Below are 72,089 nucleotides of genomic sequence, written 5' to 3' on the forward strand. Positions count from 1 at the left end.
GAGACAGCAACCACACCAGCTCTTGACATGCCTCGCTTAACGACACGTATTCGGATTCCATGGATGAGAGCGTCACACAAGTTTGTCTACGGCTCACCCACGAAACCGCTCCACCCGCATAGTGGAATACGAATCCTGTCGTTGATTTTCGGGTTCCAACATCTCCAGCCCAATCGGCATCGCAGTAGCCAACTAGACCGTCATTGCTACCGAATTTCAATCTCCAGTCCTTCGTAGTCTTAAGGTAGCGAACTACCCTCTTCGCCGCCACCCAGTCCGCTTCTGTTGGAGCACTTACCTTCCGGCCAAGTATCGCAACACATGCCGCTACATCTGGTCAAGCACACACAGCTATGTATAGCAGCGCGCCAACCAAACTCCTGTAGGCTGTTGTGTCCGATAGCAACGGACTTGTATCCTCCATCCGAATATAACCGGTTTCCATTGGCGATTTGACACTTTTCGCTTCACGAAGGCCAAATTTCTCCGCCATTTTTTGAATGTAATTTTCCAACGATACACTGTATTGTCCATTTTCATGTCCAATCTCAAGTCCGAGAAAATAGTTCACTTCACCAAGATCGGTCATTTCAAATTGTTTCTTCAACGCTTTATACACTGAACCGATCTGGGATTCGTCTTCACTTCCAACCATAATGTCATCAACATACACAAGCAGATAAACCCACTTCCCATTCACAACTTTGGTATACAAGCAGGGTCTGCTGCACTCGGTCGAAATCCCATTTCACGCAAAACACTATCCAGCTGACGATTCCAGCACCTGGCCGACTGCTTCAGGCCATAAATGCTACGCTTCAATCGACACACCATGTGCTCTTTCCCAACAACTTCGTAACCAGGGGGTTGCCTCATAAACAACTCCTCATCTAGTTTGCCGTACAAGTAGGCGGTTTTCACGTCGAAGTGCTTCAATGTCATTTTTCTGCTACTCGCCAAAGCTAGAAGAGCTCGAAGAGTTGTGTACCTGGTCACCGGAGCGAAAACTTCATCAAAATCTTCCCCGTACTTCTGGGAGTACCCTTGGGCTACCAGCCGGGCCTTGTACTTGGTCACTTCACCAGCCGCATTCTTCTTCGCTTTGAAGACCCAACGACAACCAACTGCTTTCCGGCCGGGCGGCAAATTCACCAACTCCCACGTATCATTGTCGGAATGTGATTTCAATTCGTCCTTCATCGCTGCTGCCCATTCCTTTTTCTTTCCACAGGTCAAGGCTTCTCGCAAGTTCCTGGGCTCGAACTCCTCGGAAACACTTTCAGCCACGAAAATCTCTTCGATCAACCTGGATGGTGGCTTCCCTTTCGTCGACCGCTTCGAACGACGCAAATTTTCATCCAACGGAAAATCGTGAACAGAAGAATCGCCTTCAGAAGCACTACCATACCGGGAATCGTTAACGTCATCAACTTCAGATTCTGTGTCGGTCTCCAAATCCGGCGCTTCAGCAGTTTCTTCCACTTTCTCCGGCGGTAAAGCCAAAGGGACTTCAAGAACTCCTCCTGTCGCAAAAGGCTCACGACGAACAGCTTCCTTGACGGTACACAGCTCAAGAAACTTTGCGTCTCTGCTGATCGTCACACGATCCGTCTCCAGATTCAAGAACCGATAGGCTTTACTTCCTTCCTCGTACCCGATGAACACCAGTTTCTCAGCCTTCAGGTCAAGCTTACGGCGCTTTTCCTTCGGAACGTGGACATACGCTTCCGAACCAAATATCCTGAGATGCGCATACGACGGCTTCTTTTCGCTCCACAACTCGTACGGGGTCCTGTCAATCGCAGACGATGGCAAACGATTCTGCAGGTAATTTGCTGTGCAGATCGCTTCGGCCCAGAACCGCTTATCGAGTCCCGCTTCGGACAGCATGCATCGCATCATCTCCACAAGGTACCTGTTTTTGCGTTCCACCACACCGTTTTGCTGTGGCGAATACGGTGCCGTTCGCTGGACCACGATGCCATTCGTCGAGAAAAACTTCATCAACGAAGCACCCACGAACTCACCACCGTTATCAGAGCGAAAACATTTAGGGTATCGACCAAATTGGGTTTTCAACAAAGCGCAATACTCACGAATTTTCTCCTCAGCATCAGACTTCCTCTGGAGCGGGTAGACGACGGAGTAACGGCTGTAGTCATCCACCAGAGCAATGTAAAAGCGATTACCCCTTGGTGTAGCTACCTCCATCGGACCTCCTAGGTCGACGTGAATCAGCTCTCCTACTGTTCGACCTTGTCACAGATGCCTTCGGAAAAGAATCTCTGCTCATCTTCCCCTCACAGCAACAGCCACACATCGATTGCACTTCACAAGAGCCCATCTTCAACCCGTGCCCCAGGTCTTCACGCACTATTTTCATCACAGCTTGTGGATCTCTGTGGCCAAATCTACGGTGCCACAAATGCGGACACAGTTCACCGTGCTTTGGATCCACTAAGAACGCTTGTTCTGGAAGTTGTTTCAGATGGTATAGACCACCCTTCCTTTGACCCACTAACACTGCTTCTTCTCCTTTAGCACTTTACACTCGGATTTGTCAAACATGACTCGAAACCCCAAGTCGGCAATTCTGCTGACTGACAGCAAGTTTCCTGCCAACGATGGCACATGGAACACGTTCTCCAGTTTCACATCCATCCGGGCTCCTCTTCCATTCACTGAAATTAGCCGCCCAGAGCCTGATCCGGCCGATTTGATCGACTTTCCATCAGCCAGACAGATTGTCGTCGCTTTCGCCACATCTACCTCTTCAAGAATGCTGGAGTTGTTCGTCATATGTGCTGTGGCACCCGAATCCAGATACCACACGGCAGCGTCTCCAGTTACGCCAGCAGCAAGACAAAGCTCTCCTCCTGACTCCGATTTCACGACGAGGTTTGCTTGCTGTGACTTTTCTTTCTCCTGTCGATCCTGCATCAGCTTCCGACAGTCGCGCCGGAAGTGCCCCTCCTTCTTACAATAATGGCACACTTTGTCTTTCTTCACTGTTGGCTTCTCTGTCGGCTTCTTCTTCCAAGATCCGGTCGCCAACGCCTTCTCACTCAACGACGCGTTTTCAACACGACGCCTTCCCTCGTCTAGCAGCTTGCCCTTCACGAAATCGACAGTCAGATCCGCATCTGGTCGACTTTCGAGAGCCATGATGAGGCCACCGTAGGACTCCGGTAGACTGGACAGCATCAGAGCCACGAACCAGTTGTCCTTCACGTCCTCTCCTAAAGCAGACAAGCGAATTCGCAACGCCGTCATCTGCTTCAGGTGTTCCGCCATATCACCATTATCCGACATCCGCAACGTTATCAATTGACGCACGACGTGAATGATGCTCGAAAGAGAAGAACGCTCGTGGTAATCTTTCAGAGCATCCCACATCTCCTTCGCCGTGGACTTCTGCATCACATGGATCAGTTGGGCATCTTCCAGTGCCAACCCGATGACCGCCTGCGCCTTCTCGTCGTTACTGACCCAGGTCGCATCAGCAGCTGGAGGCTTCGGTTGAATCACCACATCCAACAATTTCTCCCGTGTCAACAAAAGCCGCATCTTAAACTTCCAGATCGCGTAGTTCTGGTCGTTTAACTTTTCCACCGATACTTTCGCGTCCGCCATCTTGTCTTTCCGACACGATCAAACACGATTTTTCGGTTCAGGAAAATGTCCACACAATTCACACTCGCGACGACACAAACTCACGCACTTTCCACGATTACTGGGCCCATAACCTATTGGGATTAGGCAGCAATGGAATAAAAGTCTGAGTTATACTGAATAACGAATTAAATAACGATTTATTAAATCAACGATGCGCACACAACGAGTTCACTTTTTAGATAGAAAAATGGCGCGCATAGCATAGCCAGCAGAGGAAACATTAGACTGGTACAAATTACATGAATGATTAGGCTGGCACAAAATGTTTATATTACGAGGTCGTTGCTCCTCTAACACATAACTGGTACACTTACCCTATAGGAAAAAAAATCAATTTTTTCCATCAGATTTGCTTAATTTTCACGTTTTGCAGAATTTTTCGGGATCCCGGGAATTCCCGAGAAATAACAATTTTATTCCCGTTTCCCGGGAAGTCAAATCCCGGGAAAATTGGAAACTCTACTAGCTTCGTTATCAAACGACGGTTAATAATGCGCTCAAATAACTTCTCCATGCAGCTGGTGAGTGAGATTGGCCAGTAGAAGCAGTAATCTTAGAATGCTAATGTCGCTACTGTTCGTGTAACAAACATCTAGTTTGCCACGCGATGACAGCGTGATTACCGGTCCTCAAAGTGTCAAATAAGTTTTTTTTTAAACATAATAGGTCATCCTCTATAAAATTGCATTGGGCAAACCATGAAGAAGTACAGTTAAAGGTAATTATAAATTAATTCAGTTTTGTGACAACAGCGTCAATAGCGTTCTACTACTAATATTTCTATTGATTGGCCGGAAGGCAACCGTTCCAGAATCCTGACAATTCGGTTTCTGGATGGGAACGACGATAGCATTCCACCAGCGGACGGAGAACTCGCCAGATTTTGTTGAGGAGCTCAAGAAAGTCATCTCCACAGACAGAAGTAAACGTTGAAGAAGAGGATACCCTATAGCAAGGACGAAAATACTCAATCTACTTTCACCTATATTGACACTTGCTGAGTAGAATCTTCATTGATTTTTTTTTTTTTAATCCTCACTTTGACAACACAACAAGGATTGACAAAGCGCTTGCCGCAAGATTTTCAGCTTCCCTTTAGCCTGCTGATACAGTAGAAGCATTAACCTAGGAATGCTAATGTCGCTGCTGTTCGTGTTACCAACATCTAGTTTGCCACGAACTGACAGCTTGAGTACCGGGTCTCAAAGTGCCAGATTAATTTTAATAACCTAAACAACAACATGGTATTGAACAAACAATGAAAAACCATAATTTAAGGTAATAATAATTGAAATTAGTTTTGTGACAACAACGGCACTAGCGTTCTACTACTAATATTTCTATTGCTGATACTCAACCGCTTTGTGATTATCGGAAACAAAAAATGATATTCATTCTAACCAGCTTGGCTTGTTTACATTCCGCTTCGAGAAGTTGTAATTTTTGCATGAAGGACACTAAAAACGCGTCAATATAATCGATTCCGTGCATCGGATCGTTCATTACCCGTATAGCAGAATATTGTTCAATTAATATGAACCTCATAGTTAATCAATTTTCTATAATTGACACTCTTCTGCTTCTGATAATCAAAAACACCAACCACATACAGCTGCCTGTCTTGGTAGTGTCATTCTCAAAACACCCCAAGCCGTTCCCATAGAGGACGTTAGCCACAAGGAAGGACGTTTCAAGTAATAGGGGAAGGGGTGGTAAAATGAACACCTTAAGGAAATCATCTTGTTTCTGATAGAAAAACGAGGAATTTGTGTAGTTCTATCGCATAACATTGAAAATAGGGATGTAGTCAATAGCAGCAAATGTTCATTTTACCTGCACTATGTGGGTAAAATGAACAGCAGTTGGTGGTAAAATGAACACCACGCAAAAAACGTGAGCAAAACAAATATTTCTGAAAATTTTCATTGCCCCACCGAAAATACATCCATACTCATTCAAAAAGAATTATAAAGGTATCAGATATGACATCATATCATAACGATATTCACCTCACTGAAAAACCTGAAGCCTTCCGAGCTTAAAGATACGTCAGTTCTAATTTTCAAACGTGGTTTTCTAAAATCTTAGTTTTTGTTGATATTTTCACTTCAATTGACCTCCGTATCAACTCGAACACTCAGATTTATGCTCTAAATCGTCCGTGCGTGATAAAAATTCATCGAAATTTGTTTTTTCTCGGTAAAAGGAACGGTGTTCATTTTACCACCCCTGTTCATTTTACCACCACTTCCCCTACTGTTCCATATGGTATACTCTCTTCAACATCTAATCCAATTTCTCTCGCCGTTCCCTTACGGTCAGGCATTACAATCTCATCTGATCAAAGAGATCATCTCTGTATGATTCAAAGATATTATCCCTAATCCAAGAGCGCATTGAAATGATTTCATCTTTCCATCTTGATTATCTTGACAGCTTTTTGGAGATATGATTACATTTCCATTACAAGATAATTCAGTAACGTTATTTGAAGTTAGTTATTCTGAAGTGATAATCTTTTTTAGTAATTGGTGCTCAGTAACGTTTTTGAGGTTAATAATGCTAAACTGATATTTTGTTTTTTGAAATACATAATAACATTCTGCGACTCCAGGAAAGGCTATTGCTTAGAACTGATTGATAAGAATAGTAGAATAATCCTTGAGTGTTCCGACAAATTTGAAGACTGTATAATGTTTAAAAGAACCGTAATGGTTGATTGCAGTGGGCTGTTGAACTTTTAAGAGATAATAATAATTGAAAGTTTTGTCTGACAAGCCTATCGCAGACACTAAACCGTCGTTCATCAGAAGACACTTGAAACACCCAGTAGACCAGCGGAGAATATTGCATAACAAAAACGAACGTTTAGCACTCACATGCACCTAAATTATTACAAACGGTAAATTCGATTTTTCCCCAAATCCATGCGTAAGACATAGTAAAGTTGTGCACTGCCCATAACTGCATAACAGTCACATTCGACATTTTTGACAATTTGTAGTTAATACCGGGGAGAGTCATCAAATGGCAAATACTTTCGATCAACTTACTGAAATCTCTGAGATTGTTCTAGAAAATTCGAAAAAAATACCAAGTTGTTTTGTCACATTGGTAATTATAACCGCATAACAGTCACATTGAGATTATACATGCGCTTAGTAATGTAGTAGCAATGAAATTTCCATCAGAAATATTGTTAGGCTATTCACCTAATATGCAATATTAGCTGTACACAATTTCAGCCTCAAATAAACATTTTTGAGTTCTTAGGATTTTTTATAAATTTTAGTTTCTATCCATACTGCCACAAAACGCACACTTGGTGCTCCATTTACTCAATGCCTACTTTTGCCGAATGTTACAAATATGCAGTTATGGGCAGTGCAGAAGATCCGGTATGCTACATAGTGCACAACGCGTGAAAAAATTTGAGAAAAATAGATTTATAAAAATTGCGTTTACTTTTGCAAATCTAATAGTGTGTTATTTTATGATAGTTTATTTTATTTTTACATGAGAATAATTATTAATCAGTAGTGCTTCACGTAACCTTCATTATTTGATTAATAGCGGGTTTCAGCTAATATGAACTTGGGATCAACGATGAAAATTTTATTTCTTTTGAAACATTCCAACCTAGGACAGGGCGTGACAGCTCAACAAGGACTGCCCCGTTGTTTTTCAATCGATAACCTTGACGATACAAAAGCCAGTGCTACCAGTATCCTTTTTAAGCAAATCAGTTGAACAAATTCATGTATCAAGGCTCACAATTTGATTGTTTCTTGCATGCTTCATTCATTTAGCGCAATAGCGAATGCTAGTTTTTTTTTTAAAAAGTAGGTTAGATTCAAAACCGGCGATATTTTTAGAGAAAATTGATACAATTTCTATTGTACTACACTCAATTAAATATTTTTGATTTATTTTAGTATTGTAGGAGTACATGCGGTAAACCAAACATCGAATATAGATTGATTTGTAGCAAAAAAAAATCATGAAACATTTTCAAACTTTCAATACAAACTCTAACTTATGAACTAGCAACACGACCGGGCTAGCAACACAGTGCCCTGTTGCAATCCAACTCAACGATGTGAAAGTAGGCCTTTGCCAAAACGACCAATCAGAAGTGGTCTTTTTTGACAGGCAAATGGTTTCAAATTTGCACTAGTACCTGACAAGTCCTGTTCTAGATTCCAACGACTATCGTCCTCGAGCGCTTGATGTTTTGGGGGAAAAGTGGTATTTAAGATCCTCAAAAGGTAATGTAATATGCTGCTAGACTCGCTGGTTCGTTTAGCTCATAATTTAGTACGCACTGTGCAGCAAATGAATTCTGAATCCATATCAGTGAAGTGCTGTAAAATCTAAAAGTTAATTCAAATGAAAATTGGGTTTCCTTCAAATGTGCTAGCTCACTTACTTTCGTTGAGTGTGCGTAATGTTTTGTACTTCTTCCAAACGCTGTCACTGTATGAACCACGTGGATTGCTGAGTCGAAAAGATTTTATCGATCATCAAAAGAGCCATAGATTTTTACAATAAAGATGATCAAAGAGCCCTAGATGATATCTTTTTTTCGATCCATATCCTGCTCAGATGATCGAAAGATGAGATAAAATACAATGCCTGCTTACGGTACCTATCTATAATCTATATCTAGTATTCATTGCTTTCTTCTCCATGCTCCCTCTTACTTCGAGCAAAATAGACCGATTTGCCGATAAACAAATTAAAAATATAATTATCACGGTCGATACCTTTGTATGTAAGATAATCTTAAATAAAAAGTAGTTTATCCAAAAACGTAAAAAGGCATCATTTTATACTTCCAGTTGCATTTATATATCATGTGACAGGTACAAAGATACTCTTTGTCCTGGTGAATCGAGAAAATTTCGATTACGAAAAGGTCCTCGATCAGCAGAAGTCGAGACCATGACCCCCAGCTTGGACTTAATGAATAATTGCGCGTTTACCGTTACGGCTATTTGGGGAATTGTATCTCTCTTGAACCATTTTTTTTCGGAAACTTCGGTAAACTAAAATAAAAAGTTCTAAGAGTAGGTAACGGAAGATTTTTTGAAAAGCAGAATGTAATAAAATTGACTGATCGTAGACAGATCCTTTTGAAAGTCGCTAAAATCTTAGACATAATATTCTAAGCAGGTTAATTGAACCTAACCATTCAACAACATTCCAACAGTTCCCATCGGAGATAACCTTCCCAAAGTGATAAATTTATGAAAGGGACTAGATCCATTGTAATTATGAATCGCATTGAACCTAAACGACAATCCACGAAACCGTTCTGTGCCGCCAATGAGCAACTCACTCAATTTGCATTCAGAACCTGCGACAGAGAAGAATCGCTGAACTTTGAATATCACAAACCCCTCGCGCGAAGTGGGACGGACGCTTTTGGTGGCACCAATTTCTGCCGATTCTAAGCAATCGCCAGATCATGCTTCCATAAACAAAAAGTCACCTTATTCACAGCCGAAAGATGGAAATATGACGACAACCTGCTGCCCTGCTCGCGGAGTTGGTTTCCTCCCCGGGTTTTTATTTTTTAGATTGTCTCAACTGTTATAGATCGCATCGATTCCGAAAAACTGCCTCCTTCTTCAAACCACCAAGCGATCTCGAGGCTGACTGAGTTGCATTCAGAGAGTTCATTTCAGTGCACACTCCCACCGTTTCTATGAATGCACCACTTGTTGGGTTACCATTCTCTTCTCTGACATAACTCCTATGTACATGTCTATTAGAGTGGTTCAAAAAATCGTTTTTGCTCCACACCGCTCATTCGATTCTAGATCAAATTCTGAGTGGCCTCTCAAAGTTTGAGCTCATTTGGATGAAAACTGAGGCTGCACAAGCCCTTTAAAGTTTATATGGGAATCAGTATGAGAAAAGCAACCAATTCATTCAATCGGTCATAGTGTTTGCCCATGTGCTCTTGTGGATTAGAACTACGTTGATACTGTGAGATACATTTATCAGCTACAACTTTGCCGAAGACCGTTTTCAAATCGGACGCCTCAGTAATTAGTTACTGATTTATATACAGTCACAAATTCTTCAGCACTGCTCATTTAACTTCTGAACAGGCAACATTGCTCCACCTGGCGCGAAAGATAGCACGCACAAATCATGGCTACTATGTTTTACAGCATACATCCAGTGATGCCTGCAGAACAGCCCAATAATTATACCCAAAGTTTTACAACTCATTCAAAAATCAATAACTAATTACAGGGGCGTCCGATTTAAAAACGGTCTTCGGCAAAGTTGTAGCTGCTTATTGTACCTCACAGTATCAACGTAGTTCTAATCCCCAAGAGCACATGGGCAAACACTATGACCGATTGAATGATTTGGTTGATTTTCTCATACTAATTCCCATATAAACTTTGAAGGGCTTGTGCAGTCTCAGTTTTCATCCAAATGAGCTCAAACTTTGAGAGGCCACTCAGAATTTGATCTAGAATCGAATGAGCGGTGTGGAGCAAAAACGATTTTTTGAACCACTCTAATGTCTATCTTTGCTATCGCTCATGGGATCTGCCCTCCTCCCCGTGTAAAGTACCAAAAGTGTCATGTGAAGTTGCTCTTTTATAAATTAGCTCATTTAGTAATTTGTAAGGTGATACTAATCTGGCAATTATGCATGGCGGATTCGTCCAAGACGTTCTGTGGTGTTGCTGTCAGTAGATTCTAAATGGAAAACGTGCGACATGAATTCGTCACAGTCGTTGATTTGCAGTGCCTGGAGATCATCCGTCCTGGCCTTGAAATTGCTAAGAATTTCAAACATTCAGCCAACCAACCCTCGTAATCTACAATCCTCAGAACGTTTTTGGCTGGATGGATTATCCCTGTTCAGAACGATAATTTTAATTAACAGAGGTGTAGTCAGGAATTTTCTACAAAGATCAATTTGAGCTCATACTTTTACGTAAATATGATTGTACTTTTGTCGCAGAATCAATAGAAACAGAACTTATTTTGACTTGATATGCCTACGCCACATCCACCGACCGTCGTCGGCATAGAAGTTCAATGTGATCAAACCAAATAAACACACCGAACCTAAATTAAATCCATCAGCTGCAAAACGAAGTCACGTTTTTCGATTCTGCTAAATGCCAACCTGTGCCAAAGCGCGAGCGCACACACACTGCTCATCAAGTTCCGCTGTGCCATTCCATGTTCTGACGCCACCACTTCTCACCCCCTTCTACCTTCAAGGCTTTGACAGAAGATGAAATGACAATTCCAGCATAGAACGAAGACGTCGCCGACGAAGGTTCTAATAAGACCCATGTTTCATTCCCAGCTCGACAGCTCGACTTTAGCTGCTAATTGCCTCTGGGAGATCCTCCCGGATCTACAGTCTGTGACAAAAAGTCAGTAACCAAATGCTGTTTTTCCTATGAAATTCCTAAGTTTAAAGCTCTTCAAATGTCAGTCATTTCGGTCTACCAGAAGTTTAGATTCAGAGCCCCAAACCTGGGCGATTTGTTTGGAAAAAAAAGCATTTGATTACTAACTTTTGTCTCAAACTGTATTGCAGACAAGACGATCCCCCTTAAGCTTCCACATTCGGACCGATGGATCGTTTGGGTCATCGTCATTTTCTGCACAGGGGGGTCATTCTGTTATGGATCAATTTTTCACCTGTTAGTAAGCTGATCCGGTTGAATATTATGCCCACCGGCGAGCGTTCATCAGTTGAAACAATCTGACATGCCATTCACCAGTGCGATTGGTACGATTGAACCCTGCTCAAGGTCAGGAAGATGGACAAACACATTGAGTAGATTGACTGAAGAGCGCTGCTAAGATTGGCTTAGTAACATGTATTATGATCAGAACAACGAGTGCATTCGGTCATAAAACGCTTGTTTATGGAGCAGTTTTATGGATTTGAGTGCGGTTTGTGGTTTTCTGAGAGAATATCAAGGAGACCATAAAAGGGTTTCGTGATTTTATCGTTGATACGGATCTTCATTATTGAGGTAAGAATAATTTTCCTACGAGCATGTCAAATGTGATAATAATTTATTATATTAAAAAGGTTAAACGATTAGTAGGATAAAAGACAATAAAATTACGAAAAAATCCACAAAACAACAATAAAACAGAAGAAAACAATATTCAACAACAAGAAAACAACAAAAAAGCAATATGGAAACAAAAAAACAAAACAAGAAAACAACAAGAACAAAAAACGAGAAAGCAAGAAGAAAACAAAAGAGAAACAAAAAACATCAACGTAACGAGAACGAACAAAAAGAAAACACAATAAAACTACAAAGAAAAACAATAAGAAAACATCTAGGAAACAACAAGAAAACTACGAAAAACAGCAAGGGAACAACAAAAAACATCAGGAAAAAAAGACGACAAGAAAACAAGAGGACAAGAAGAAAAGAAGACAAGCAAAACAAGCAAGACAAGCAAGACAAGCAAGACCAATCCAAATCCAATCCAAATCCAATCCAAATCCAATCCAAATCCAATCCAAATCCAATCCAAATCCAATCCAAATCCAATCCAAATCCAATCCAAATCCAATCCAAATCCAATCCAAATCCAATCCAAATCCAATCCAATCCAAATCCAATCCAAATCCAATCCAAATCCAATCCAAATCCAATCCAAATCCAATCCAAATCCAATCCAAATCCAATCCAAATCCAATCCAAATCCAATCCAAATCCAATCCAAATCCAATCCAAATCCAATCCAAATCCAATCCAAATCCAATCCAAATCCAATCCAAATCCAATCCAAATCCAATCCAAATCCAATCCAAATCCAATCCAAATCCAATCCAAATCCAATCCAAATCCAATCCAAATCCAATCCAAATCCAATCCAAATCCAATCCAAATCCAATCCAAATCCAATCCAAATCCAATCCAAATCCAATCCAAATCCAATCCAAATCCAATCCAAATCCAATCCAAATCCAATCCAAATCCAATCCAAATCCAATCCAAATCCAATCCAAATCCAATCCAAATCCAATCCAAATCCAATCCAAATCCAAATCCAATCCAAATCCAATCCAAATCCAATCCAAATCCAATCCAAATCCAATCCAAATCCAATCCAAATCCAATCCAAATCCTTGAAGCCAATCGAGAAAAATACAGGCTACGTCTTAGAAGAATTCGTTGAATTATGATGAAATCCGGTATTACAACCTTAACTGACATACACTCCCTCAAAGCAGATCAAAGAATTCCACCGAACTAATCAATAATGCAACCAACCTCACGGCTCCAAGTCAAGTTCAGCTCTGCGCCCATCCTTAAGTGAACGTGACTATGACGTCACTTTCTTGCATGAAAGATTCGCCATCAGCTGAGAATGTTTTCAACTTCTAAGAACAAATTTACACATCTTTGAAGAAGATGAGCCGTCGCCGGTTCTTCTCGTTGCAGATCGTCTTCTCGCTCAGAGAAAATTTCCACGAGTGGATCCTCTTCTATAAGTCTGGGAGATCTCCCTCGAAAGCTCTCGCAGTTTTAACAACGGTGAGTGAGAATTTGCCACCCCTTAAGCTCAGAGAGCTTACCTTTCACGTGCTTCCAAACGGGTGGGCGATCGACTCAAACAATCAACGTCAGAGCGCTTAATGAGTCCTTTATTCCACGGCTTTGGAGGCCGGTGGTAGCGAAAATGTTTGAGAGAAAAACTGAGTTTTTTTCCATCAACTCTGATCTACGTTCTACCCCCCGGAGATGAGTGGAGAGCAAAGCAATGATCGTGAGTGCTCACCCCGCGTGAAGACGATCCTCCTGCGCTCCTACGGATGCACTCGGGGAAAACTAAAGCCTGTTGCTTTGATTTACAGTTAATAAAAGGGAAGTGCGCTCGATCGCAATGAGACAGTTGAATTCGGTGTTCTGAAAGTGAAGCAGCAATTGCGAGTTCTGCCATCTGAGGTGACAAGCTGATCCGTTGGTGTAGTTGTTTGGTGGTATCCACTGATCCCGAGTGTTTTGTGTGATTTTGGGACTTTTTGCTGAAACTAAGTGATTTTGTTGGACTTTTATTGCAGATTTGTGTCCTGATCTGTTGGAGGATTGATAAAAGTGAAAGATAAGGAGTTTGTGTTGTGAATCTGTTTCAAAAACAACAAGAACAATCAAAATGATGAAGTTTCTGGTGAGTAGTGTCATTAAGTTACAGATGATAATCAAAGTGAATCGGTGCACAGAATATTGATTCATGAACAGAGAAAAATGTGGCCACAATGGGATACAATTTTTGCTGCAGAAGATTCCGTACATATTTTGAAAAACAACTGATTAGTGAGAGTAAAAAGTGTTATCTTTTATGACCAATAGCAGTATATGAACACAGACGTACTTTACAAAACAATGTTAAGAGTGTTCGATGCAATAATGAATCCAAAAGAATTAACAACTTCATAAATAGATAAAAACAGTTTTTGAGTGAACGTTTATTCAAAATTCTAATATTGGTGTAAATGAATCAAATGACTATTGATTATTCAATACTATGATAAAAAAAAATATGATTAGCTTTTTTCCAGATTGTATTTTTTTTTTTGTGATTGTACTGTACTGTGATTCAATCATATATTTTGTACCAATCGGAGTAAAGCATATTAAAAAAATATTATCGAACTGTAGGACTTTTAATAATTTTCTGTTTCATCAGAGCTTCATGTACAATGTTCGATATCAATCTCAAAGTGTTCGCATAGATTTCTACAATTTTAAAAATTTACAATTTTCACGTAAACAGATAAGTGACATAGATAATGTAAAATATGAATTTTCAATTTGTTTGTTATATCGGACGCATAAAATCGAGGCTTTTAAAGCTAGCGCATATTGTTAATCGTGTTTAAAAATCATTTTATGAAATTGAAAGTGTGCAATATTTTAATATTTCAAAATTCGATTTATGATAATATGATTCGAACAAAAACATTTGCAACTTTTGTCGATTTTCCATACAAATACCTTGAAGTTATTCCTATTTTTTTTATTATGTCAATTATGAAAATACGTTAACTTAAGTTAAACCAAAATTGCCTTTGAGCTAGTAACTGAACAAATTACTCATAAATATATGTTTAAATTCAAGTTATGTATGGAACACTGTAAAACTTTTATTCGAATCAATCCACAAATAACTCATTTGTAACCATTTAAAATTTGGCCAATTTGTATGGAAAAGCGAAGAGGATGTTTTGTCCAATACTGTACATTAATCATTTATCATTTGCATCACAAACACTTGTTTGATTCCAATCCACTTATCTAAGTGATTCAGATACAAACTTAAGAACTTTCACAAGAACAAATGAACGATTTAAAAAAATATATTGTTATAAAAAAACCGATTCTGTTTTTGCACGGGAGATGCGTACCGTGCCAAAAAAGTTTTCAGTACAAAATTCCAAAAACCGTGCAAAAAAAGTAACTCTATTCCTCGACGTTTCATGCAAAAATAAGGTTTTGGTGAAAAAAAAAATGTATGGAAACCTTTTTGCACGGCCGTGTAAAAAAATCAGTGCAAAAACAGAATCGGGTGTATTGTGAAATAACATCAATTGGCGTTATTGGAGAGCTACGCTATATCGAAGAAATATTGTTCAAAAAGCTTTAAAAATTTATTCTTATGAGGACAATAAAAAAAACAGCACCGCGTTTCCTGCTACTATATTATGTCTTTTTTCCATATACTTCTGAAGTCCTCTATAACAATTAGTACGTAGTAGTTCCACATATCCCGGAATAATATTGGATTAGTTTGGTGCTCAACTATTCCCATCCATGGAAAATGTGTGTGAAATAAAAACACCACTAGAGATTTAAATGAAAACATAATATTACTCGAATACATTTAGCAGGTTTTTCTCCTAGTTCTTGACCAACAAGAATTCGGTGCCAATTTTCGGAGTTCCATACAAAGTAGGCCTCAATCGTATGAATGGGTCAAAAATTTGTGCATTTCTCCTACTCAACAACATTTTTTGTAGTTTTGCAGTTACCAATGGATGAGTCTACTTCAACAACCATTTGGTTGTTAGAACAAAATAGTGCAAACTTGATTCTTGTTATCACATTTTTCCTGTTTTTGAAAAACTAAACTAGACAGCTTAAATGGTTACAAGTTTTGAATGGTAAGTGGTCCAGTAACGTAATCAGTAATACATTACTTTATTTATTATTTATTTTCTAGCATACTAAAATCGTGGGTTCGAATCCCACCTGAGCATGTGTATTGAATTGATAGTTAGAACTCTTTCTGGATCCTTTAATTTTTTTATGGTAAAACTTGTTCCGTTTGAGAAATACAACGGCTTTTAGTTCATTATGTCTATACTCATATTTCAGCATAACAAAATAACTATTTCCCATTTTTATTGATGACACGTGAACGATGAGTACTCTTAATTGAAGAGTCAAATGCAAAGGGGTGTACATGATAATTTGGTCGGTTTTAAATTTTCCAAAGGTATTTTCAATTCGTGTCCAACAGTACAAATAACTTAATTCGTAGAAAGTGTGCTTGTTTTTTTTTTGTCTCGCATACGATTTATATGAGCTAAAATAATGCTGAAAAAACTCCAAAGTGTGTTTTTTTTTTCAAAACTGGAACAGAACTGGAAAAAATATTAACACTTCAGTCGTCGCGCTATTGTATTTTGTACAACAGTGGTGAAAAAACTTCGCTTATCGTGTACTGCATCAGCGTGGTGGTTCTGACGGTGACAAACCGCGCGATGACTGAAGGGTAAAAGAAAATTTAGGATCGATTTCAACGGGAATATTTGAAGACCTGCCCGGATATCCGTGACGGTAAACGCGCAGCTATCAAGCAAGACTGAGCATTGGATCGAATCCTGTCAGCCGAGCATCTTTTCGTTAAGGAGATATTCTGAATTTCCCTGGGCATAGAGTTTCTTTGTACCTGGCACACATATAGAAAAAATGGTCTGTTGGCAAAAAAGCTCTCAGTTAACAACTGTGAAAGTGTTCATAAGAACACTATGTTGAGAAGTAGGCTTTGTCGTAATTGGGACGTATGGCCTGAAAAAAAGAAGAAGAAGAAGCAGATCTGGATAAATTCCACAGTTAAATCGAGGTGATTTTTTTAAATTTTTAAGGAATGAATAATGAATCCATAGAAACTGCCTTGGATGAATATGTGGATCAATTTCTGGAGAAGTCTCCTAAAAAATCCTAGAAAAATTGTTCCTGAAGCCATTAGAAAGGTTTTAGATGAAATCCTTAGTAAGAGATAATTCAAGATTTGTTTGTAGGAATTTCCATATTTTTTTTATTATTTCTGAATTGTTTAGAAAAAAAATCCCTTAATGATTTCTAGAAAGAGTTTATGACCAAAATACGAAAGTTGAAAAAATATGTGGAGAATATCCTGCAGCAATGCTAGACAAAATTTCTTATGGAATTACTGGAAAAACTACTGAAAAACTCTAGATAAACTTCTACAGAAATACCTAGCCGAATTCTAGACGGAATTCCTGATTTGTTTTAATATAAACTTAAATAATTTAATGAATGCTTTCATCTGTGATTAATAATTTCCTTCTGACGAGCCGATAAAACTTCATAAATATTTATTCCCAATAAAATCATTGAAACGTGCGATACATACGATTGCGAGTATTTTAATTAATATTTTAAAAATTTTACAAATACAGGTCGGACTCGATTATCCGGAGAATCGATTATCCGGAAACTCGATTATCCGGGATTCGATTATCCAGATTTTTAGACTCGATTATCCGGAATTCGTTTTTTGATGTTCTTGTTTTTCAATTTCTATGCACAAATCTGAGATAATTTAGTATTGCAATCATATTGTATGAATGGTTTTGCAGTTTAAAATGTATTAAAGAAAAGGGGTGTTTAAAAAAGTGTTTTTTTTGCGTATGCCGGTCAAAATTTTTGTTTTCTGGTAAAGACCCCTACTGTTCCTAGAAAAAAAATGTCTGGCTACGCCACCGCATCATATAAATCAAACAACGAAAATAGATAATATTTAAGTTCTTTTATCAAAGGTATAAATTTTTTTCTTTGTGATTCGGTTATCCGGAGGATTCGATTATCCGGATTAAAAAAAAATCGACACTCCGGATGATCGAGTCCGACCTGTAATTACAGCTGTTTCTCTTTTTGTTAGAGATTTTTTAAAAGACGATCCAACAGTTTTTACAGGATTTTCAATCATAAAGTAATACAGATGTTTCTTACGAGTTGGGTCTATGATTTTTGGGGGGCTTCTCAGAACTTTGAAATAATTTTTGAGCATGTCTGGAGATTCCTAGCCAACACTGGGAGGTTATTGTGGAATCCTGAGAATGTATAAATGGTTATTGGGGATGCCGAGCGTAATATGATAATTCCTTATAAACTCTAAAGATTCCCAGGGCATCCTGTGAATTCCTAGCGGGTTAGTGGGAATTTTCAGTGGTCTGTTGAATACCTATCTAGGTATACTTCAAAACCTTGAGAACTTGAGAAAGTTGAGAATTTTCACCACTTGCAAAGACTTGAGAATATTCACAAATACCGCAGCGAAATCTTAAGAATTTTAGCAATAATTTCAAACTTTCTAGCTTACCTTATGGTATTCGTAAATTTCTATCACAATCCTAAGCGCGATCTTGAGAATTCAAGGCTGGACCTTGTGGATTTCTAGTAAGATGCTTTAGAGTCCAGTGTGTTCCTGTAGTTTTCTCATGAGCACCTAAAGATTTCTATCGGGTTCTTGAAGTTTCCGTTTGTTTCATAAAGTAAGGTTATAACATATATCAAACTCAACTTCTAAATAATAATTAAAACTTATTTCAAATAAAAATTACCAGAAGCTTATTTGTGTATTCTACGAAATTACGGGCCGCATTCATGAAAAATGAGAAGGAGTTGTTTATGTTTGCCATGTTGACTGCAGTCAATCATTTGTTATGAGATGCTTTACTTTGGCAGAGGCATAAATTAAAAAAGCCATTTTAACTTACCGAATTATGTCAAATTTTACGCGAGGGCCTTAAAGTTCAAATGATTTTTAATGTTCAATAAATTCCAAAACTCATGATGCTTTGTAAAACCCAAAGATTTTTTTTGTAAATTCGTCTTAATAATAATTTAGTAATACATGTTGTACATGTCATTGTGTTTTTTCATATTCTAACATAGCTTTAAAGAAATGTTCTTAAAAAAGGTCACTTATCCGAATATTTACTTAATATGGGTAAAATCTACAAATAGTGTGCACAAAGCTTATAAAAACATTGAAGACATTTAAACGATAAAAAGTATGTAGAACGTATGTTACAATGAACATTACGGGGCTTAAGATTCATAGCATAGTACAACCATACAGAAATTGGCTATGAAGTAGACCGTTCCATAGTCTCGATATCATATGATTCTATATGGATGTAACAACATTCTAAGGATGTTTTCAAAACCAATAATTAAAAAATGGTTCAGCTTTCGGCATGGTTCCGTTTATAGCTACTGAAATTTGGACTTTGTTGCCAAAAACTGAATCTCACTATGTTATGAACCAATGTTGCAGAACAGCGATCGGAAACACGAAGCACGATGAATTTTCCTAGACATCAAATCAGAATCTGCAAATGAACACGTACAACCGTCTGGGTGCTTCATTCAGTCCTGATTCATTTTCGGATCGCTTCATCTCTCGACGCTGTGTCGGCTCGCAACAAGCTGGTGCGCCATTAAAGGCGTGTTTGTTATGCACGTCGCACAGTGGCGGTCGTTCACACAAAGGTCGGACAAAACCTCAAATACGTCTCAAATTGCTTGATAATGGTGATCTATTAATTATCTTGGATACCTGATATCATCCCGTTGGAAATAACAGTTAAATTGAAAATTTGATTTTCTAGTGAAATTGGTCCTTATTAAGTTTTTTCATCCAATCGTATAAAAAGGCTATTACTTCAAATTCTTTTGTTGTAATACAGAAATTTGTGCATAAACCTGAACTAGAGGTACAAATTTAACTTCCTTTTAGTAATTCCACTAAAGTTTCAAACGGAATATGATAAATTATATAGATTTGAATGATAAAATCGATAAATTATAATGAAAAATTAAAATGGAATTTTCTCCTCTAGGGGCAAAAAGGGGCAAGAAAAACTATAGCACGTTTGAAAGTATGGATGATTTGCTGCTTCATAGTGGGTGACTCATTTTCCCGAAACACTTCACATAAAACGAACGAAGTTTTGAAAATTTAACAAAATTTTGGAGAAAGATTGTTTTAAACTTTGTTTGCTACAAATAACAACTCGAATAGTTAAAATTCATATTATTATAGCCAAAACTAAGGCTTATAACTACGCTTTCAAATGGAACCTATTGAGCTTAAATCGGTCATGATTTCGTTGAGATACAGCTGTTTGAAGTTTGCTAGGTGAATCATATTTGATGAATTTCGAACAGTCCAATTTTGCTGACTTTCCCACACTTACGACGCTGTCAAAAATCGAAAACAGAACAGATCAATATCAAATTTTGAGAAATTGTCGCTCAATAGTATAGAAATCTATAAAAAATATTGAGGAGTGATTTTGAGAACATGAATTTTTGAGGTTTTGTCCGGCCATGCGCCACTGTGCGTCGGTAATTGATTTATTGTTGGCGCGTTAAAAACTTAGAATCTGTTTCTCGCCGAAGTTGGATTTTTCTCAGAAGCTTTACGAAATACCTAACTTTGGAAGTGGTGTTTTCAATTCGCATCCGAATGTGCTCTAGAGCGTCTTACCTCCAAAGCATGGTATCTTGCGTGGATACCGAGTAAAATCAATTTTCGGTGAAACGCATTTTCTAACGATTGACCGAACTTACAATGTTAAAAAAATAAAAATAACTTGCGTGTACCTACCAGTGGTTTATTTAAATGGTAGAAAACATGCAATCGAAATCTGCCAGACCTCTCATATTTTTTCAACCACATTTAAATTAAATTTAACTGAACAATAAGATAACTAAAGCAATTTTTGTTTTTGTATTGCGATGTTATGCTTTCATATCTCGCTAATAATAAGTGTTGAAATCGGTACATTTTGCAGTTTGTATATATGCTATCGATATTATATTGTCCACGCCATAGTCAGTAGCACAAAGCCACGATCGTATTGTGTACTTCAAGCATGTTTCTGTCGGATAACGTGTACTCAGAACACGATACGACTAGCAGAGTATTTGCTTGGCTCTGCAAGAAGAAGCAATCTTGCAATGAATCACGAGAATGAACAGCGCATGGATAAATGAATCCTGCGAGTAAAAGGGCTTCTCGAACAACTTGTCGATGTATTCATTTTGCATCTTCGGCATTGCTTCCGTTCTATAGGCCAGGAGAAGTGGACGAACTTGACATTCATTTTCCTGTCAATTTTCATACAAAATCTACTTTTTCTCTGCTATAAATTCACTCTGGGTGAACCACTTCCCCCGGCCTATATTGCGATGCTCTTCGTGATGCAAAAATTAAAAATGAATTTTGACGAATGTTGGATCGCGAAGATGCGTCAATGATCGTTCACGAAGAAAATCCATCGCAACACTGTTATGAACTTAAGAATAACTTAATATGTTTTTTTTTGAACTCATCGAGTTTGAATTCTGTGGTTAACTAAGCAAATTAATCACTACACAAGCTTATAATTTTGTATGCGAGTTGATTGAAAGCCGTGAATAATTCATCCTCAGCAGCCAATATCTCGAAAACTAGACGTGCTACAATATTTTCAAACGGATCCAGGAATCCAAAATTATGTTTATAGTGGTATATTAGTGCTTAAAGCATACAAACGCTTCGCAGTGCAAGCTGAAAAATGTAGTGTATAAATTAAAAAAATAAATATGATTTTTCATTAGACGTTTAGGGCACTTATTCGACATAACCTTGGAAAAAAATAACAGATCACTGCACACATAGTTAAATATTTAAGGGCTGTCCATTAATTACGTAAGACAATTTAAGCAGTTTTACAAACCTGTCTCCCCCACGGTAAGATTTTGTGTGTGAAAATTGAAACTAATTTATATGACACGTCAGAAATCTTAAATACCACCGCCATCCATAACCCCTTGCCAAATTATTGGACAGCACTTTATATATTTCGATATTGTTTTAAATGAGGGCTCCCGGGGAAAATAAACACTTTTTATGAATATTGATTTCAAATGAAATCGCTTGCATTTTTCATTATTGTGTAAAATTAAAACAAATTTGATTGGAAAACATAGGATGACCACTGAAATATTCGTTTATTTTTTTATTATTCATTTATTTCGATGTGCATGAAAATAAACTATAAATTACATTATTTTTTGAGCCGTGTAGGAATCCCAAAAGATAAATATCTTCCATGAACCCCAGGATTCCCAATACCAAGGATGTGTACAGTAATCAGTGAAAACAAATTCTAAGATGATTTGATCGGCGTTATGGAACCAAGTGACATTTTGAATATTTTCATCAAAAGTTATTTAAGTAATGATGAAAAAAGAATATTTAAATTCAAAAAATCAGGCTAAGTAGATCCGCATTTCCTAGCATCTTGAGATACTCCAGAAAAAAAATTACTACTAGTTCATAATACAGGCATTGATGGATTAAATTAGATACAAAAAAAGCGGCTTCAGTAAGAAAAAAATACCACAACTCTACTTGCAACAAAGTAATGCACCGAAGTGCAAGAGAAAGATAGAGATAATCAGCTGTACCGGAATCTTCTTCCATCACCTAAGCATGAGCAGTATGAGCAGCATCAAACAAACCGATTCGTAAAGCGCAGCCAACCCCCTTCACATTAGAACCTGGCACTCGTCACGAAGAACGATACCCAAATGTCACTCTGCTGGTGCAGCTTTCAGTATCGGAAACATAGAACTTGCAACTATACAGCAAAAAGGAACACTAGTCGTATAAATTGCCACCTGAACGTGACATTTGCCGGCATTACTAACTCCTCTCGGCATCGTTACGGCTGGGCGCTTATTCAGTTCAGCTGAAAAAAGACTTGGTTCATGTGAGATGCCACGCTCATAAGGGGGCATTAAAGTGTGTTGCCCCCAAACTACCGAGCAGCACAACCGGCCGGTCACAACCAGACCGTGAAAATGGTCATCTTGAAAGTGAGATTATATGTCCGATGGAGTGATAAAATTGAAGGAATTAAAATTCCTTAACGTTGATGTAATTTCATAACGGCAATGCGAAGCTATAGTAGTAGGAGCGATATTGGACAGCCAAACGTATGGCATATGATGAATCGAATTCGTACATTTCGATTTAAATAGTTAAAACATGGACATTATGTCCATTGTTACTCCAAGTGTGAAAGCCCCAATCAATTAGTTTCAAATAAGTAAATCGTTAAAAGGGAATGAGTGTAACGAGTATGGTAAGGTAAGCTCTCAGTTAATATCTGTGGAAGTGCTCATAAGAATACCCTGAAGAGCAGCCTTTGCTCCAAAGGAAATGTTGTGTCAAGAAGAAGAAAAATCTATAATATTTCTATGACTAATCATCCAAGTTTGAAACCAATTAGTATCATCTTAAATTCTTCAGCTTCTCAACCGCACGTGAACCGATGACCTGTGGTGGTATCACGACCATCAGATTACATACCACGTACGCCTCCTGCCACCGTTACAAACAGACAGCTCTGGTAATTCGAAACATCATCATTACCGCGAGACAGCACCAGACTTCTCGAACTACAGCCAAATCGTTCAACGGTTTTTCAATTTTCCCACCGCAAGCAGAGAATCCTCTTAGCAATTGCATTCTCAATTCACTAATAACGTGTCATTTGCCATCTCTGGAGGCGCTACCTAACCACACTGACTGTGTTGGCAATTTTTGTCTTCTTCTGCAATTGCGCGAGCACCTTCTCCAAAGGGGTGGTCCAGCTCGTCCGAGGAGCAGATCGACGTTCCTACTAATTTATCATCATGTCTACACTGCTGACAACTGTTTGTTGGGAGGCTATGCCCCCCCCCCCCCCCTCCTCGTGAAACGTAAGTTATCCACGCGTCGACAGTCGTTGGTCGCGTAACGAGCCTTCGACGTCGCACTAAGGGATGTTTGGACAATCTAGCTGGCTAAAAGTGTTTCGAAGTGTTTTTCACATTCCTCGTGCAGTTGGGGTCCAGATAGCTGTAGCGGTAAACGCGAAGCTTATCAGCAAGACCAAGCTGAGAGTCGTTGGTTCATATTCAAATTCAAAGTCAAAGTTTGTAAAGCATGTACCGCCATCGAGGGTGAGATTGGGTCACTTATTTTTAAACACTTTTCACGTTTTGACGTGAAGTGTTCTGCTAAATATAAATGTTGTACAAAAATAAAACGCAACTCGTTAATTTTCCTTTGAATAGGAAATTATCAAAATTGGCTCAATCTCATCCCTTCGAAGGGGTGACATTGCTCCGAACAAACTAGTATTGATACGCAATAAAAACAAATCTAGAGATTCGTCTTCCACTCAAGCTTTTTAGAATTTCCCAATAACGATTAGTTTAATGGACATACTGTTCAAAATAAAATGCAATCACCTTAAAGTGAAATTTTCTATGAAACCTTATAAGTTGAAATTCAAAAACGCTTTAATTTCAAGCACTCTTTTTGATTTAATAAAAATACACCATTCACAACGGGAATCTTTTTTATCGGTAACTGTAGATAACTGCAAGGAATAGAATCGTTTTTTTGAAATACAGTCGACTCTCTACATCTCGATGTTCTTCTTCTTCTTCTTTCTGGCGTTACGTCCCCACTGGGACAGAGCCTGCTTCTCAGCTTAGTGTTCTTATGAGCACTTCCACAGTTATTAACTGAGAGCTTACTATGCCTATGACCATTTTTGCATGTGTATATCGTGTTTTTTTTTCATGCAACTAGGAGTTTAAAAATCTTCATAGACTGGCCTGTATATGTTCATGCTCATGCCAGTGTAATTTTTGGCGCGGTGTGGGATCCACAAAGTGCCTTCCCCACTAAAAACACTCTCCTAGGTTTAGTACCATAACCTCCGGAACCACCTTCCAGTATTATTTCGAAGGGGAGGCTAACGTGCTGAGCGCATCTCTTCAATTTGCTATTCTACATGCTGAGCCCTTCGGCTCCTGTTAGCAGTTTTAAAACCGTTCAACGTTGTGCCTCATGCTGAGCCCTTCGGCTCCTCACGTTAGTAATTTGTAAGTCTACTATTTTCGCCCATTGGCGACCCGTCAATTTGTTAGTACCTACATGCAACATTCTGAGCCCTTCGGCTCCAGTTTGTACACTACTCTGCACTTATTCAGAGCGCGTACTCACACAGTTACGACGACCTTTTCCTTTTCTTTGTTCAGCTGGTAGGATGCCGAGGTCGGTCCAACGATTCCGGTTGAGCATAACTTCCGGTTCGTAGGCGCCTCGACTACCCATTACCAGCATCCCGACGTACTCTACCCGAGGAGGAACAAATAACTCCCCAATAACTTATGCATACCATTTTTTGGTATCATACCACAATTAGGTATTGTTCAGTTGTCAATACCTCAATTTGGTATTATAATGGTATTGAAAAAATCTTTAAAACAATTAAAAATACTTCATTGAGGTATTATACAGCTATTGAGGTCTGCTGGAGGTATTGAACTACAATTGAAAAATTTCATTTTTATATGAAAATCCATCAAGTATTATTGAGGTATTACAATACCTGATCTAGTTATCAGTTTGGTGTTCGTAGAATATGCTTGAGATATTATTTGAGGTATTTTACCTCTTATGCAGGGCTAATTCATACCTCATTCAGGTATGTAGTATTGGAAATTATCTAGTATGGAATACCTCAATTTGGTATTCAGTAGTTATTTTCTTCTGCTCGGGTACTCGACTAGTCCCCGACGGTGGACCTAGTCTACACCGAAGAAGAATTCCCCGACGGTGAAAATTCTCCCGAGACCGATTCTTCTTTTGCTACGTTTCGAGCCGACCGGAAGGGTGCCGAAGTCAGTTCAGCGATTCCGGTGGAGCCTAGCTTTCGGTTCACTGGTGCCCCGACGACCCTAAAACCGGCGCTATGACACGTCTGCTCAACTAGTCCCCGGCGGTGGACCTAGCCTACTCCGACGAAGAATTCCCCGGCGATGGAAGTTCTCCCGAGACCGATTATCCTGCTGCTGCTGCTGCTACTACTGCTGATCTTCACTTTTTTACGGGACGACCGGTAGGGTGCCGAAGTCAGTCCAGCGATTCCGGTGAAGCCTATCGTCCGGTACACTGGTGCTCCTACGACCCGGGACCGGTGCAACGCCGCGTCTACTCAGCTAGTCCCCGGCGGTGGATCTAGCCTACTCCGTCAGAGAGTTCCCCGGCAAAGGAATATCTCCCGAAACCGAGCAGCCATTCTTCCTTTTCATGCGTTCACTCTAGCTAGCAGATCATTGGTCGCTACGCCACTTCCTCTGAAGCTCGGACATTATTCTCGATACCGACAGCGTTCCAGATGCCTTCTTCTCGGCACATCTCTTCGACAACGTTATCGACAGTGGCTCCTCGCATGTCCCTCCTTACTTCTTCGAACCTAGGACATTCGACTACGTGCTCCGGTGTCTCCTCCACATTCTCGCACTCCGGGCAAAAAGGTGAAGAAGCATGTCCAAACCGATGCAGATACTTCCGGAAACAGCCGTGTCCGGACAGAAACTGCGTCAGATGGAAGTTCACTTCTCCATGCTTCCTATTAACCCACAGTGATGCATTTGGGATTAAACGGTAAGTCCACCTTCCCTTCTCCGCGTTGTTCCACTCTTGCTGCCACTTAGCCAACGAGTCCGTTCTGACGATCCTTCTCACATTTCTGGTGCCTCTTCGCTCATAACACTCCACGTCCTCGGCCAGGGTGATGCAGATGAGCATCATGCCAGCGATAACGCATACTGCCTCCGATGAAATCGTCCTATAGGCGCTCGCTACTCGTATGGCCATGAGTCGGAATGTGCTGTTCAACATCCTCCGATTACGCTTGGTTTTTACCGCTGCGGCCCAGACTGAGACTCCATACCTGAGAATAGAGACCGCTACACTCGCTAGGAGACGCCATTTACTACTTCTCGGTCCTCCGACGTTCGGCATGATCCTCGCTATCGTGTTGACCGCCATCGACGCCTTTTCGCAGGCCCCTTTCCGGAATCCAAATTGTCTCTTCGATAAGCCACTCTCGCTCTCTGTGCATTGTGTCAGCCTGTTAAGGATGATCCTTTACAGGAGCTTACCAAGTGTGTCCAGCAAACATATAGGTCTATACGATGCTGGGTCCCCTGGTGGCTTCCCTGGTTTTGGCACCAACACCAGCTTCTGAACCTTCCAACTGTCTGGAAAACAGCCTTGCAGAGTTTCTGCAGCGTCGTCCTGAACAAATCCGGGAACGCCAATATCGTGGTTTTTAGTGCTACATTGGGGATCCCATCCGGACCGGGAGATTTCTTCACCTTCAGACCCTTCGCCACTGCTAGTAGCTCTTCATTAGAGATTCGCACACCTCCGGGTTCTTCTTCCTCGTTTTCGTATGGCGTAGGCGGCCACACTGTTGGGTCATGATGTGGAAACAGACCTTCTACGATAATCCTCAACTTGTCTGGACATGTTTCGACTGGTGTTGCCGGACCCTTAAACTTCGCCATCACAATACGGTAGGCGTTGCCCCAAGGGTTTTCTTCGGCTTCTCGACATAGCGCCTTGTAACAGCTGGACTTACTCCGTTTAATCTCTTGTTTGAAAGCAGCTCTAGCTTCACGGAAAGTGATTCTCAGTTCCTCTCTCTCTACTACGGTTCTTGCTCTCTGGACGCGTCTTCTGGCTCGGAACCATGCAGCATGGAGGGTACTATACGTCTCATTCCACCAGTACGCTGGGCGCCTTCGGTTCCTAGGCTCCAACTTTCTCGGCATCGATGCATCACAAGCCGTTGCTACCACTTCTGTCAACTCTTCTGCGTCAAGGTTCGCCCTGCTGTATGTTCGAAGCGCCTCAATAAACACCACCTTGTCGAAGTCTTTTGTCATCCACTTCCGCTCGTATGTCCTCATTCTCATCGGCGCTGGGGAGGTTCGCCGGCCGAAGCTGTAGAGAATCGCCTGGTGATGACTGTGGAAATATTCCTCGCTCACCCTCCAATTCATGTCATCCAACAACAATGGGCTACAGAACGTAACATCGATGATGGACTCCCGACCGTATTTACGGAATGTACTGACAGCCCCTTCGTTGCACAGCCTCACATCTAGCTTCGCCAGAGCTTCGAGTAAGCTGTACCCTTGGCGTTGGTCAATCTGCTGCCCAACTCTACGGCCCAGGCGTTGAAATCTCCTCCTATGACTACCGGCGTTCTTCCCACCAGCGTATATGTGAGCAAATCCAATATACTATTGTACTCTTCGTCTGTCCATCTCGGAGGCGCATAACAGCTGCATACGAAGACTCCGTTGACTTTGGCAATAACAAAGCCGTCGTGTGAGCTATCAACTACTTCTTGAATGGGGAATGTGTATATCGTGTGGCAGGTACGAAGATACTCTATGCCCTGGGAAGTCGAGTAAATTTCTAACCTGAAAAGATCATCGACCGGTGGGATTCGAACCCACGACCCTCAGCTATGTTCTACATCTCGATATCTCTCCTTATGTCGATTATTGCTTCAGTCCCTTCATTTCGCAAACGATTTCTCACTCCATACCTCGATATCCTCCTTATCTCGATATCTCCATATCTCGATGTATTCCTGATGATTGTTTGTTCTCAATTTTCTCTCCATATGTCGATATGAACATTAACTGACTAGACCAGATATAAGTGATTCAGAACAAATTCGAAGCACGAAATGAAGTTTATTTGTTTATTATTTTCCTAGTAACGGACTGATTTTCAATCTAGTGTTCACTAAATTAATGTTCTTTGTCTCGATCTCTCCCTATCTCGAAAGGACGATATCGAGATGTGGATACAATCGCCTAATGAAAAACTTGCCGTTGTCTCTTTTCGTCGTACCCATTATCGAATCGGTCGCAATCAGTATCCAGACTCGTCTCACAACTATGGCTCACTGTGACATAGTGAATAGTCAAAATACGACACTTCAACGTTATGACAAAATGGTAATCTCCCTCCATTCCTTCTGCATTTTAAAGAAAATTCATATATTTCATCATATGAATTTTCTTTAAAATTCATTGTTCGCTATCAAAATACAGCTCAAACATATAAGCACAATTTCTTTTGATTTGACAATCATGATAGCTGCTCACAGTGCGGCGACAGCAACACAATCAAAAGAACCGTTTTTTAGACGCCGAATATCGCGTACACATTGAAGCACACAAGTTTTCTCAGTACAAATATTCTCAATTATACGCGGTCGTTCAGGGAATTTCATAACATTTCGTGAATTCAAGAAGTTTTACGGCGTGTGATTAGAATGAAATCCTTCAGCGAAGAAGTAAGAAGGTTTTCCATAGTGTAAATGTGTGTATAGTGGACGAACCATAACGGCTTTCACAAAATTACACTTGGAAAATGAATCTCTGTTGCAGGTGAGTTTAAATATCCACCGTAGTGGCACATTTTAACTTTTATACGACGAATAATGGCGCTTACGATGAAGCAGAACGGAACCCAATGCGACCTTCCATCTTTTATAATCAAGTTTACAGAATCCCGCAAGAATCAAATTCTGATTGCGCTACTGTGGTCTACCATTTATATTGAGCTCTAGGCAAATACCAGTGCTACACTTTCCGATTGTAGAATACCTTAGGGAAATACTCGGTGACAATTTGCTTTCTTCGTTTAACTTTGATTTGATATTTGGCCTGTAGTTTCGATCATCACCGCAGAAATCCTAATACTACCTTATGAATGTTTCTACAGCGGTATGAAAAAAATGAATCAGTTAATGTGAAACCTCCATGAGTCGATGTTCCATGACTCGATATCGACGCAGGGAACCATACTAACCAACAACAAAGCTGTCCTGTTCCATGACTCGATTTTTCCATGAGTTGATGGTCCCTTCAGATATCGACTCATAGAGGTTTCACTGTATATATATCCGTCAAACTCGTCCAGTACCATTCCGTTGCAACTAATTGAAAGTAGACATTCGGCGGAGATGTGGATTTGCTCTCAGCAACAGCGCTGATCGCAGTAGTCGCTTTGCCAACTTTATGCAATACATACCTTCATGCAGAAAACTACAGACATTCTGAGGAAATCTATATTTTAGTTTACGATGGTAGGGCGTATGCACTTCACTGACCATCAATCAGTCAGATCGTATTTTGACGAAAAGACATTTTCAGATTTTTAGACATTTTCTGGACGTGCCCGTTTGAAAAGCAGCGGTGACTGGTGTTACACTGTTCCATCGTATCGATTAGGTCTAATGAATAACAAATAATCTCAAATCAACGAAAAAAAAGCATGCTTGTAAAAAAAAAACGAGTGTGTTTTTTTGTGGATTTGTTCAATAATTGGAAGGAATTTTGTTTTGTGTCTCAATACGTATATTGTGTCCTTTTTGCTGTTTACTTCAAATAGGAATCGAATTTTCGTTTGAGAAATTTCATGCAGTGTAATCTCAGATAGTTACGACTTTTTCAAATCGAGCTCCGGAAATTTCCTTGAAATTTTCCATATTCCACAATAATCTCACTTTTGTCAAAATATTTTGTCAGAAATCCTCAATATTAACAAATGACCTTTGAGAATTTCAGATTTTCCGTTGTAATTGTAATTAATTATAACAATTTCCCAAAGGTCGCAAGCAATATATCTGATTTTTCTGAATGAACCGATTTGTAATGTAAAACAATGCAAGGAATACGTAAAGGCGTGTCCTAGTATTACATGAAAAATTTATCACATAACTTCTAAAAGGATGTTTTATAATTCTCTTCAAATTTTTATTAGAATTTGGTAGGTAAGTGAAAGCTTTGCTTTCATTAAAAGCACCCTGAGTATCGCAATAAAGCGCTGTTCTCTGAAAACTTTCTTAAACAAGTTAGGAAAGCCCCGAAAAATCTCCACAAGAATCATGGTGAATATGTGTAGATGAATGACTGAAATTTTTTTCTTGATACATGTATCCAATCAAACGTTATTGACATTCCTAAGAAAAATCCGACCATTTCGAGTCAACTTCACACTGTTCCTAGATACTATTATTCTATTTTTGCCAGCAAATCTTCTTATTACAATGTGAAATATTTTCACCGCTCACAGTTCAGAAACAGTTAAAGAATTTTTGATGGTTTTCCGAGAGCGTCATTTCAAATGATAATCTTTTTGAAGTCATAAGCCTCCACTAACAATTCAGAAATAAATGTAACACTTTTTCCTTATCGCAGTCTTAACCCGTATAGGCCTGAGTGAAAGCAAAAATTCTAAAACCCTCATCGCTCACCGAATAATAGCTCTTTTTTACCCGACTTGACCCAGTGACCCACCAGAATAACTCCGGCCACAGGTATATTTCCGAGTTCATCTGGCCACTTCTAGAAACTAGATATGTGGGCCAGTGAACTGACAAAAATTCATTAGAATCCGTTAAGAATTCGCTGAGCTGTGAGGGTTTCAGTATTTTTGCTTTCATTCAGGCCTATACGGGTTAATTTGCCTAAATGTTCTGCTGAAAGTCATCAAAGGTTCAGAAAGTTTCTCAGAGTTTCATAATAATCCTTCCGGAAGTACGAACCAACGCGATAAGATCCAAACTAGGAATTTTTGGTACATCTTGAATGAAATCTCTCAGGAAGAATTGGTTGACGTTTTACAGGACAAATTTCAGAAAGAGTTTTTTTTTTTAAATCCTCAGATATATATCTGATGTTAAATTATGAATTTAAGGAAAGATCTAACAATTTTCCATGTATCCTATTTTGCTTAAATTTTTGAAAGAATCCAGCAATGTAATGGGTAGATAAGCCCTGATATCTTCTTCTTCTTCTTATTGACATTAACGTCCTCACTGGGACAGAGCTTGCTTCTCAGCTTAGTGTTCTTATGAGCACTTCCACAGTTATTAACTGAGAGATATATTTGCCAGAGTTACCATTTTCGCATTCGTATATCGTGTGGCAGGTACGATGATACTCTATGCCCAGAGAAGTTAAAGAAATTTTCATTCATCGAAAAGATCCTGGACCGACCGGGAATCGAACGTAAACAGGAGAAAGAGGCAGAAATGTTCAAAACTATCAAATTATAGAAATTCCCGGAACAACACGTCGTTCAACATATCATAGGCACGTGTGGTCTAAAAAGTGACATCTCTATTACTGCGGGAACAACCAATCAAATGATCTTTGTATAGGAGTGCCTCGAAAAGCGGCAGATATCGTTCCTGAAGCAACATAATTGGCCTGTGCTGTTCTGGCCAGACTTGGCGAGTTGCCACTATGGGAATAAGACAATCGAGTGGTACGATGCGAACAACGTGGTTTTGGTACCCAAAGACCACAACTTTCCCAACAGCCTAGAACTGCTCCCTATCGAGTGGTATTGGGCCTTGGTCAAGTGGAATTTCAAAAAGCTTATGAATCCATGGAAAACGAACAGTGGTTTATATAACACTGGCGTTCGGCGGCGAATGAGATCGATGAAACTACTGTCCAAAATTTTATTAGAGGGGTTAACCTGAAGCAGTCTTTCCATGAACAGAACCGATGTGCAACTTTGGTTTGAACCTTGCGACTTGTGTTGAACCGCAACGGCGCTTGGTCTCTATACCATTGTTTCAAACCGAACCCGGTACATGTGTACTTCAGTTCAAACTTAGATTCAAATAATGGCACAAAGCAGACACACGTGGAACGGTTGAAATCCACGCGGTTAAATTTCTATGATCATATACGGAGCTTCTTGGTTCAAATCGCAAGACCCTTAAGCCTTGAATAAATGTTTTATTTAATCTGATCAACTAAGATCAAAACTTTAAATGACATTTAGAGGTAACTTTATGAAAAAAAACATGGATTATACTAGATAAGACACGATAAGTCGAAATGGCTAAGCGTGGATATCAACTGTTTTCTGTCTGTCCGTTTGTGTCATCGTTATGAGCCTCGGAAGTAATCGAAAATTTGTGCCAAAATTTGAACCACGGTTACAACCGAGGTACAAATGGACCAGTTTTCAAACCAGCGTTTGAACCGAAGTTCACTTTACGCATGTTTGGATTCAGGTTCAGTTTCGAGCGTTTCGGTTTGCATGCGAGAACAGAGTGCAAGGAGAGTACGAAACCGCCTGAACCAACGTGTTCGGTGTTGGTTTGGGAAGACAAACCTGAAGGCAGGACAGCTAGGATTTGGCAAACCAAAAGGATAACGAATATTTTTTCCTTTAAATATATAAATTGAGCTACAAAAAAAATAAAAAAGAAGGTTTTTTATTATGAATTTTGACTGAAAGATTCAATTTGCACGTTCCAGTCTTTATTTCATTTAATTCCACTAGAGTTTGTACATGGAAAAAAAATCGGTTGCCGGATTCATAAACAAAAAGTCATGAATTCATAAAATTTTATGTTTCATGATATCATGACTAAAAGTCATGAAATCGTGACTATTATGCAAGAATTCGTATGCTCAGGGCGTTACACAAATCTAACTGTCACTTTCTTCATCTTAGTCAATGCGTCTCATGGCGATCGGTGATTTTTCAAGTTAAATTATAAAAAAGTTTTGTTTTAGAAAAAGTTTAAATTGAAGATACTGCTTTTCGGAACCTTGCCATCATATCGATGACGTTTTTGACAAAATTTCCGTGAGTTCCCACATTGTGTCACGACACAAACAATCGGCCAGAGCTGATAGATGTTCCAAAATATACTTACAAGCCTTCATCCTGATTATGCAAAACCGGGCAATATTTGACTTTGAGCGAAGATTCCGAGTATTCGCGTTCCTGCTGAAGATTTAGCACTCGTTAGGTTGACAATTGTGGAATGTTTTCGCAGCCGCAACGATTTTAATCTTCATTTCATGTGTTTACCAATAGCAAATATAAACTGGGATCTAAATTAACGTATAATGTTTGTTTTCATAAATTGGTTCATGATTCAAGGATTCTGCTTCATGATTTGATGACTCTACTCTTCAACACCAAAATCTGAATCATAAATGACAGCCATCTAAATACATGAATAGTGCTTATGTTTTCATGAATTTTATTCATGGTTCCAGCATACATGATTTGAGGATTCCAGCTGACATTTTTCTTCGCTAAAAATAGAAAACGTAACATACAGCCGGCGTTACGGTAAAATGCTTCATGATTTCATGAATTTTGGTCATGATGTATTTTCATAACATGAAAACACATTTTCCTCCCAAAATCATAACTCATTCTCCTTATTTCGAGTGCCGCATTTTTACCCGCGTATCCTTTGACAGATACGTGTATTTCGACCTCAACTGTAAGGCCGTCTTGAGTGTCATGTACAAAGTTGTGTCTAGTACACGACACTGAAGACGGCCTTATAGTTGATGTCGAAATACGCGTATCTGTCAAAGGATACAAACGCTAGTGGATTTAAATGGTATAGTACTAATTCGGTTTTCCATTTACTTATCATTTGGCAATCCACAGAAATTTTGAAATGATTTCTTGGCATTACGTTCTCACTGGGACAGAGCCTGCTTTTCACATTAGTGTTCAATGAGCACTTCTACAGTTATTAAGTGAGAGCTTCTTATAGGCAAAGTTGCCATTTTCACATTCGTGTATCGTGTGGCATGTACGATGATACTATATGCCCAGGGAAGTCAAAGAAATTTCCGTTCCGGAAAAGCTTCTAGACCGACCGGGAATCGAATCCAGACACCTTCAGCCTGGCTTTGCTTTGTAGCCGCGGACTCTAACCAGTCGGCTAAGGAAGGCCCAAACAGCTAGATTTTGGACAGCTAGATTCGCCAAATACCCCCTAGTGCGTCGTCGGCCTGATGCTGAGTCGGTGATAAATTGCCCACTCTCGGCGTCGGAGGTGAAGATGCTGCTGCTGCTGCCTGTGACTCACGAATCGACTGTCAATGGTCAGTGTTTTATCGTTGGTTACTACAGTTGGTGGCTTCTGGCGCTACCGCGCAGCATTTTGCCAATTGATTTTACATGCAGTTATGGATTGCAGCAGCAGTAGCATAACCTCTAATTGACAATGGAACACAGTCACGGACACAGTAGCTGGAAGATGAGTTACCACCATCTACGAGTGTTTTGTGGAGCCGAGAGGGTAGTTAGTTGATGATGTGAGGGAGCAATCATGGATAAAACAGTGTTTAACAACCGTTTGATCTGAATGGGTTTCGCAATGTTTTGTGGTGAGGTCAGGTGTCTGACATGTGTGGTAATTGTTTTTCTTTGCAAGGTACAGTCAGGAGGAGAGTTGATGGCAGCGTCTAATAAGAGATCTAACTGTACCGTTTTGACTCATATTCCGAACACTTAAGGCCAACAGTGACTTCAAATGCATCTGATTGGCATAAATTGGCTGATATTTGTGTAAATTTTTATTTCTTCGCAAAGTCTAACTGTTAGCTGTTGGGTGTACCAATAATAATGTTGATTTAATTAGTTTTAGTATTGTTTTTACGTAAAAGTATGGAACAACATTTTGATTCAAATGCCGAACACTGTGCTTATTCTGTCTCATATTCCGAACACCTTGATTCAAATTCCGAACAGCACGAAAAAATCGTATTCAAATGAATAATTTTGCAAATAAATTTATCTGAGCTTGTTCTACTGGTCTCAAACTCGAGAGCCATCACTAGTCCTGCTGTAAAAAATATATTGGAAAGGTTAAAATTGAATTGCAATTGACTGCCATTTCCTTGTTATTTGGTGACATATTTCAGCGAAACATTTCAACCAAATCGCCATACAAAAACCGAGTGTTCGGAATATGAGTCTGTTCGGAATTTGAGACAAAACGGTATGTAGAATTTACAAGGTCGAGTTCTGTCGCATAAAAACTTTAAACATATCAAAGCGACATCTGATGCACTATAGATAACCATGAACCAAATTTACAAAGAAGTTCACAGTGGAACTCTTATTCAGCTTGAAAGCTGCTTAAGATGCTCCTCGGGACTTGATTGAAACTTTTAAGTTGAGTTGAGATCATGTGATGTACCGTTTTGACTCATATTCCGAACACTTAAGGCACAGTGGCTTCAAAAGCATCTGATAGGCATAAATGAGCTGATATTTGTGAAAATTTTAATTTCTTCGGAAAGTCTAACCGTTAGTTGTTGGGTGTACTGATGAAAATGTTTATTTGAACTTATTTAGTATTGTTTTTACGTAAAAGTATGAAACAACATTTTGGCCCAAATGCCGAACACTGCGTTCATTCTGTCTCATATTCCGAACACCTTGATTCAAATTTCGAACAGCACGAGTAAATCATATTCAAATGAATAGTTTCGCAAATAAATTTATCTGGCTAGTTTAAGTGGTCTCGAGCTTGAGAGTCATCACTACTCCCGAGGTATAAAATTAATTGGAAGACGTTAAAATTGAATTGCAATTGACTGCCATTTCCTGGTTATTTGATGACATATTTCAACGAAACATTTCAACCTAGTCGCCATACGAAAACCGCGTGTTCGGAATATGAGTTAGTTCGGAATTTGAGACATAACGGTACCAACGTTACAGGTTATCAACGTCTCTTAGATTACTCTATGAAGGCTCAACCAGCAAGCTTCAACAGATAATTCATTTCATGTATGTCTCTTTAACCTTTCAGTAAGAGTAGGAAGATTGTACCGAAAGGTTAAGACTTGATTAGTACTTTGAGCAAAAGATAGTAATCTCGATGATTATCGATAGATGGAAATCAGTAGATATTGAGTGATATATTACAAACTTGTGTTGAACTAGACTCTTCAAAATTAATACCTAGTTCCATTTCTTATAACTCCGATGCATTGCTCAGCTAACAGTAGCAAGTTCCCACACATCCTTCACATACTTGAGTTGAATCATCATTCCTGCACAGAACTCCTTTCTAATCCATGTTAGTTGCATCGCTATACGCATATGTAGCAACCAATTAAAGTACGATCTTCACTCACAGTTTTTTTGCGAGGTGATCCACTGCAACTGCAAATGGGCGCACATTCATTCGCCATGCATCACTAAATCATTCCCATGAAGGTTTTATGAGATACTTAATTATCGAAACTACCGATGCTTCTCAACTAATGGAATAAGAAGCAATGCTCACCGTGATTGATATCATTAGGTTCCAACCGTCAAATGACTTTGACGACCCCGAACATATGTGCAGAATGATGTTCGTTCATCATAAATTCCAGTTCAATCATAAATCATCATTTAGCCAAACGAGAAGGATGCCCAACGAATGGCGTCCGGGCAAAGGTTAAGTGCCTGCCAATCGGCGAGTTAAATCAATTGCCTCCGCAGAATGGTCGCGCTTCTGCTAGGTCAGCGGGTGAACTCGGAGATTTAATCGCTTTCTTGTGCCCAGGCGTGGCAATTTGAACTTAATTCAATCAAAATGAGCGTCGTCATATGGAATGGCTCGCAGTGGTGGTCCCCGTTCGCGTGCCACCTCAGCAAGGTTCCAAAAACGATCATCTCCACCGACATCTGTGCACACAATGGGCATCGAGCAACTCAGACCATGGGCATAGTCAAGATTGCCATCACGGGAAGAGGAGTATAAACCAAGTAACCATGCACATTTTATTATACCTTGACGTCAATAACGAAATTCATGTGGCCATCCAACTCGAGTCATGTGATTTTCCTTATTGCGCAAATATAATTGCTTCATTTTTTAGTTTTATATACAACCGCAATAAAACTGTAAGTTATCAACTATTGCTGCAATACAAATATTTTAAAAGTTAAATAAATTCCAATGACTTAGCAATTATTACTTGGAATATTTCTTGATGAATTAATCGCCCATTCTTCCTGAATACGCCTATGGCGCGCACCTCTTCAATGAGTTTTTGTAACCTTCCTTTTCATCTTTGAGAAATCTTTGCGTGTGGCGTTTCGGAAGTTATGTTTCGCTGAAGAAGGTACCTACACCTCTTAGCGCTGAATGTGTTCGGACGTGTCGATCTTTGACGAGTGCTGTTCAACGCAAAGCCGCCGCCATCAGCAGACGATGGCTACTTAAGTGGCTGCCATTTCCATAACAAGGTATTGTAAGTTTTATGGACTAGTGGCTGTAAAGATGCGATTTATGATTATTTGAAGCGCTATGACTTAAGAGCAGCCCAAATTAACACTGTGGTGTGCATTATTGTAAATCAATCAATTAATTAGCGATGAATGATTTTCGGCTTCTGGTTGTGGGGTGATTAAGGAGAGTTGATCAATCTTAGTTTGAGTGAGTGCTGATCACGGAAACACGTGATCATTCAATTAGCACTATGCAGTCGCATCCTTTGTCATGCCTTTTGTGGAATGAGCAAGTACATTCACGGGATTCGAGCCGAGATTAGATAATCGCACCGCAGCCGGTCTTTGGTACGTGAGTTCGTGGCATAAATTTAAATTTTACTCCCGGTAGTGGTCAGATCGAAGCGAATGCCATCCCTGTCAGGTGACATTCTCTCAGGTGTAAATTTGTCTGGATGTTCGGACCTCTTTCTTTTCTATAATTTCAAAGATGCTCATCTCAACAGGCTTTACGACAATGTCATAACAAATGGGACACAAATGATACGATTTAAATCATCCTGGTGCCGTTCGATCTCCAAATACCGATCATGGCAGTTAATGCAAATCCCATAGTAGTACGTAGTAAGTAGTATGCGAACGATGATGTTGCCGCAATTACGACGATTTATGGCTACCGGTCCTGGGCTGCATTCGATTTGCATAATTATTAACAACTTCATCTCACGAGTGAGCAAACCACTACTGACGAGGTTCGTCTTCCGATACACTTGGAGCTGTCGTGACAATCCACGTAGCTTGGATTTTCTAGATGTGTTCTAACATAATTGAATTACGTCCTTTGAAGCGTGAATAGGCCTCCAGGGTATGATTGATGCAACCGTGTCATGAATGTGTGAAGACTCCAAATAGATAGATTTTGTGCCAGTATTTCTTTCAAATTGTAGTGCAGTAGAGAAATTAATAAATCGCACCAGGCCAATGGATTTCTAATATCTATTCTGCCGTGAATCGCAAGTCAATCCCATCTGCATTTTCGTCAAAATTGAGTTGAGTTCTGTTTTCAACATCTCTTCCAATGCTCATTTAGCTGCATTAATGAAAGAATATAATTTGTTCGAAAAAAAAAACAGCAAGTCGAATTATCCTATAATGAAAAGTATATGTGGTTACTTTTCATTATGGGACAATTTGAGTCCCACTACAGACTTTCGCACCGTGTAACACAAAAATGTAACTTGTTTTGATCATCTTCATATTTTCCTCGGAAAGATATCGTAGTGAAAAGTAAGTTGTGAAAATTTTGAGATTAGAATATATTCCAATCCTCTGGAATTTTTTGAATATTCGAATGGAAAACGAGTTTGAAAATTTCACAGCCCATTTTCTCAATGCCTACTTTTTACAGATGGGACTGACTTGCGATTCACGGCAGTTATAGGTGCCAGTAAGCATGATCTCCAACATTTGTCTTGAATACATCTCATCAGAAATCATGCATAGATTTTGTAAGGATCTAGAAATTTACAAACGAATTCAACAAAAATGCGCCATATGGAACTGCCAAGGATTTGGCCATTGAAACTATTTGCTATCCTAACATAAATCAATCCATGAATCATGGGCGTAGCCTGGGGACCGTTACCACCATTAGCATAACTTGAACTCATACCTAGAGGGGGCTTGACAAGAGTGTCCATTTCCCAGCCGTTTTGCTTGTCCCAGGATTCGGGACAAAATATTAGTCATATCCCGGGACTATGGTGCCCAGATAGCCATAGCGGTAAACGCGCAGCTATTCAACATAACCATGTTGAGGGTCGTGGGCTCGAATCCCGCTGGTCGAGGATCTTTTCGTAAAGGAAACTTTCTCGATTCCCAGGGCATAGAGTATCTTCGTACCTGCCACACGATATACACATGCAAAAATGGTCAATCGGCAAAGAAAGCTCTCAGTTAATAACTGTGCAAGTGCTCTGAGAAGCAGGCTTTGTCCCAGTTGGAATGGCAGAAAGAAAAAGAAGAAGATCGCGGGACATTCCGAGATTTCTCAAATTTTCTTTGAAATTTTGTCGTAATGGAAGTAAAATTTCAACAATATAATGTTTTTTACAATTTGTAAAGTAAAGTTTTATGATGAGGATAATAATTTTATGTAAATGCGTATTTTAAATACTGATTTTTTATTGATATAACCAAACAAAAATCAACCATAATAAATCTTGAAGCTGTTTAGTGGAATACCTATGAGTAAATGTCAACCGAATTTAGTACTAGTCCATTTAATTCCACTAGAGTGCTCTTGTGGAATTTAATGATACAGTACTAAATTTACTCAAACATTGAATCCTGATAACTAATGCGTATGCATATGATTTTTTCCCTTTAAAGTAAATGAAAGTAAGGCAAACATTTTATCAGATTGAAACTATTATACTTGAGGAAAACTTTTCTAGGGGGGTTTAGACCTCTCTTGACCCCCTTCCCGTATTTACGCCAATGGTTACCAACCTCTTTCCCTTGATCGTCGGAATTTATCAATAATAATAAGTTTTGAAATTTATCTTGTATGTATTTGTATTTCTTGAAAATGTTTTTTGGAGTTCATCAAACAACTAGAGGAATCTGCTAAAAGTCTATTATGGAACTCAAAAGGTTTATGCCAAAATATCTTAAAAAATAAACCTCAAAGAAAACGTCTAACAATTCACATATTTCCCACCTGAGATTCCTTTCTGTACAGTACTTACCCGATTTTGACAGCCCCTTTCTGGGAAAAACTTTCTGCTCTCATCGTTTCAAAATCGAATTTTCTGTACATCTTTTCAATGCAGATCAAGTTAATTTGAATTTGCATAACATAGAGAATAAAGTATTCTGATAATATAAACCCATTTTAAATAGGAGCTAAAAGATGTTTTGAAAAAAGGGTTGACACAATCGGGCCATCTATGTCATTCTTTTGATTCTCCTAGGAATTTCTTTTGTTACAACATGAAGATACCTTAAGGTATTTTTGAAATGCATCTTTGGAATCCTGCCAGAAAGTTCTTGAAAACACGAGAGATTGTTTCAAAAGTTTTATCAAAGAACAAACAGGGAAGTTTGAAGGGATTACTCTGAATAGGTATGCGTCTTGATGACACCTTCTGGAATTCTTCTGGTCGTCTTTCAATAATTATTTCACGCATTCCCTCTCTACGAATTATAAGTTTAAAGGAACAGCAAGATTTTTTTTTATTCATTACTTGTAAAATTCGTCCAGTTTTCACTTTGGGTATATCAGGATTCCTCGAGATACTTCTGATTCCCAAAGAAGTCCCTGATAACTCTCCTGGGGTTTATTAATAAGTCCATAAAGAATTTTGTGGAGCAATCGACTGTATATTTTAATTGTGGAATTTACGGCTACGCAATCTTGAAATGATTAAAAAATAGTTTTATTTCAACCCAACGTTTCGACACGGGGTTAGACCAAACACTAGACAAATAACGAAAAATTAATCTCCCCTGCAGAAGAGACAATCCCCATGTCGAAACATTGCGTTGAAATAAAATTCGTTTTAATTATTTCAAGACTGCATAGCCGTAAATACCACAAATAAGTCCATAAATTTGGGGCCCAGATAGCCATAGCGGTAAACGCGCAGCTATTCAGCATGACCATGCTGAGGGTCGTGGGTTCGAATCCCGCTGGTCGAGGATCTTTTCGCAAAGGAAATTTTCTCGATTCCCAGGGCATAGAGTATCTTCGTACCTGCCACACGATATACACATGCAAAAATGGTCAATCGGCAAAGAAAGCTCTCAGTTAATAACTGTGGAAGTGCTCATAGGAACACTAATCTGAGAAGCAGGCTTTGTCCCAGTTGGGACGTAACGCCAAAAAGAAGAAGAAGAAGTCCATAAATTTATTCAAGGATGTCTTCAAAAACTAGCAAGAATCCTGAAAAAAAAAAGTAAAGGGATACCTCTGAGGGCTCCTTCAAGAATACGTCCAGAGATTTTTTTTCTTAATTACTTTAATGTTTCTTCCAGATTTTTTTACAGGATTTACAATAATTCCATGATTGTTCAATTCCACCAGAAATTACCAGAAGTACCTTTTTAAAGCATTGCATAAGGTGGAGATTCTTCAACATTTTTTTTTCCAAAGTAATTTGCCTAAAACGGTTTTAGGTACTATCATAAAAATCTTTCCATAAATGTTTTTCTTTAAACAAGTTTACGAAATACCTTCTTTAAGTTGAATTTTTTTTCATAATTTCCCCTGTTCCTTCATTCCAGAGTCTCTTCTCAGATTATTCTAGGAATCACTCCTGGTATTACATAAAACTATTTATGCGGTTTCTGCAGAGATGTCTTCTCAATATTCTTAGGGATTCCATCAGTACTACAAGTGGTTCAATTTGATTTCCTACCAAAATTACATTTGAAACTCATCGCATCAGTTAATTTATCTGTGATTTCGCTATGGAAAATTCTGATGATTTTTATCTGGATTCTTTCAAATATTCAAACAGGAATTCTTCCAAAATAGCATTTAAAATAATTTAAGGGATTTTTCAGGACTTCTTTTAATGCGTGTTACAGATTTAACCATAACATATCTATGAATATATCTAAGGACACCAACAAAATCTGCATAATTCGACGAAAATCTGCATAATTCGTGTACAAAGCCTTGGAATAGATTTTGAAAGATTTTCAAGAGTATATCTAGAAAAAAATACGTTAATAAACAACGGTTTTTTAAAAATCGTGGAAGTGTTTCTTGGAAAAATTTATTTTGAAATTTCAGGATTAAATTCTGTAATTCTATCATAATATACTTAAATAGATTTTAAAACGAATCAAATTCGACCCATCTCATGATGCAAAGCACATATATGTGAGTATCGTTTTATTATTCCATATTCCATTTATTGAAGTTCTGACCAAGGAAACTAAAACAATAATTGATCTGTCACAGAATCATATTGATCATATTGAGAGCCTGCAATCAACTTTCATTACGAGCCTAAACGAATGAACAATCTTAATGCTCCTCAAAGCTCCTAAACATCAAAACTGTGCATTTATATGATGGAAATGTGTATTATTCTGACGAAATGGTAATTTTCTTTCAAAATTTGTTAAAAATTTTGTCTTAGAAAATTATTCCGTTTTGTTGATAAAAACGGAACATACCTGTATTATGTAGTTGATAGTAAGACAAAATATTATTTGAGAAATTTTTTTAAAATTGCTCGAAAACCACATTATTTTTACTGACAATAAATTGGTTAATTGGTAATTTCTTTACTATTTACAAATTTTTCAACTTTTATCACAACTTGCAAGTATTTATTTATTCACCTCTAAACAAGAATAAGACCAAGTTTTCCCAAATAAAAATGATTTTAAAATAGAAATCGAGTAATGGAGGGCAATTTACCTCTCCCGTGACATCGACTAGTGAAGATATCGAGTTATAGAAATTTCGACTTATGGAGAGCACGATGCATGGAAATTTGAAGGGACCAAAAAGTTACATCGAATTATAGTGTATATTGAGTTATAGAATATCGAATTGTGGAAAGTAATTAATATTAATTGTCTTTCTTTTAAATATAGACTTTTCCGCCAATTAATAATATAAGAACAATCATATTCACTATGCACTTAACTGCATGCAGTGCATTCTCTTTAACGACTCACAGTTGCATTCTGCACGGTGTTATTCATAACGTATGACTCATATCATGAGATATGATTTTCACATCTTTTTTATGACATGCTTTTTATAGTTTTCCATCAGTGTAATTTTTGGGCCAAACGACGGCAAAATCGCGTTCGGCCAAATGGAATTCAGCCAAACGGCATTCCACCAAATGGCGTTCGGTCAAATGACCCGAAACCTACAATTCTTTGCCAAAATGTGCACAACTGCCTATCATCTCGCATTTGAATGGTAAACTCAACATCGTTACTAGTGTTTGTAAAGTTTATAACAAAGTCATGTACAGATATCGAATTAGATGCTTCTCAAAACCAATAAGAAATTTGCGTTTGTTTCCTGAGAAGCATTTTGGTAGATTTCTCCACAACTATTCAACAAATTTCACGTTAGTCCTGTGGTGGCTTTCTAGCAAGTTCTTCAGTGAACTTGTAGGACTTTTTTTTAATTTAATTGAGATTCGGGTTAAAATACAAAACATGTAATTAACACATTCATGGCCAAGTAGAATTTATATTCTGGTGGAGAATCGACTGTATGGTAGAATCAAGTATTCTTTTCGGCTACGCAGCTTGATTTTCACAACGGCTTTTTATTTGCCTGACGTTTCGCCACGGGAATTGTGTTTTCCTCAGAAGGTAAATATTGTTGTCTTTCGAGTAGAATTTATAGTGAATCGTTGATGAAATCTTTGGAGAAATCATGGCGAGATTCCTCATGATATTTGGAAACCTTATGCAAATACTGTTAGTAGATTTCAAATGCAACTTTTGATGGATTGGATGGGAACCCCTAGGTAGAATTTAACCTATGATAAAGAGAAATATTTGACAAATTACTTAGTAGATCCATGTCAGACTCTAAAACAAAACATTTAGAAGATCTTTGGAAGAAGCTTGACAAAATCATTGGTACACTTTCGGATGAATTTTGGAAAAATTGAAGACGATTGTGCGAATTCCTAGTAGAGGTTTTTTGATGAATTTCTAGTATTGCTTATCATATGTTTTTGACAAATGGGTATTTATCTTTAAGGCGAAGTAGGCCGTCATTGTAATTTGTATGCGTCGTTGATGATTGTTGCTAATTCATCTTACGATTTCAAATCAAAGAAAATCAGTTGGTGTTGCACTGACACAGCTGAAAAAGTATCAGCATACTTTCTGCAAATTAGCACGTACAGTGATACTTTTTCAAGTCAATATAAACTATCAAGACTGAGTTTTATCACTTTGAAATGCATGCTGAACAGTCATCATTGGTGCAAATAAACGAATGATGGGCTAGTTAGCCTTAAAGCTTTTTTTGTGGATGCTTAATAAAATTCATCCTAAGTGGAATTCTTATTTGCTTTTTGGAGAATTCTTCACGAAATCCTTGAGAGTTGCCTTGACAGATTTATGAAGTAATCATCAGTCTTAACTTTACGTAAACTTATGAGATGATGATCATTTGATTTCTTTTTCAGAATATTTGAAAAAAAATGTATAGGATCGTTGAAACATTGTTAGATAGATTATTGGAGTTTCCTTAATAAATGTTAACATGTTCACCAAGTTTAACCTTTTTGCCACACACAGCTCAGAATCGATGTGTCCCATTTCTGGCATTTTAGCAGTGATTCTTCGTTGATTTTATCTCTCGCTACCAACTTGGCAAAGTTTCTTCGGACTTAATTTTGCGTGGCAATCCAAACATTCACAGGATAGGCACAATGATTGAGATAGGTAAAATTTTGTTTAAATTCAAATGTTTATAACTTTATGAAAAATGGATGAAATTAGATGCATCTGCAAGCAGTCGATGTCAAATTTAGTCTAGTTTTAGGTACTTGCTTGGTCATGCACATTGGCCACCGGACACCGGAAATGTCCAAGATTTTCCGAGGTCAAAATGACATTTTTTCCGTCGCTTGTATTTACGTGCGGTGTAAAGTTGTATAGATGTTTACAATTTTCCTAGAAGCTATAACTAACTAAGGAAGTTGAATGCCAGCGAACGCATTAAGATTAGTTGGAAATCTTCAGTAATATGGCCATTTCCGTAAAACTGGTTCCGGAAAATATGGTCAATCATGTTTGAATTTACAATCATGTAAATATTATCCGATGCTTTATCCAAGTGGGCATAAAACTTCAAAACAATGCTTCCAACGGCATATTCAGACCATTAGATGCACTAACCACTCTATAGTAGGTTCCAGGTGCCCTGGGGGATGTAGCCAATTTCGGAAAATTCGGAACATTTCCGGTGTCCGGTGGCCAATGTGCATGGCCAAGCAAGTTCCTAAAATAAGACCGAAATTGCCGTCTACTGCTTCCTGATGCATCAAATTTCATCCATTTTTCATAAAGTTATAAGCATTTGAATTTAGGTAATATTTTGACTATCTCAATAATTTTGCCTATTCCCTGTACGCCGATACGCCGTTATGATATTAAATGAGAAAGGTGTTCGAAAAGATGTTTTCAATAAAGCAGTTGGAAATCCATCTGGACCAGAATCCATTGTTCATCGACAAAAGCGTGAACCATGTTTTTTTGGGTGAGAATAGTGTCAAGTCAAGTATTTTTCTTCAATTTAGATCTTCTATAAAAAAAAACATAGCACAATTACCTAGTATTCTACTTCAGTTAGTTCATAAACTAACATCCATCAAACTGCATCACGCGCTTCGCATTTAAACGACATCAATGCGTTTGAAGAAGCGACGATCCTGCAAAAACCCGAACAGCTCCTTGGAAACAAAGAACAAAATCTCATTAAAATTCCTAATTGACAACCGCAACAATGTTGCACCTTGATGTAACACCATTAGTTCCGTGTTAGTTTGTCAACCTGTCTACCCGACAGTCGCTTGATGGTTGATCGATGTACCTTCGCTGATTTGCATAGGACGACCTCGTGAGTCGTGTTCAGTTTGAACCCATCTGCCCTCAACTTTGACATCCGTTACCTTCTGAATGACTTCTGTTTAGTTTCAACCCTTCGAACGCACGTTGAATCTTCCGTTAGAAATAAGATTTCGCAATGCTAAAGGGCTGGTGATCGATGGGTTCTCCACTTAGCCAGCATTAACCCAAGGGCCTCGCAAATTGGAGGTTGACTTTTTGCAACCGATGTGCTCCGAGATAATGAGCTATTGCCGTAAATCAAAATTTATTCCGTTCGGAACCACTCCTCCTCCTCCTCGTCGTTTGCGTTCTGGTTGTACCCTGAGGCACAAGAATCGCATTGATTTACGTCGACACATTAACGAGAGGAGACGAGGCATTACCATTTAAGGTGCCACGGACCTTTGTTTGCCGAAGGAAAGGTTCTAACTGAGGTCTGGCAAGGCGGTGCTGCTGTCGCAAAGAATGATTCTTCGGAAGTGAACCGTCGCACCTGTTTTGCACGGAGGCCAATCCCAAAGTTTTGATTTGGTGCCACGAGAACGGATTTTCATTGGAAGGTGCAACCGAAAATGATGATGCCATCCGAGTTAGGGTTTGCGATATGGTATAACAATAATTTTTTTTTTATTTTTGTCAGTAATTTAGTAATTTTGCAAAATTACGTAATATTTGGTTTGCAACAGAAAAATGTCTATTGCTTTTTATTGCAACAGAAGAAAATTGTCTATTGAATATTCATTTAGACTCCACGGAACGAAAGTTCGCCTTATTTGATTCCGTTGAAGACCATAGAATTTCGTTTCAAACTGTACATGACGAATTCTCTCGAAACATCGCATACCCTTACATCCGCGAACGAGACGGCACATGTTACAAATTACGACGATTGCGGATCCCATTTCCATTGTTCGTCGTTGCAGTGCTTTTCCGATGGGATGATGAAGAAGGGACCATCTCCGTGACTCATTTATCTTTGGCGCAACACTTTGTGTTTGCTTTGCTGAGAAAATCCTCCCCCTGGCTCTGGTTCTACACTAATCAACTTCAATAGGTCATTGTGTTTATGGGCCACAATACAAGGAGGTATTTTAATACTTTGGCAATAATGTTTGAAGGTTTTGTAACAGTCACTCTTTATGAATTCCGCTTCATGAATCTTATAGCTCTGGATTCACTGATTGTTGTAACTTCTTAAATTGAAACAATTTCTAAATTTTCCTTTTATCTACATCCTACAGGGTCTATCACTCTGCTTGGCACTGACCATTGTCGACCAGACGCTAGCACAGAACAACCAGTACCTACCTCCAGACAAGGGATACGATTACAATAAGCCAAACCAGCCCTTCCCCACTGCCCAACAGCCACAGCAGGTGCCATTCCCGCGGCCACCAGCCCCAGCTCCTTCCTATGGACCTCCACCAGCAGCCGGTGGAGATGTGAGTATCGACAAACCATTCAAATCTCAGTATCCTCAAATAATACCTCAATCTGTTATTTGATCAAAAAAGCACGTTCACGAACCGGGAATGCCGTTCGACTTCAACTACAATGTGAACGACATCGACACCGGAAACGACTACTCGCACAATGCCGTCAGTGATGGGGATGTGACCCGGGGCGAATACCGAGTGCAGCTTCCCGACGGACGAACCCAGATTGTGCGCTACACTGCCGACTGGAAGAACGGATACAACGCGGAGGTGAGTGATGATCGCCGAACTATACACTACGCCATAAACTATTATCTAGTTTCCCACCGAGCATTGTCCGAAGCACTTTACACTAAAGAACACCGAAGGCTTTCCGGTCAGCCTCTTTCAACTTCTAGATTTGTGTCCGTAGAGAGTTCCCGAAAGTTCTATACACCCGATTCTGTTTTTGCACGGATTTTTTTTACACGGCCGTGCAAAAAAAGTTTCCATACAAAATTTTTCACCAAAACCTTATTTTTGCATGAAACGTCGAGAATTGGTGTTACTTTTTTTGCACGGTTTTTGAAATTTTGAACTGAAAACTTTTTTTGCACGGTACGCATCCCCCGTGCAAAAACAGAATCGGGTGTATAGGGCGAACATTGTTTCCGTTTGTAAGTAGCGGGACCTAAACTAGTCACGTTATTCACAAAAGGCCCTATTCACAGCCACAATTCGTCTTTTCACGTTGCGGGAATCGTTATTGTTACATGTCACAAGTGTTCCAAGATAAACAAAATCTTCAACAACTTCCGACACCATGAAATACTACTTCAGCACTAACTCCACTAGGCCTACCTCTATCTCTACCTGCAACCATGTATTTCGTTTGGTAGAATTGATGGTCAGACCTATCCTCACTGTTTCCCTCTTCAGAGGCACGAAGGCCTCCTGCAATAACCTGCGATTGATTCGAACGAGATCGTCATTGTCCTCAAAGCCAAGGAGACAACAGCAACCCCAAATCTACTAGAGACACATAATTTGATCCTTAAGACACGCTAAAATGTCATTTTTGTTATGCTGTGTAAACATTGGATCCTTTTCGAGCGTTCCTTTTGCCTGGCACTCATTCATCATTTGATCTGTGAAATCTTTTCTCGATCAGTGCAGATGGCAAGTAATGACACAGTATTGTACCACACACCGTTTATCGTTGCATGAAATCTTCGCATATTATTCCAGTTCATGCTATCTTGGTCTTCAGTTTCCTCACTCTCTTCGTACTACTCTGACACTCTTCACTGAATCATTGGTTTTGTCTTTGTCGTTGATCAGCGCCAACCACGTCCTACATCATTGTGATCACAGCTTCGCGGATAGGATCCCATTAGCACTAGACATTTCCGGAAACGTTGATTCAACCCTGCTTCAACTGTTGTCTAGCTGCTGGTAACATTGATATTGTGTAGCTACTCAAACCAGTTACGAGCATAAGATGTTCGACTTACCGAGACAGGTTGATCTGCTGAGGTACGACGCTTTCGGTTCTCTTATCGTTTCGCTGCTCGCTATCATATTTCTACGGTCTCTATGTGACTACTCGTTTGGCCCGATTAAGGTTGAAATCTCGTCGGGGCTTTGTACAGATTTTTGTGCAACGACGCTTTTTATTCTTAGGCTGGCCTCACGTCAGTGCCCTGCTGAACTTTTACGGGATGCTCATGTACACTTCGCTACTCTACGACGATTCGTTCTCCACTGATACTTTTCGAGCTCTCTTGGTGGAGTGCTGAAGTTGGTCCAGCGATTCCGGTTGGAGAATGGCTTCCAACGAATGGCTTCAAGTCAGTGATACGAAGATTAACCCGACGGCGGAAGATCTCACGAACCTATGCTATCCAGCCATATGCCGAGGACGATTCTGCGATTCTGGTGGAGGGAAGCGATCGTTTCACAGGCTCCCTGACGATCATTTTCCGGCGCCCAACGCGATCTACTCGACTAGTCCCCGACGGTGGACGTAGTCTACTCCGAAGCTGGTCGGGCTGATGCCGAGGTTGGTCCTGCGATTTCAGTGTTGAAAAAACTTCCGGCTTACAAGCGCCCATTTGCCGGTGCTGTTAAGCGAATTACTCAACTAGACCCCGGCGGTGGACTCAGTCTACTCCGGACTCGACGTCAGTCGGCCAAGTCCCAGGGTCGGTTCTGCGTGTGGAGGATGACTTCCGGTTTGCAGGCGCCCCGACGACTTATGACCGATACTATGCTACGCTGGCTCTACTCGATCTAGTCACCGACGGAGGATCTAGTCTACTCCGATCACGGCCCGGAGCTCTTTGGTTTTCACGCCATCTCCTTTACAGGGACGACATAATCTGAGTTATCCCTCTATTCACCGCATTCCAAGTGCTTTCATACTGGCACTTGTTCTACACGATGTTGTCCGGAATTCGTATATCCCTGAATCGAGGGCAGTCGAATATAACATGCTCCGGTGTCTCCTCGATATTTGAACAGGCCGGACAATGTGGAAACTCTGCGTGTCCGAATCTGTGCAGATATTTCCGGAAGCATCCATGGCCTGACAAGAACTGGGTCAGAAGTTACCCGACCAGTGGATTACATCAAAATTGTAGCACAGTTATATCAAAATTTGTTCCAATTAATAAAATGTTTCATTTTTGTTATAAGCACTTTGAGTTGATGGAAATTATAACATAATTAAAACAAAATCTATATAAATAAAAATGGAATGGTGTTTGTATGTCACGAAATGGCTTGAGAATGGGCTATCGGATTTTGAAAATTCTTCCATAATTATGTTCCTGAAGTGTTCCGACGTGTTTGTGTACATAAAAAGCAAAGGATATTTAACGGGAAAATTGAAAAAACAGGAATGAACGGAACTTCCATTTTGCACGGGGTTTTCTATGACGTTTTTCAACAGCCTACTTGATGGCAAGACGAAGTTTGCCGGGACCACTAGTCAGTAATAAAAAAGTCTGTTCAAAATTAGTTTCATGTAAAAAAAAACAATTTGTCATAAAAACATTGGGATCAAATTTTGTTATAATTCTGTTATGGGTAATAACAAAATAGGTTATATTTTTGTTTCATTTGAAACATAATGAGTTACGTTTTGATATGTATTATTACAAATTATGTTTCTATTTTGTTTAGTGTATAAGAAATTGTATTATACCATGGCCCCACAGTTATGGATCAAAAAGTGTGGAGTCCAACCTATAAAATTCAATAAAATGACATGGAAAACGTAAAATTGTAATTTAAATGCACGAATTGAATCGTTTCAAATTGGAACTTCGGTTAGTAAACTGTTTTGAGTATAATATTTACATAGAATTGCATAAAAACTCAAAATTGTATCGGTTTCTGAAAACCATATTATGGATCAATTTTCATATTATGGATCAAATTTTGACATATTACGGATCAGTGCGCAAAATCAAATTAATTTCAATTCAATGCATCTTACTTACTTACTTATTTGGCTTTACATCAATTATCTTGATAAAGCCTCGCCAACAATAATTCGCCAATTCACTCGGTTCATGGCCGCTTCTCTCCATCCTCTACTGTGACCCACGCTCTCCAGGTCCTGGTGCACCTGGTCAGTCCACCTAGCTCGCTACGCCCCACGCGTTCTTGTTCCGACCGGAATCGTAGCGAACACCATCTTTACAGGGTTGTTGTCCGGCATTCTTGCAACATGCCCTGCCCAGCGTATCCTTCCAGCTTTAGCTACCTTCACGATACTGGGTTCGCCGTAGAGTTGAGCAAGCTCGTGGTTCATCCTTCGCCGCCACACGCCATTCTCCTGTACGCCGCCGAAGATCGTCCTTAGCACTCGGCGTTCGAAAACCCCAAGAGCTTGCAAGTCGTCCTCGAGCATAGTCCACGTCTCATGCCCGTAGAGGACTACCGGTCTTATGAGCGTTTTGTACATCGTGCATTTGGTGCGGGGGTGAATCTTTCTTGACCGCAGTTTCTTCTGGAGCCCATAGTAGGCACGACTTCCGCTGATGATGCGCCTTCGTATTTCCCGACTAACATTGTTGTCAGCCGTCAACAAGGATCCGAGGTAGACGAACTCGCCCACCACCTCGACGGTATCTCCGTCTATCGTAACACTGCTTCCTAGGCGAGTCCTGTCGCGCTCAGTTCCGCCAACCAGCATGTACTTTGTTTTCGACGCATTCACCATTAGCCCGACTCTTGTTGCTTCGCGTTTTAGGTGGGTGAACAAATCTGCCACCGTTTCAAATTTTCTCCCAATAATATCCATGTCGTCCGCGAAGCAAACAAATTGTCCGGATCTCGTGAAAATCGTGCCTCGACTGTTAAGTCCGGCTCTCCGCATAACACCTTCAAGCGCAATATTGAACAACAGGCACGAAAGTCCATCGCCCTGTCGTAGTCTCCGTCGAGACTCGAACGAACTGGAGTGTTCGCCCGAGATCTTCACGCAGTTTTGCACACCGTTCATCGTTACTCTGATCAATCTTGTGAGCTTCCCGGGAAAGCTGTTCTCGTTCATGATTTTCCATAGCTCTACGCGGTCGATACTATCGTATGCCGCCTTGAAATCGATGAACAAATGGTGCTTAGGGACCTGGTACTCACGGCATTTCTGGAGGATTTGCCGCACGGAAAAGATCTGGTCCGTTGTCGAGCGGCCGTCGATGAAACCTGCTTGATAACTTCCCACGAACTCGTTTGCTATAGGTGATAGACGACGGAAGAGAATCTGGGATAGCACTTTGAAGGCGGCGTTTAGGATGGTGATTGCACGATAATTTTCACACTCCAGTTTGTCGCCCTTTTTGTAGATAGGGCATATAACGCCTTGCTTCCACTCCTCCGGTAGTTGTTCCGTTTCCCAGATTCTGACTATCAGCCGATGCAGACAAGCGGCCAACCTGTCCGGGCCCATCTTTATGAGTTCGGCTCCGATACTATCCTTGCCAGCGGCCTTGTTGTTCTTGAGCTGTTGAATGGCATCCTTAACTTCCCCCATCGTGGGAGCTGGTTGGTTTCCGCTGTCCGCTGTGCTGACGTAGCCATCGCCTTCGTTGTCCTGACCTTATGTGCCTGTGTTCTCTGCACCATTCAGGTGTTCATCATAGTGCTGCTTCCACCTTTCGATCACCTCGCGTCCATCCGTCAAGATGCTCCCATCCTTATCCCGGCACATCTCAGCTCGCGGCACGAAGCCTTTGCGGGATGTGTTAGGCTTCTGATAGAGCTTCCGCGTTTCTTGAGAACGGTACAGCAACTCCATCTCTTGGCATTCCACCTCTTCCAGGCGGCGCTTTTTGTCCCGGAATAGGCGGGTTTGCTGTTTCCGCTTCAGTCTGTATCGTTCCACGTTTTGCCGCGTACCATGCTGCTGCATTGCATCCCGCGCTGCATTCTTCTCCTCTAAAACCTCTAAAATATCCTCTGATATTCGGCATGATTATAGCTGAATTCGTTGCCTTTTGGCAGGCATGATCTAAGTGGCTGTTGAAGTTAAGCCTGTCGTCGATCATTAACCCAAGGTGCTTCAGAGAGCGCTTCGATGAGATTGCGCATCCTCCGACGTTGAACTGCTGAACCGTCTCGCAGTTGTTGACCAGCACCACCTCCGTTTTATGACTGTAGCTTGACTCCAGTCATCCAAGATTCGCAAGAACGACGTCCCTGTTTTGTGTCGTATACCAGTACCCGGTTCTGAAAGTAGCTTTGCAGAACATTATACAAATATTCAGAGTCCCGCATTCTGTGTAGGGCTACGGCGTTAGCCTCCCAACTTGCACTGTTGAACGCGTTCTTAAAATTTATCGTTACCACTGTGCAGTAGTAACTTTCTACGAGCACGCGATGACTGTCCGAATAGCATCCACCTTCGAATCTTTTTTACGGAATCCGAACTGCCACACAGATTCACACAGATTTTTACACTAGAGAGTCGCTTCTGAAGTCAGGGATCTCACATCAACCCCGTCGCCAAGCACTATTTGAGCTTGGCATCTTTCTTTAAGACTAGGATCATTTCACCAATCCTAGTGCGCCTTATGCTTCGCAAATCGCATCGCCTTTAGAACCCCGGCGTATTTCGCCTCCTCTATTTCGATAACGAGGCCCTCGCTTAAGTTCCTACGTTTCACTGTCTTCGGTTTAGGATTCTTCATGGTCGCCTTTTTCGGTTTTCTACTTACCATGCCCACACAGTTACGGATCACCCCCAGTGACGGATCACTTTGGCGTTCAACATCGGATAACTCGCTCAAAACATAAAAGTTGACGTAAAACATATTTTTCCCATGTTATACTATTTGTCTTCTACCATTTGTAGTGTTAAGCACAACGTTCAACCGCTAAATAGCGGTGTATTTGGCAAATGTTTAGGTGGTACCACACAGCTATCATTATATGTTCGTTTTCTGTAAGAAGTGCCGTCAGCATTCATAAGCTCCCACAGCTGTGCACAGGTGATAAAATTCAAATTTTATAGCATACATACATTTTATACATACACATTCGATTCGATTGAGTATGAATTCATCTTTGGAAAACATTTTTCTCGATTGTTGATTCTAAATATCGAATATTAGCACTTCTAACTAGTGATCCATAATATGGATCAGGAAATGATTGTTTACCACGGTTATGGATCACTTTCAAAGAATCTATATTTCTGCCATTTTAAGCATTGGATTCGACATTTTCAGACAATAGCACTAAGGATAAAACTAATAAAACATCAAGGTTTGTAAATTTTATTTTTTAGCCCACAAAAATGGGTGAAAAACTTGGTGTGTAGCGAAAACAGTTCATGTCTCAGTTATTACAATGTAGTATCACAAACAAAAGGCATTTTACCCTTGTTTTCAGCACGAACACTGTTATTTTTTGCAGTAATATATGACGCATTGTTAACTTTCGTCAAAACATGCAACACATATGCATTAAGTTGAAAATCTCTTGATTTTGCACACTGATCCGTAATATGTCACAATTTGATCCATAATATGAACGTTGATCCATAATATGGTTTTCAGAAACCGATACAATTTTTAATTTTTATGCAATCTTATGTAAATATTATACTCAAAATAGTTTACTAACCGAAGTTCCAATTTGAAACGATTCGATTCGTGCTTTTTAATTACCATTTTACGTTTTCCATGTTGTTTTAATGAATTTTATAGGTTTGACTCTACACTATTTGATCCATAACTGTGGGGTCATGGTACTTTCTTCTTTCCAACTCGTGTTCATGGGTAGCAATTGCTTTGCGCTCGTGGTTCCTGTGCAAGCACTACCAGGTTCGGGCTATACCGAGGCTCTATTTTCCTGTCTTTCTTGGCCTTAGACGGGGTGTTGCCCTCTCTACTGTTGCCATGTCCTCTTGATCGCAGAGCTCGGCTCGTGCCACCTTTTCCGCTCTGGAGGACGGCTGCGTAGGTCACTTTTTCCTTAGCAACCACGCGTCTTTTCGCCATGTATTCATCCTTGGAAGTCCCTCTCTATCCAATCGCGTATCGAATAACGTCATCTGATAAATTCGCGTTGCCTGTGAAGGAAAACACTTCAGTCTGGCACGACTTAGTGTCTGTTTTGCCTTCTATCTTGCCATGTTGTGCCTTAGCTTTCTCATAGTCCCGCTTTGCAGCTTGGACTGATTGTCGCAATTGCAGTAGACTAGTTTTCAAGTCCTTGTCGATATTGCTTTTGCTAATAACAAACTCGATGATGACGTCGAGTTGCTCAACAGCCACTGGCATTTTTGGGATGTACCTTTTGCGATCCATGACCTCGTTTATTCTCGAGCCATCCACCAATCATCTCACCTGTTGCATTGGAGCGACCAGTGCATGCCGTCGTCACAGTGCCTAGGCTTTTATCCACACTGTTCTCACTTAAGTTGATGTTGATCGTCTCCTTTGTTGGCGGGAACCTTAGCCGGTGACTGATGGGTCTAGAAGCCTCTCCTTCACATTCCGCTAGTTGTGTGTTTGGAAGAATTATCTTTTACGGGGCACCATAAGAGCTGCTATCAATCTCCGCTGGAATAGTCGCCTATGGGAACCCATGGTTATCTATGCAAGCAGGGAGGCCATGCTAGGGTTGACATAGTTCCTAAAGGAGTACTGTGTTCAGGGCTGTATAGGCGCAAGTCGGGGTAATGACATCTGAGCCTACTCCCGCCGAGTTGTACCGTTCTGTAAGGCCTGCCACGGTTTTACGGGACAGGGCAGCCTGCGCCATTAGCCCACTTGCCGTTTCAGGCCAGTGTCATCCGACACTACTAAGGGTGTAGAATGTAGCCGCTGTCAGCATCAATGCATATTATCCAGTACATAAACCGTTACTTCTCCTTAGTCGTTCGCTGCCATTATACTGTATTAGGGCAGTACTGGCATTCGGATTTTTGTGGTGTTTATGAAGGTTCATCAGAGTCCACTGTTAACCTCACCCACATCCTGGGCAACACCCCAAATTGGCAGAGGTCCCGGGGTGATCCGTTAAGTTCCTGGACACTCGTGCCTACTGTCCCGGTAGATTTTACCTCGTAACGCACCACGTAAAGATGATCTACCTGTGTTACGGGACTGTTAATTTTACATTGTTACATCTAATTTGAACACGTGGATGTTACTTCGCAGACTTAGCGTTTTAAGAATCCCCAGTGAACAAACAAAGAATTCTATATTGAATCAGATTTGAATAAATTAAACGAAAACTCTTCATCCGCCGATACTTGAATTACAGGATTACAGAAATAAGGCGAAGTAGGCCGTCATTGAAACTTGATGATTATTGCTAATTCATCTCACGATTTCGAATCAAAGAAAACCAGTTGGTTTTGCACTGACACAGCTGAAAAAGTATCATCATACTTTATGCATGTTAGCGTGTACAGTGATACTTTTTCAAGTCAATATAAACTATCAAGACTGAGTTATATCACTTTGAAATGCAAGCTGAAAAGTCATCACTTTTGCCAAAACGAATGACGGGCTACTTAGCCTTAATATGCAGTTGATTTAGTGATCCCAAGGTAGAATTTCGATCTGATTTGTCTGAGATTCAGGAAGAAGTTCGAACATACATCGTTCAACCGTATCAGAGTCGTTCAAGTCGGCTCGCAAGGATTACAACATGGCTTTTCGATCTGCTTGCTGAACGATTGGACTGGAAAAAACCTTTGTACAAATATTTTCAACTCGAGTAGAGTCAGTCGGTTGGGATCCACTTTTCCATCTTATTACTGATTTTTGAAACTAAACCATCTGATAATTATAATCAACACTGCCCAATGTATCCCAAATATATTGAATATAACATAAAAGTTCATATATATTATTAACGCCATTCTCATATTTTAGGTGACGTACGAAGGTGAGGCCAAATACCCCGAAGGTCCAGGACAGGGTGGAGCCAACTCCGGAGGATACAAATACTAAACCTTCCCCTCAAACAGCTCCTCAAATCCCAACAACCCAAGTGATATTGAAATCCCTCATACATGTGTGATTAGCCGAGAACCTCCATAACGAAAAACAAAAATCCGATTCCCTGCCATGTGTCAACCGAATACGTGTGCCAGAGAATAAGAAGAAAAACAAAAAAGACGGCTCTACTCAACTCACGACGATTCATCCATCCACGAATCATGTACTTCCATTAAGTTCTTCTGAAAACCATGTTACAAGTCAGCGTACCCATTAGCCAAGTGCACCTTAATTGCCCCGAAGTAGGAAAACATCAACGAAACACTCGCCAAGTTTCGTTGCCCAATTAATCATCATCACCGGACCAACACAATCCACACTCTCAGATGCCCCAGCAGAATGGCGACGGTGGAAAACGACGACAGTATTTCAATCGCAAATGAACACAAAATTAATGACCTGGAAAATTAGCGAGATAAGCCCAGGTTGGGGTACCCTTTGAGGACTATGTATGGATACTATGCCGGCGTCATCTCACAGCATCAACGAACCATCAGACGAACACATTTGCACACCTTTATTTATAATTGTAACCTCTTGTACATGTTTCTTGGCATAGTCATAAATTAAGTGGACCAATGCAAATGGTCTAGTAGTTTATTTTGCCTATACAATTTCCACCCCCACACTGAATCGCAAATGATACTAGACATTCCCTCATCGAGTCGGCCAAGCTAGCGACACGAAATGATTACAGCTCACGTCTTCCCACCCATAACCCCTTCAAAAGAACTTAAATTGTATGGATGAAGAGTAATCATGTTTGGACAAATAGTATAAACGACGAACGTCGCGAAGACTTACGTTGCCCCATTCAAAGCGATGTGCAAACACGATCGAACAGCATGTGACATCAATTGTAATTAATTTAACGATTATTGCCCCTCTATGCACCGTAGAATGCCGGATCGACGTTAGGAAAGATCACTTATAGAGGAGAATCTTCAGCACGGCGCACACAGGTGAATCTCTATAAAGTATTTTGAAACCGTAAAGCGTGCTATCCATAGTAAGACTTCGCGTCGCTAGACGGATATGACATTTTTTAACGATATCAAAAGACATTTTATTCTGTGAGATTCCGAAGACGCAATCGTGGGGAAGAGAAAGCCAGAGGAAATGTCATGGGACTTTTATAGGACTTTACTAAATTTTACGATGCAAGCGACGAATTTAGACTTTGGAACTGCCAGTTACTTATATGTATAATAATATTGTATGCTACGCAAGAAAAGTGAAACGATAAAAATTAAAAACAATGTACAAACAATTTCATAACAAGCAACTTAGAGGTGAAAGAATTCCTTAACGATCAGATACATATTTCAAATCAAATAAATGTCTATGTAATTCCTTACATTGACAGTCAGACTATAGAATGTCTTTATTCAAGAACGGTGATTTTCCTTCAGGATTCGCCTTTCCTTTACAACACCGAACATTGTCCTAAGAACCCGAAGTTCAAACACTCCAAGTGCTTGCAGGGCTACCGGTCTTGTACATGGTACATTTGGTGCGTGGCTGAATCTTTTTCGACCGCAGCTTCTTGCAGAGGCCACAGCATGATGCGCCTCCAAAATTCACGGTTAACGTTATTACCTATCGACCGTCTGTAAGGATCCAAGCTAGACGAACTCGTCGAACACCCCCAACGTATATCGTCGTCTATCGTAACGCTGCTTCCTAGGCGAGCCTTGTCGCGCTGTATGTATAGGGATGTTACATCCCAGGGATATCAGACGTACTATTTTTAGAATACAGATCTCGCGTTCAGTATCATAAGGGCGTAACTGCATTGATCGATTTCTCTTCATCGACTTACTTTTTAGTTAATAACTTGGGCGGACAACTGTTTTTGACTGCTATTTTTGTTTCTATGGAAGCTACTCATCGTTCTTCGTCATGCTGCATCGTAAATTGTATTGAAAATTGATTGAATTTTGTGTATTACTTCAAAGAGAAAATCGACGAAGAGAAATCGATCACTGCAGATACGCCTGTATGATACTAAACGCGAGATATACTCTTTTTTGTCTAACAAATTCTGTACTATTCTTTTTTGCTAAAAGAGCTCAAAGGTACTCTTTTCTATATATTGCTGACGATTGCAGAACAGATCGAAAAACCAGTTGAAAAAACCATGATAACACAGGCGATCCACCGATTTTTGCCAAATACTGGCTGAATCGAATTGGTATAATTAGCTCAGTAATGATTAGATTAGATATAATTTATACGCTCATTTATCTTACTCAATACAGAGATAAGTGATCATTCAATTAACTATTGAAATTCAGAAAGAAATCGTAAAGAGATTTGAATAATTGTTTGTTTTTTTTCTGGAAACTTCGTTTAGGCGGTGCAATTGTTGAACAGAGCTATGGGAATGAACAATTTTCGCTTGAAAACAAAATTTTAAAAACATATAATTAAAAGTTTTTTAAATGAATTGAAATTGTTCATAACGTTTTAAAAAGATCTAAGTAAATTTTGAATTAGAGACAATGCTTCAGTATCCTAGGTTTTAAAATTCACTCTTCTCAATTCATTTGGCTCCTTCCCAACACATATTTTTCTACATTATTAACAACAAAGTATTTTGGCTAAATAACATAAATATCATTCATGCTAATTATACTACAGTCGAAAAAGTTATAAAGTATTATAAAACACATTGATTAAATAAATATATTCGCTCATAGTCAATATACAATATAGAAAGCAAGCATATCACATAATTAGTGGAATATCAGGGTTAATTTTCGTGAAATCTGTAATGAAAAGTTGAGAATATTGTCTTCCTGATAAATGTGAATAAAATTTAGTAAAAGTGGTTGTATTAATGAATCAGACAATTGCTTGCATCGTTGAAACGAAAAACAGTCGTAATTAGTAAATATTATCATTTTTTACGATATCTTTCTTTTGGTTTCAATACGGTTAATGCGACCATCGGCTTTAACATGAAGAAAAGAACAAAAATGGTTAACATAAGAACATTGTGATAAACACATTAGTAGAAATTGCATTTTCATTTTTTCAGGATAGGCTAAGTATACTCTAAGTACTCTTTTACAGTATTGAAATAAATGTACTCTTTCCGGTGAAAGCAAATATGGTAACCCTAAGCATGTACTTTGTTTTGGACGCATTCACCACCAGTCCTGCCTTGCGTTTCAAGCTGGTTTCTGCCACCTTTTCAAATGTTTGGCCGACAATGTCCATATTCTCCGCGAACCAAATGAATTGACTGGATCTCGTGAAAATCGTACCCCATTTATGAAGCCCGACTCACCACTTAACACCTTCTAGAGCAATAGACACTTTCCAGCGTAACGCAACACCACGAACAACAACTCATTAACAAATGAGGTCTGTTCTCGGAAATATGCCTTGTAACCATGTAATTAAACAGGTGTTAAATTTTTCTTATTTAAATTTTATTTAAATTTAAATTTAATGTACTTGATGTTGTGACAAACGTTTTAAAACTTTACACTGTAAATATAGTAAATAAAAGCAGTTGCATTTCGTAACACGACACCATCGCTATAATCTCACATATCTGCCCAGCTATAATAGTGGCATCGTTTTCATGTCCTTCATCATGTAAAATTACACTTTTCGTTCAATACATCTTTCAGAACACATTTTTACGTCATTTCATCACTTACATCATGAGTCATTCAGTCATGATGTGAATTACGTCCGCAGTATTTTTCATTATTTTTAAGAGTGTAATTCAATTTTCGCGTTACGTAACAAATGAAAACTGCCATACATTCATATATAATACTCGAAATTGCTTCCGAAATTCTGCATCCTTGACATATCAATAAATCACTTTCACAATGTTTTCAAGAATTCTTCCAGAGTTCATCGAACTTCACATTCTTACGTTGCCATTTGTAATTCCTCAGAATATTCCTGAAGAAATAACTTCTGGTAATACTTGAAGTTTTCTTCTGGAAAAAATACCTGCTTTTCAGCTTAGCGTTCTTATTAGCGCTCGAACCCACGATCCACAGCTTGATCTTACTACACTCAGGGATTATTTGCGAACAACTCCAATAATCGGGAACCCATCAAAAATTTTGCATACAAATGATTGAGTACTTTCTTAGCCGAGTAGTAAAGTCCGTGACAGCAAAGCAAACCATGCTGAAGGCATCTGGTTCAATTTCAGGTCGGTCGTTTGTTTATATCATAACTGCCTCACGGTATACGAATCTTTGGCAAAGAAAGTTCTCAGAAGTTTAGGAGAATCTTTCAGCAATTGCTAGAAGAATCTCTGCAGAATATCTTGAAAAATATCATCGTGATTTTTTTTTTTTTTCAAAAATTTGTGAATGAAATCTTTAACAAACTTTGAAAGGTATACTTGTACTTAAGTGATAACCGGTAAAATTAGGCTTGTTATGATATTACAGGGCTATATCTAATGGAAAAGCTTGGAATTAACAAGGAGGGATTCACGGAATTATTTAAAACATTTCAGGGAATTCTATCGGAGATACAGGTTTTAAAGTTTTAAACCACCAATAACACATATGATATTTCCAAGCCTTGCTTCAAGAATTTCTCAAAAAAATAAAATCAAATGTGCTTCTTTTTGAATTATGTGTAGAATTACTCCCAAGATTATTGCAGGAATTTGTTCAGGCAAATTTTTATCTATTCTCATGATTTGTATTCTTCGTAACACTTGTACTTTATAATTCTCAGAGTTCGTGAGTACGTTTCAGGTTATTCTTCCAAGATTTGCGGAGATTTCGTAAATATTTCATCTATTTAATTTTTCTGCAAGGTTGATCTTCAAGCTTCTATTGACGGGGTTGGTGGTCTGATGGCTACCGCTTCTGCTTCATAAGCAGAAGGTCATGGGTTCAATCCCAGGCCCGTCCCTTTCCTCCTACTTTGTAGTTGTATGTCTCTCACTTGCTTCTATCTTCCATTCTTAGTCTATCACACTCAAACTATTCGTTCATAGCAAACGCTAGAACCAGAGACGAACAAGAAACTGTTTCCCTAACTCTTCCAATCTTCCACGCGCATGCCTTTCCTTACGCCTGATACATAGGCAGTCTGCTAACCACAAAAGCAAACCTCTCTGCCATGCCTTTCCCCCAATCCATACACTCCCGCATGAACTGGCGTAGATGCAGTGGTATATACGGTCTACGTGGGAGCCAGAATAATTCATCATCAATTCCTCCCCCTTCCCCACATTGGTCTGCATTCTGACGTGGCAGGCACCATTGTCGCTAAATAGAATATCACCAGCACTTATACACTGAGGATGCCTGTTAGTCCCAAACAGTCTGATATGGCGATACTGGAGTAGCATCCACGGGCGGCCAATCAAGCTCAAGCTCAAGGTTGATCTTCAAGCTTCTATTAGGGTTCTCTCAGAATTTCATCAGTAGTTTTGAACAATTTTTTCTCATGCATGAGACTAATATTCTGAAGAAACCTTGCAAACCTTTTAGAGGTTTCCCAACAAAATGATGTGGAAAAATCAGCTGAATAAGCAAGAACAAAATGGCAGAAAATATTTTTTTGTCCCCTATATCAAGTGCATTGTGAAATATTCTGCAAATCTCTATTGCAGTTCATGATAATTGAATGTATTAAACCTCATTTTCAAAAAGTTTAACCAATGGCGTTAGCAACGTATCTAAAAATAGTTAGAATCAAATCGAAAGATAAGAAGATAATCAAATAATAAAATTTATTGATTTCAATCTACTACCCAAATCACGTATTTGAGCAAATCTATGCTATAAAAGAGCAATTTGTACTTATAAAAACCTACACCGTATAGTTCTGCCTTTCAGTATGCAATATGCACAACTTGCTGAATTTGAGACTATTCGATTTAACTCGACACGAAAGCAAACATACGAGGAACGACAGTCGAAACAGGCGCTACTCCATTCTGGTTGCAACTCAATCTTAATGCAGTTCTTTCTGTAATATGGACGCTTGCCCTTGCATGGTGGGCATTGGGAGCAGTATCAAACAAAATGAAAAAGTTCTGCAATAAGTTAGTAGTGCTTGATCGTTTAATCATGTCGCTTGCCCCTGTGGATGTAACAGACGAATCCGGTTGGGCGCATTCATTTCAAATTATATATTTATAGTTTACCTGAACGAATCCTTTATTCAACCATTTCCCACATCCAAACTCCCAATGTTTACTTGTGGAAGTGCAGAGGACTCCTCGGCTTCTATAAAGCAAGTAACGTTGGGGGACGGACCAGGTGTAGTGGTTAGAGCACACGCTTCTTACGCCGAGGACCTGGGATCAAATCCCATCCCTGAGATTGTCACTTATGACAAAAAGTTATAGTGACGACTTCCTTCGGAAGGGAAGTAAAGCCATTGGTTCCGAGATGAACTAGCCCAGGGCTAAAAATCTCGTTAATAAAGACAGAAGACAGAAGAAGAAGCAAGTAACACGTCAACATTTCCCTCCCGTCCCCAAATTGACCTGCATTTGGACGCAGCCAGCGTCGTTATTGTTTGTTATCCTTATGAGAGCACCAGTAGTTACACATTGAGGATGCTACTTATCCCGAGTAGTGTCCGTTGGTTCCCTGTGTAAGTACAGCTGTTCTTACAATAACGAAGTAGCTACTGCGGGCGGTCAATCATGCTCATGCTCGATAATGGTATTGTTTAATGATTTAGATGAAGTAGTTCACTTTGTTAACAAATACTTTGTTATACCTGTGTTGCTCTAAATTTAATTGTTAGAAGAAGTATTAATGTTTTCTCAGTCATGATTCATAACAGCTATATCACAATTGATCAACACTATATGGAGATTTCTCTATAAAAGTTTCATGATAATTACATTATCTTTATTGGGAAAGATCAAGGACAGGAAGTTGATTATCATATATTTCATAAATATTATGTAATATCTATCTTACCATTATTATTTTTTGTTTCATCTATTAGGTACATTGAAAACAAAACACATGTTATTTTTACATGTTTTTAAAAAGTCCTTCTGAGGCATTTTTTAAACAAATAAAGAAGGTAAGGTTGTAGTATACAAAATACTTTTTTATAAGGGATAAACGTTCCATTTTCACCAAATGTTGCTTTAAAGGAAATTTTCTGCTTTCGGGCATTTTTTTAAGTAATTTGTGGTTTGATATAAACGCGCAGTTCGGTTGTGAACGTCAACGCGATAAGACGTGATATTTTTGTGCGATTTGCGGGGTTAATGGTTTGGATAAAAATTTGGTGTAAGAAGTGTTTCAAGCAATTTGTGTTAGTTGTTGGTTATCAAGTGAGTTTAATCGTAGCTTTCAGTAGCCCAGTGCTACATTTTCGGTGGAATAAAGTGAAAAAAATTAAATTTTACATTGCTCCAGTGAATGTGAAAATGGCGCTTGGTGCAAATCACAGTTGATGCAGAAATGTGGTTGAAGAGCGAAATATAGTGTATCCGAAACCTGCTAATGTGTGTGTAACGGCAACGCAAGTTTGTCAAGTTTATGTGAGTGAACGAAAGGCCATCTACATTGATGCTGACTATGGAATTTGTGCACTGGAATGGAATGTACACAAAATCGGAGCGGCCTGGATGAATTGGCGAGAGAGTTCCTTTTGTACATGTTTGGATAGTACAAACTTATTTCTAGTAGTTTGAGATGATGCTGATATTACATGATATCAATTTCAATGATACAAACCTAATTTAGCATTTAATGAATCATTTTGTGGGCATACGTTTTCATTATGGCTCATGCGTCTGACACCAGTATTCGGAAATTTGTGATGCAAAGCAAGGGAAAGAATTTCACACGACGAAAGAATTCATTAAGCTCAATAATATATGTGTTGGTGGTAGCGACAGCTGTTTTTTACAGTTCAAAGCTGGATGGAAAATATTTCAGAGGCAGTGATCAGCGAATGTGTAGGTGTGAAGTGATCAGGCTTCCCACGTCAATGAGCGTGTATTCAATCTATTATGACACCACATGCAAATCAAACTGATTGTATTAGTCAGGCTTATGCTTCCTTCTGCGTGTTTGTCTGTATTAGGGCCCATTCGCAAATTTCATAACGCTGCAGAGAATGTGTAAAAGGCATGGCGAGCAGATGGGTGTATGTCAAAAAGGGCCATTTGTAAATGATTCCTAAGCAAAGATTTATAACAGTAACAGGAAGAGCTGAAAACTATCTTCCTGATAGTGGTATTAGTTTGTCTGGGTGTTTGAAGATGGGATCAAATACAGCGTTTCTGAGTTAAAAAAAAAAACACTCAAAACATCTTCAGCCTTTCTCTAACGTTTATTTAGGTTTGTTTGCCCTGGTTTGTCGACTGGACTTGATTATGTTTTTATGTTGTTCCTGTTTTTGTATCCTTTTCATATTAATGAACTGATGTATTTTCATATTCAAAAATTTATTCATACATATATCAAGTATATTATATAACATGCTCCTGCTCGATTGTATCAGGTCACCATTGAAATTAACTACTTACATACATACCAACACATTTATCCATACTGTCCATACTACATTTTATTATAGTTTGAATTCCAGGATCATCACTGAGGCTTTGTAGCGGAGATATTAACTTTATCATTAATCTTAATCTTTCAGCATGACGTTCTTCTCTACAAAATATATTTCAACCTTATACTAGAGTGTACTTAAGAGGGTCCCTAAACTAATTAGAAAATCCATATAAATCATATATGAGCATAATATCCATTGAATATATACATATCATAATATTTCTTTTTACTATATGTCGGGAATAGGGAGGGCGCGACATGTCGTAATAGACATCAGAAAGCACGCGTGGGAAAGAAATCGGATGATTGACTGATAAGATTAGTTAAATTTACACTATTGACTTCATATAAATCTTTACATTATGTTACAGGTTTCAAGTTCACAATCCAGGCTGCAACATGATACATTAATTGCTTTAATGTGTATCGGTGTTTACTTTTATTTCATTTATTATTTATCGCGATCTAGTAAGCCCATTTTACAGACATATCTAAAATTTCAAATATATTATATTTCTTTTTCATCGTGCAATTCCTACTAAAATGTTTCGACGAGTAAATCAGTGATGTTGCGTAGGGAACAACGATGATGTGTCGACCATAGCAGATGGGCCCTTATGGTGAAACAACGTCGAATTGATCGTTAAAATTGAAGTCATACCTAACCTTAGTCTAGCCCGAGTAAAAACAATTTAATCCATTCAAACCATTATAGAAAAACACAAATTTCCGAGCCATCATAAGCCGCTTATTTTATGAGATTTTGACTTAGTTTATAAGAAATTATGAACACAACCATTCTTGTGGGTCGAATGTTTGTGCATTTTGTCTAGGTGCTTATGAAGAAAAAGTTTTCAGCACCCTCCGACCACCAAAAGTTAGTAGCAATTCGTGTGTATAATTCATATTTTTTTTTTCAGGATATATCAACAAGCCAGGTTATTCCACGAAGATTTGTAAACATGTAGTTTTTACAGAAATATTTATTTTCAGGAACGTTGTAAAATATATTACAACATAAACGATTTCAATATGTTTTTATGTTTTCTTTTTAGGACATTTCTTCAAGGTATTTAATGATCTTTTATTTATTAATTTATTAATATTAATATATCTTATTTTAAATGTATAACGATCAAATCATTTAATTTCATCATATAACATCATTGAAGTTAAAGCTAGACAATGGAGTGGAATGCCAGCCGGAGTCAAGGGTTGAAGTAACCGTAACATCCTTGTAGATGGGTTCTTCTATCCCAACAGTTGTAATGGATTTGACGCGCCCTTCAAACCATCCCGTGGATAACTTGACAGGTATTGCAAATTTAGTTATACTTTCCGTTGGATCATATAATTGGAAGGAGATTCTCTATTTCCCGCGGGTTTCGCGTAAGTGTCTCTGCTTACGGGTCCGCCACACCCCATTTTGGCCCTTCATACAATTGAATGTTGAATTCTGATCGATAATGAAAATTGACTGTACTGTTAAGTGGAACCGCATGCAGAGCAATACTCAAGCTAGGATGGTGGCTACCTATATACATACACTTGTGTAGCGTTGTACTATATCTACTGTTCATAGGTAAGAAATAGGTATACAAATAATTCCTTTGACTCATAACAGATAATTTTCATTCCTGATAGCTTCTAGTCCAGTGGAGGTGCACGAATTACTTATTTGTAATTGGTTTGTTATACTAATTCATTGGCATAATTTCCAGAAGCATCATGGAGTCATCGGAGACACTAACATAATCACTGCTATTAATATTTTTGCATGTCGTTCTATTCCGGAAATCGTAATTCGTCCTTATTTTGGAGACTACCTAATGAGGTTCAATTCAGAATAGAAATTCTGAGAATAGAAATTCTGAAACATCTATATTCATATCATATACAACTATAAATTCCATTTTATATATTTAAATAATTATATTTTATTTATTATATGCTGGGTATTGAGAGGATGCATTAAGGCATCAGAGAAGTCACAGATGGACGATGTAGTAGGGTGTCAGCCGGAGTCTAGGGGAATGTGCTGTAACATCATTGCACTACATGCTGCTACAATGACTTTAATGTAATTGTCTATGTTTACTACAGTAGGCTACAGCAAATGAAACGAAGCGTCTGATGTAATATTATTTTGTTTGTCCTCACTAAACATATGGAAGCTGGAATTTTGTTTTTGATGTATCCAGAAACTTTATTAACAAATCGCTGATTTTTTATTTTTATTCAAATTATTTGTTTATTTTTATCATTCTTCCCTCGACCAGCCTAATATCATCAGTAGGACAAATATTCAAATATGTGTCGGCTGATATAATACTGCATACATTCAGATGCTGTTCCACAGCTTCATATATTATTGTTACTACTATTTTATTTTCACATTTTATTAGCATATTATTATATATATTATAATCTGTTGTACTATATAACATATCACTATAATTGAATTTATCATGTTTTGGGGAGGGAGGGAGCATCAGGGCATCATTGAATTTACAACTGGACAATGAAGTGGAGTGCCAATCGGAGTCAGGAGGAAAAGTGTTAGTCGTTCGCGTCTAGTACTATTCTCTCCAACAGTTGTAAAAGATTTGACGCGCCCTTCTTCTAACAAACCTTTCCGTGGAAAGCTCGACAAGTATTGCAAATTCTAATACTCAATCTGTTGGATCATATGGCTGGAAGGAGATTCTCTATTTCCCGCGGGTTTCGCGTAAGTGTTTCTACTTACGGGTCCGCCACCCCCCTTTTGGCCCTTCATACAGCGATATGTTGAATGCAGATTGGTAATAAAATTTGACCTTACTGTTGAGTGGAGCCGCATGCAGAGCAAGACTCAAGCAAGGATTGGTGGCTACCTACATACATATACATACAATTTGTGGTTTGATATAAACGCACTCTGATTAAGCTTGTATTCAATAGTATTCCAATGGATAATGGAATTTGGCCAGCAAACTTCTGATGGCATTAATTCATCATACACTTTTCGAGCCGAAAATATTTTCGTTTTCTAAAAAAAAGAATTCTTGCGCTTTCAAAACCCTTAAAAAATGCAAAAATGGGAAGAAAAAAGGTCTCATGTAATAAATTGCGCAAGTTCCTTGAATTTCTCCAGAACTGTTGATAGGGCAAATTATCCCCATCTCCCCAAAAACTGAAGGGACTAACCACGATGGATGCATCTTTGACTAAAATGAGCCAATTTATGAAGCTGGTTAAGTGACAGGGGACCGTTATCAGTTTTCGTGATGATGATGGATGATGTCTGTGCGCATTTTCTTGCGTACATTTTCATGCAGATTAAAACTTAGATGGAAAATAATTATCAAAATATCACTAAAGTGCCTTATTATGTGGAATATGGGTAACAAAGAGATAGCTGATACAATTAATAGGTGTAATGTTGCAGTAATGAACTTTCTTGGATCTGATTCTTGTCCTTCTCTCCGTTAGGCGAGATAAGGCGTTGTTAAAAATCACTGGTGGCGGCATTCCAGATTTCATGGCTTAAACAAGAATAGCTCTTGAGCTACAGTATAATTTTATCGAAGGCGATGAGATATTCGAAAAGGAATATTTGCACGCTGATAAGTACCACTGAATGGCAAAATTTCAAACTTCATGGCCGACATAATGACAAACATTGATTTATTGAACAACTTTGCCGAAGACACCATCTTTGTAAAGAACTACCTTTAACCACGTGGTCATTTTTCCCGAGTTTCAGACCCTTCTCTCACCTCATGGTCATCTGTACATACAATTTTTTTTAAATTTGTGTGAACCATGGCCATTGACTACACTCCTTCCTTTTTTCCCATAAACTCTCTTTGCCGAAGAAGCCATTTTTGAGTTCCTTAATTCCTTTTTTGTATACAACACTGTATGGTTTCAGTTCCTGAAGAATTATATCAACGTTCTTAGATAAACTATTGATTGGAGTTTCCAAAATCAAAATTGATAAATTGCAATACATAATCAGACGGCAGCGTGTGGCTAATACATGTAAATGTTCCAAATAATCACTTATTACTACACATCCATAGCTTGACTAATATACATAGCTCGTCTCAGACCATGTGAATCTAAACTGCCACCTTCAACTTAAAAACATTGCCTTTTTAAAGGAAATCGAAAATTTCTGCATTCTGAAGTTTTCCATGCCGCCCTTCCTAAATAAACTTGAATGGCAATGATTTTGAAGCTGGACCAATAACCCAGTAACACCAACCAGTTGCACATCGACACCGTTTCCTAACCCTCAGCTGTCAACTGCTCTCCTCAGCATCAATTGCAACGATTGCAGCAACCCTCAATCGAGTCCACGAACCACAATTGTCATCTGCCGCCACGCTACCATCGATAAGTAAGGTATAATCTGTTCACGATCTCCCGACAGAACCCATGCAGAATCCCTTCGTTTCCATCCTCAGCTGCATGTTCGATGGCATGCATTTCAAAACCCTCAAACACTCAACGCTTATCAAACGACGAACCCAGCGACGATGTTGGTGGTGGGTGTTGTCACATTCAATCAAGTTGCTTACTGACAGTCCAACCTGAATGAAACTGAATTAAAAATAATCGTAAATTAAATTAAATCAGTATCGTTAAGGTACCGTAAAACCAGGTAACATCGAACGTTTTTTGAAAGAAAATGCGATTATTTTAACATTCTGTGTGAAAGTTTTTAATTTTATATTTTTAGATCTACAGAACTGTTATCTTGGTTTTGATTTATTTTAATCGTACATGCATGTTAGCATATCTTTGAAAATCGATTTTCTGTTTTGGAGTAACTTTGATAAATAATGAAAATAGATTTTACTTTTGCATTCGTTTTGCCTAACTGATTAACAGAGATTAAGTTGTTTGGTATGGTATGTTGTAGATCGAAATTACCTGAATTTTAAAAGACACCCCGTTGAACGGTACTGCCGTTGCTGAGTTAAGTGTGCAAAGTCAACGATTTCGTGTCACCCGCGGGGCTTGTGTGCTAAAATAAGATTGACTTCAAGCGCGAGCACATCTTCCATCAACTGTCATTCGCCGCCACCCGACTCAACACGCCACGCTGGGCCGGATGGAACTGAACGAGGATGCTTCCCGGTTTTGCATCAATGGTTTGATTAAAAGTGAAAGGATCAATGAAGGGTGAGGAGTATAGTTAAGAGAGGAAATAGGTTTGTTATTTTCAGAGATAGAATATATAAAGTATTAACGATGCGGTTCCACGTGGATTTTTTTCATAATTTCATCCATAATTCGTCAACCTTTACCACGCGTAATGAGTTAATTGATTTTATAACCATGAGCCACTTTCAAACTGCATTGCAAGTTTTTGAGCTTTTTTACATTTAGAACAGAATTAACTTATGTAAAAAAACTAAAAGGTTGGGCAGGCCTGTTCTAGAGGGTAACTGCATAACTTCCTTAGAACAGAATACTAATTTCTTCGTCTCACTTTTTTACACAAATTCAAAGGACCATTTGACAAAAATTCTTAAAATTATTGTTTGCTTGAAGGCAAAAATATTTGAAAAATATTATATCTGAAGAAACACATTAAAATATTTTGCAGTTGCCCAGCATTTTTTAAAACAATTGAATGTGGCTAATATATTGCATTTTGAATTAAAAAAAAGGAGCCTTCTTGCTGGTATTTTCCAATACCGGTGTGTTCCGTTTTTATCAACACGATCGGCAATTTTCAGTTGACAAAAACGGAATAATTTTCTTAGGCAAAATATTTTACAATTTTGAAAAGAAAATTGATGTTTTGTCAGGAAAATACACATTTTCATCATACAAATACACAGTATTGATGTGTAGGAGCTGTGAGGAACATTAAGATGACCCATTCGTATGGGTTCGTAATAAAAGTTAATTTCAGACTATCAATTAATATGATTTTGTAATAAATCATTAATCGTTCCAGTTTGCTTGGTCAGAGTTCCAAAAAATGTAATATATAATATTAAAACGATAATCACATAAATGTCATTTGCATCATAAGGTGC

General features: G+C 39.0%; 1 protein-coding gene across 5 annotated transcripts; it reads left to right on the forward strand.

Annotated features, from left to right (window-relative positions):
- Positions 1 to 13,514: 13,514 nt before the first annotated feature.
- Positions 13,515 to 58,771, forward strand: LOC5571030 (pro-resilin). Of its 5 annotated transcripts, none has more exons than XM_021851302.1 (5): positions 13,515 to 13,643; positions 13,760 to 13,866; positions 47,808 to 48,008; positions 48,081 to 48,272; positions 57,383 to 58,771. In XM_021851302.1, exons 2-5 carry the CDS (start codon positions 13,852 to 13,854, stop codon positions 57,458 to 57,460), a joined length of 486 nt encoding a protein of 161 aa, XP_021706994.1. In that variant the 5' UTR covers positions 13,515 to 13,643; positions 13,760 to 13,851; the 3' UTR covers positions 57,461 to 58,771. The 5 variants fall into 5 exon arrangements, with proteins under 5 accessions (XP_021706994.1, XP_021706997.1, XP_001659464.1 ...); XM_021851305.1 differs by having other exon boundaries at positions 13,552 to 13,675; XM_001659414.2 differs by having other exon boundaries at positions 13,576 to 13,678.
- Positions 58,772 to 72,089: the final 13,318 nt, after the last annotated feature.

Source organism: Aedes aegypti, chromosome 3 (genome assembly GCF_002204515.2).
Source record: "Aedes aegypti strain LVP_AGWG chromosome 3, AaegL5.0 Primary Assembly, whole genome shotgun sequence".
Classification (NCBI taxonomy): domain Eukaryota; kingdom Metazoa; phylum Arthropoda; class Insecta; order Diptera; family Culicidae; genus Aedes; species Aedes aegypti.

Excerpts from the sequence above, each read along its gene's own strand:
- LOC5571030 (XM_021851302.1), top strand. Across the intron at positions 48,009-48,080 it reads CACCAGCAGCCGGTGGAGAT|CACGTTCACGAACCGGGAAT; the intron begins GTGAGTATCGAC and ends TGATCAAAAAAG. Across the intron at positions 48,273-57,382 it reads AGAACGGATACAACGCGGAG|GTGACGTACGAAGGTGAGGC; the intron begins GTGAGTGATGAT and ends CTCATATTTTAG.